General features: G+C 40.3%; 2 protein-coding genes across 3 annotated transcripts in view; one reads left to right on the plus strand and one right to left on the minus strand.

The window, feature by feature from the left end:
• Window positions 1–4,853: 4,853 nt before the first annotated feature.
• Window positions 4,854–49,231, plus strand: LIN7A (lin-7 homolog A, crumbs cell polarity complex component; the record flags this gene model as incomplete). The annotated part of the gene is made up of 5 exons (XM_082280052.1): window positions 4,854–5,133; window positions 24,421–24,539; window positions 40,898–40,969; window positions 43,304–43,513; window positions 49,019–49,231. The coding sequence occupies 5 exons, from the start codon at window positions 4,854–4,856 to the stop codon at window positions 49,229–49,231; spliced, it is 894 nt and encodes a 297-aa protein (XP_082136178.1).
• A 21,489-nt stretch (window positions 49,232–70,720) lies between these two features.
• Window positions 70,721–72,089, minus strand: part of MYF5 (myogenic factor 5) — a 5,205-nt gene continuing 3,836 nt past the window's right edge. For both annotated transcript variants that reach the window (XM_082280801.1, XM_082280800.1), the window contains exons 2-4: window positions 71,825–72,089; window positions 71,264–71,339; window positions 70,721–71,123 (exon numbers count right to left, since the gene is read on the minus strand). The exon at window positions 71,825–72,089 is cut by the window's right edge and continues 2,527 nt beyond it. In XM_082280801.1, coding sequence (XP_082136927.1) covers window positions 70,930–71,123; window positions 71,264–71,339; window positions 71,825–72,089 — 535 coding nt within the window. In that variant the 3' untranslated portion in view covers window positions 70,721–70,929. The remainder of the gene's footprint in view (window positions 71,124–71,263; window positions 71,340–71,824) is intronic.

Consider the following 72,089-nt stretch of genomic DNA (forward strand, 5'->3'; position numbering starts at 1 on the left):
TATCAAGTTCTGCCATGGAAACTGTATGGAAAATAACTTTTTTTTTTTTTTTTTAATGGAAGGTTTCTTTCCCCTTTAGATGTAAAATGCTACTCAAAAAGCAAATCTGAATGATGACAAAAATCCTCAGTCTTCTGAGCATTCACAAAACATTACAAAACTCCTGTAATCTTTGCTTTTGGTTTTGCTGAAGTGCAAGGCACAGGCAAAACACAAAAACCAGAAAAGTCTTAATGCATGTTTTGAATCTGTCCTATGAGATCATCTAAGATATTGACAGTTCTCTACTCAGAATATTCTCTGAAATAAACTGGAGTTTCATGCAATGTGTAAACATGCCCAAACTACGTTTAATTGTGGAATAACATCAAGCTGATATAAGAACAGTGGAGCACTGCATTTAACAAAACAGGCATAAACATGTTATAACTATATCATATAATTATCTATTTTGTAACCTCACTGTGGAATAAAGTAGCTAACCAACAAACCTTTCAATGTAAGCCTGGATCTGAAAAATCCTGCAGCAAACAGAAATTTCATGCGAATCGTAGGTAGAAACCCAAATGTTAAGTATCCAAGAAGAAATATAGCCTTAACAAGACATTAAGTCAAATAACTAATAGCCAGAATATGGCTAAAAAGCATGAAACACTGCATGTAACCCAAACACAGATTTAGCTGTGCCACCGTAGTATAGCCTCTTGCCACACACCTCTGTAGCCACCACAGACAGGGCTTCCACCTCTCTTTGGGGTGGTTCTGGTACTGAAGGCAATAGCTGCATTTAACACAGTATTCCAGACATGGGGCAGCAGCTCAATTAATTGAGAAACTCAACATGGCTGCAATTTGTGCTTGTGGTCCAGAAGGCCAACCTTATCCTGGGCTGCACCAAGAATGCGGACATGTTGGAGGGAGTCCAGAGGAGGGCCATGAACACGCTAGAGGTCTGGAGCACCCCTCCTATAAAGCCAGACTGAGAGTTGGGGTTGTTCAGTCTGGAGAAGAGAAGGCTCCAGGGAGACCTCAGAGCACCTTCCAGTGCCTAAAGGGGCCAACAGGAGAACTGAAGAGGGACTATTTAGGAGGGCATGTAGTGATAGGACAAGAGTTAAGGGCTTCAAACTGAAAGAGGGAAGGATTAGATTAGCTATTAGAAAAAATTTATTCACAATGATGATAGTCAGACACTGGAAAAAGTTGCCCAGAAATATGGATGCTCCATCCCTGGAAGTGTTCAAGTCTAGGGTGGATGGAGCTTTAAGCAACCTGTTTTACTGGAAGATGACCATCACCACGGCAGGGGGATAGAACTAGACAATTTTTAATGTCCTTTACAACACGAAATCATTGCATGATTCTATGAATTATCCCATGCAAAGCTTAGACGTGCTACTCTGGCAGCCACTGAGTGCATTCAGAGTGGTGCTGGGTTTTCTCCCATTGCATTGCACTGTGCTGTGTAGAGAGAATTCTCTGGCCTCTGTAGCACCAATTCTTGAAGGAAGCCAAAGGGTCATAAAAGTCATGAGAGTAATAGATCATACTCATTATCTCATCTAACTTCCTGAAAATCTCTGCCATTGTATTTTCCTCAGATAAAAGCAAGCCATTTATAGAGACCTCTGATTTTTGTTAAGATTTCAAGCAATCTTAAGTAATTGATTCCTATGTTATCCTAATTGCTAGAATAGCACAACTTAGTCAAGGTTGTGTTTGTTAAACTTCCAGTCATGGAAATCACCTTATGTCATAAGACTATAAATTTAAAGACTTTAAATCCCTCCAGCATTATGCCTCTTCCTACATACAGTGATTCATATCCTTCTTACCCCTTTTCTTTGATAAACTTTGTTTAAGGTCCTTCAACCTCAAGTCAAAATTGATTTTCTATCTTGAAAGGCAAACATGACAGCTGGAGACAGTATTCCAGTCACTTGTTTTATGGATGCTACCTATACAAGAAAGATCACTTCCTTATTTGTGTTTGCCATTCTTCATTTTTATATATATATATTTTTATATATATTTATATATTCAAGGATTGTGTTGTCCTTTTGGCAACATTACAAAAAGAACTTACACTGAACAGGCTACATAAGAATATTCCTACTGAAAACAATCTCCAGTCCTGAAGTAAGCATTGCATTCTTCATCACTTGCTTGCAGCAGCATTAAAACACATTATTTTTTTTTAATCCAACAATTGAATCCAGCTATTCAGATATTTCTTACTAGTAATTTAGACAGTTTAGAGAACCATAGAAAAATTTATGTTTAAAAGGATCTGAAAAATATCCAGTCTAATCTCTTGTTCAAAGCCAGGCTAGTGTCACAGTAAGAACAGGTTGCCTAGGTCCTTTCTCAGCCTCTCTGGACACCATCTTTCACGGTTTACCCATTTTCAGGCAATTTTTAAATTTTATATAATAAAATCTGTATTATCTAAAAGCATACCATGGTCTTTGAAAAAATGCAAATTTTTGTTTAAAAATTTAGCCACAAAAAGCCCACAGGCACCTTATTATCAATAACCTTGTTCACTGGCACCTGACCACTGACTACCTGTTAGAGAAGTGTCAGTAACCCAGTTTATAGTCCATGTAGCAGATATAAAATCTGTTAATTCGGTCTAATTTCATTGGTTCAGTAAACAGCATGAGATACTGAATTAAAAGTTCCAATACAGCCCAAGGAAACAAGAAGACTCAGTCAGACCAGTTGCTTCTGTCCAAAAGGATATACCTTTTAAGACAGCAGGCTGGCTAGTACTCATCTTTTTTGACTGCTAACTTTTGCTATTAGTGTCCTCCATTTCTCCTGGGAGTTTGCAAAGCAAGAGGTCCTGCCTCATTCCACCTCCTTTCTCCAGTTGCTAATTTCAGCTGTACAACTTTGCAATTTTCCCAGTTCAGCTGCTTAAAGTATTCCTCAGCTAGGTCTTTAACACTTGGGAACTAACTATACAGCTATGCTGATTAGAAAATGTTTAATTTCAGCAAATGCTGCTTTTCATCTTCCTTGAGTACAGCTAATATTTCTATTCAAGTCTCTTATCCAAATGCCAATTAGTCCTTGAAGCACACAAAATCTGACCAGCAGCAGATAAAAGATAAACCCAGAAAACTTATTGCTTTCCATAGGCTCCCTGCTCTTGGCATTAATGCTGCATATTTATTGGTGGAGAAGTTCTTGTTATGACAACATTTTGCTTCAAAATGTCTGTTTGCAAGATAGCACTCTAAGAAGGCAAGTTTGAGGGTTATGAAGTCCTATATGGAAAGCAACTTGGTAGGCTAATTTACTTGGCATCTTGTTCTTAATTTCATTTAAACACATTTCTGTATCTTTAATGAAGTTTTTTTAAATGTGGTAACTGTTTGAGTGTTGCCACATTAGGTTGTTATAGAAGAAATGTTTATTTCTTCTCCATTTGGGATTATGAATCTAATATACAGCAATGTGACTACTTAAGAGGAGCCATTACACTTTATGTCAATCCAGCTACTATGCAAGTACATAAAATTTGCATAACAACACTCCTTATGCTAATTTCGATTTTAAAAACTGTTTGCCACGAACCATTTCTCAGCTTTGATATTTTAACTAATTGAAACATTTTCTTGCCAAGATAACCAAACAGGCTACTGTTTATTGTTAATTAGGTAAGTTTGTGCTGAATTCAGTTTATAAGAAGTGGGTGGTTCATATATACAATACAGTATTTAAACTTCTCTAATTTTAAGACAGCAAAATGTATTTTTAATCTGCCCTGAAAACTTTTGATGGCAATTTTTCCACAGCTTCCCTAATTATCTATACTAGTGCTTAAGTACCCTTGCAGCTGAAAACTTTTATTCATATGCAACCTTGAGCTGCTGTACTTTCAACTCCTCTGTGATTTGTGAAAAAATAATGGGTGAGAAGAATGCTACCTTCCTCTTTATCCCAGCACTCCTTAAGCAAACGCAAGAGCACAGGTGCTACACAGGGAAATAGTTAAAAAGAACACCATTCTTCACTCAATCATTTATTTCTCTACACCACTGTCCACCGAAGAGAAGGCAGCAGAAACTCAGTGGGACCCTGCCACACTGCCACACCTTTCTTGGATGGCAGCTGACCACGTTCCTTTCTCTTCGTGTGGACGACAACGGTAGAAAAACCAGAAGGCTGCCGACAAACCTCACAGAACTCCAGTGTGAAATTCCACGTTCGTGGATGGTCTTTAACAGAAGCCTCCATGTTCACACAAGCTGCAGCTGACCTACAAGAGGTGGCCGCCACGTGTCTGTGACCAACCCCTCGCGGTGGAGAGCTGGTGTGTGTGCTGGGTTTCTTAAGAATGGCCTGCCGCACATAGCACTTAGAAATAAGGTGATGGCTGGACTGATGAGGCCGACGCTTTAGTCCATCCAAAAAGCGTGGCTACATGGTATGTTCCTTAATCCAAGACTCTGCACAGTGCCAGGAACCGCCTCTCCCGGCTCCGCGCGCGGATTTTCCTTCCCCGCCGGCAGCCCTCGGAGCAGGGCCTCACCCAGGCCCACCGCTGCCCAGGCCCGGCCCGGCCCGGCCCACCGCCCCCGGCCCAGGCGAGGCCGGGCCGCCGGATCCGGCCCCTGCCGCTCCTCCCCGCCCCGCGGCGCTGCGGAGCTCCCGCCCTCGCCCCTCTCTCTTCCTCCGCCGGCAGCTGCGGCATCCCCGGGGCGGTGGGACCGGCAGCGAACCGCCCCCCGCCCCCGCGCACGGCCCGGGCTGCTGCGATCTGTGCAGTCCCCAGTCTCTGCCCCGAGGCGAGCGCGGTGAGGCGGGGGCCGCTTGCCAGGCCCAGCTCCGGCGGCGCAGCGATGCCGGCAGCCCGCGCCGGGCCGCGCCGGGCCGCTCTGCGCCCGCAGCATCGCGGCGGCCCGTGTGCGATGAGCCGCCAAACCCTGGGCACCTTCTCCGCCCCGCTCGCCTCCTCCTCCCACGGAGCCACCCTCCTCCTCCGCCCCCTCTCCTTGCCAGCCTCCTCCCCGCCCTTCCCCGCACTCCACGCCGGTGCCGGAGCCGCGCGTCACTCGGGCTCCAGCCCCGCCGCAGACATGGCGACACTGACAGCGGTCCAGCCGCTCACGCTGGACAGAGGTAAGCGCCGCTGCCGCCGCTCCCGGGCCGCGCCTCCCCGGCCGCCCTGCCCGGGGGCCACCGCGGCAAGCGCCGGGTCTGCCCCCGCAGCTCCAGCGCGGCGGGCGCTGCCGCGGCAGCGCTCCAGCCCCGCAGTGCCCGGGGCCGGCTGTGGCGGCGGGCAGCGGGGACGCGTCTCCCCGCGAGGCTCAGGTGGGCAGCGGGAGAAGGTCTGAAATGGAGGAGAAACTTTGTGCGGGCAGGGGCCGGGATGGGGCGGGTATCCCGGCGGCGCGGCGTGCCGCAGGCGCAGGACGCGGCTCCGCGGTCAGCGCTCCTGTCCGGAGGCGCTCCGCCGTGCCGCTCCGCCGTCCCCGCCCTGCGCGGCTCCCCCGTGGGCGCCCCCCGCCGCGGCTCGGCGCCGAGGCCGCCCGTCCGCACCCACGCAGGTGGCTCGGCGGGGGATGCTCAGTGGCGGGGCAGCGCCTTTCCGGCACCGAGTCGGGAGCCCGAACCTCTCGACGAGAGCGTCGTTTGCCGGCAAAATTGGGCTTTTTGGGGGCTTGCACGGGGGTATGCGGAGCAGGCATCAGGGGTCCGTGACTGCAGCTTGTCCGTTCGCATGCAAAAGAACGGTTCTGCGTATTCCTGTAGACAGCTACTCGGTCCTGGTAGGGAGAGCGTTGATGTTTGAGTAGCCTTGAGGCTAACGTCAGTAACCTTGTACAGGTAGTGTAAGGGGGTGCTGAAATCTTGAAGTTATGTTACCATTCAACTTTTGCCTCCAGACTGTAAGAATTGAACCTCTCTCCCTTGCAATGCAGTTGTTCCCATAACAAGGTTCAGCAGAAGCCTCATTAGATTTCTGTGGGTTAACAAGGGGGAGTAACTTTGCTCCTACCCCTCCATCCGGTAGAGAGGTCCATCAGCTCCCAGTACGGCATCCTGAATTGCCGAGGTGTCCTTCTTCCTCACTTGCATGCAGAGGCTCCAAGAGGCTCCCAGTCCCTGTAAATCTTGTAGTCTTGAAAGCATAGTTGAGGCCAGTGCTTTGGTGGTTTAAATGTTTGGGGCTTTTTTCCAGAGGATTAAGATGGGTTTTTGAGGTAAGATAGAGGTTTTATTTTTTTCTGTAAATCCTATGCAAAAGAAACACAAACTCAGTTTCAAAATTATGAAGGAGAGGTAGGCACCTTTTCTAGAACCCAACCAAGAGCAAAACAGCCCACAAAGTACTCCAAATACAGTTTTCTGGGCTTAGATTCTAGCATTAGTAGAAAGGAAGAATCTTAAGTTATTTTTACTGAAATATCAAAGTGTTAGCCTGCACTTTGAATTAAACTGCTCAGAAATCCACTGTGTAATCTACAGTTTCACCCTAATACTGTTTTCAGTAAGCAGGACAAATCTATTTTCTGGCAAAGGGCTGAACAGATGGCAATCCATTAGCAAACCCGACTTTTCAAAGGAAATATTATTATTTCAGAATTATACATCCTTTTTTGTAAAACTATGTTTTAAAAATTCCACAATACAGAAAAATGCAAATTAGTCCTAATTTAAATATAAGCATCTGTTGTCTGTGTCCAAGATATGCCTAACCATTTGGCAGGCATGCCAGTGTTACGGTCTCCCAGTTGTCAGCCAGGGCTGGTATTAGTGTGAGTGAGATAAAACATCACAGAATGAGAGGATGTGATGTGCAAAACAAAAATACAGACAAGAGGAAATAGATTTAAATAGCGCACCTGGCCTGCAGAAGGCCATTTTGTCAGAGGGATACACTTCATCACTTGTAACATGCTGCTGCATCAACTGTAGAGGATGGGCTGAAGCAACTCCAGAAGCAGCTAGACCAAGCCCAGTGTGTCCAGATATTTCCTCTGTAGTCTTTCTTTCACAGACATGGGAAAGTTCTACGTAGTGAGATTTTCTAGATTCCTGATGCTTTTGTTAAAGCAGATGAGCTATGTTTACTGTCACTATGCCTTGCACTTTTCTGCTGTGATCTAGGCAGAGCCCTGAAAAGTCTTGTACCCTCATATCCTTTTCACCATGTCCCACAGGCAGCTCAGCAGAACAAGAAAATAGGCAGCGTTTCAGGAGAGGTGGTATTCTTAGCCTCTTGTGTTTCTGGGGGAATTGCTGCTTGATCTCTGTCCAGGAAGTGTTCTGCATTCCTCCTTGTTATGGGTCACTGACATGGTAAAACATCATATGGATATATACATTAGAAATCTGAATTACGCTCTGATGTGATTTCCTCCTGGACAAAACATATTGACTGTATGCTGGTACATAGATGGAGGCTTTCTTAAAGCCTGATGTAAATGGCATTCAAAACCTGTATGGTAAAATGAATTACCATTTAAAGGTGAAGGGCATGGTGTGTGTGAATGATTGAAAGCCAATTATATTCTGGAAGATTACTTCAGTCCAAAGCACAGGAATTAATTTCCTTAATTCCTATCATTGTATGCCTTTCTACCTGCACAAATGTGTGCAAGTTCCATTAGGGCTCTTTAATATGTAGAACAAGTTCACAAAATAATGGAAATTTTAATCACTTACAATCTAATCTCAAAGGCTTTTGCCTGACCTTTGCGTGGTGCTCTGTTGGGAGGAGGGGAAGAAATCAGCAACTGCTTCGGGAAGGAAACCTAAGGCACTGTAGCGAGGAGTGGTACCACTTAGGAGAAGGTGGCCCCAGCATTTGGGAGCTTCGGGAGAGGAAAGTGCCTGCCTGCTGGGTGTATTCCAACAGAATCAGAGTTTCTCTCTGAAAAAGTGCTCCCCTCCTACCTTTATTGCAAATGTCTTACACCCTGAATAGATAGCACCCCATCAGTAATCTCCAGTGTGCATCAGAGCTAACTAGGCAGATTCAAAGCTTAAACCTTCAAGGTATAGAGAGCTATACCTTGTTTCAGGTTGAGACCAAGTTACGGTAATGTCTTTAATAAAATGACAAGGTTGGGATTTTTTTTCTTTTTATTTTATATTCCAGGTTATGGATTTTTAAGTACATTTCCATTTTAATTTAACTCCGTTAAAAAACCCAAAGTGGTCACTTCAGTCCAAAAGAGGAACATTTAAAAACACCTATACAGTTACTTTTCACTTCTTCCACAGGTGTGTCTTCAATAAGAACTTTGTTGGCACTGGTTACAGACAACTCTGGTTACAGTTAGTTGGCATTTTCCAACAGTGTTTATTTGTACTGGCATACCTCTCAGCTCACATCTTACTGCCTTTGCCTCTTCTCTCAATGTCCTTTGTCTTCCACAAAGCCATTGCTTCACCCTACCCCGTGACCAACAGTAGCTGCCTTCCCCTTTATTATCCAGAGCCCCAGGTCTCCCTTGCTTACTGCCTTCTGTTGCCTTGCTCTTCTCAAAGCCCTGGCGCAGTTAACTCCATTGCTCTGTGCATTGCCCTTAATCTTTTTCCATTTTCACTGTTCAGCAACCCAATTTCCTCCTCTAATCCTCAGTTCTTCTGCTGTCCTGTGACTGTCGGCACCTCACCAGCCTGACACTGTCTCAAATGCTGCGTACAGATCCAGCAGCAAAGTTCTGCTTTTCTCCAAGTGCAGTGTCATCTCCCCCAGCCAGTTTAGCCTCCTCATGGTTATATGAAGACCTCCTGTGAGTTCCTGTATACTGCAGGTACACGTTCTAAACAATGAGAAATTAAAGGAAGCTTGTTATGGGTGGGATCACTTAGACTGTTTTAGCACAGTCTGATGAAAGCATTTTCTACAAGCACCATTACCATCCTGGAAATATGTTAGAAGGGAATAGATTTCTGTGCTTCCCTTGGCACACATTTAAGGAGTGGTCACATGGAGGCCTGCAAATTGAAGGAGGCATCTTTCTAACTATGCATTATAGATGTTCCTCTCTATCGGAACTGTTTTATTTGACTAAATGTCTGAAATATTTTTCATAAACCTTATCTTACTTCAAATTTTGCTTGTATTTGTCCTTACAAGATGAAAATCATCTTTGAAAGAAAACTGACCATGTATTTTCTCAGACTGCTGCAAAATCTCAGTCCCAATTCCTCTGCATAGGATCATGAAAATGGCAGCTTTAAAAGGGCACTTTTCAGAAGTTGGGGTTTTTTTTGAAGATATACAATTAGCCTATACAAAGACCACCTCCTGATCAAGAACAAAGGAATATCTTTTCATATGAAGGGGGACTTGCAACTCCCTTTAAATAATCCATGTCCTACTATGTTTTTCCCTATATAGTTACTATTCATGTCACTGATGGTTTCACTTCTTAATGTGACTGAGGATAAAAGAAGAAATTTGAATAGACTGAGTATACAGTGCTGATACTTTAATCCCTGTGAAGTTTCATAACAAGGTCATAGCTATTGGCTATTGACAACCAAATTTCTCTTGATTCCTTGGAAATGGAAAGACTTCTTGCTGTTTGGCTGTAATGCGTAGCTGAGTTCCATTGTTGTTTATGAATTCAAGCGAATATTTTTCCAGTGGAGTGGGTGTCCCAAAACTTCCTGAAAATCGATTATAAAGCACCGTGTTAAGTGACAATAAATAAGAATATGAATGGGCTTGGAATTGCCATCAGCTGTTAGAGATGTTAGACAAACTTTGTCAGATGGGGTAGCAGATGGCACCTGACCGTTATTATACGTGGGTACTTGCTGGAGTACTCCTCCTTCCTTTCTTTTCATCTCTTCTTGTCATCTTCCTTCTCACCACATCCATAGCCTTCATAATTGGGGATTTCTTCCCCGTTTGTGCCTAAATATATGTATACAACAGAAATTGTATCAAACATAAGTGGTGTTAGACTGTGCATATATTATTATAATGTATATTATCTTGGAAAAAAAATAAAACATACTCATCAAGAAGAGAAAATCAGATTCATAAAGTGTGAAATACAGTCCTTGACAGGGGAGCAGCATAAAGCCAGATCTCTTTTGCACAGGGTGAAGCCCTGTGGAGCATTGCTAAGTGATGTGCTGCTCCCTGCCTGGCTGCCTGTCTGTCATGGGGATGTCTTCTCTTGCTCTTCAGCCTAGCATGCTAAAATTGAAAAATCCTTCTGCAAGTGCCACACACTTCAAGTCTAACATTTCTCCTCTTGATGTGCCAGCTGAGGACATATAAATAACCAAATTCATTATTCCAAGGAAAAGAAAGGTCTATTGTTTGTAGGGACAGAAAAAAAGTGACAATTCTAGTCACAGGCTAAAATGTTTGGGGTTTTTTTACATCAATATGTCACCATTTACTTGATTTTTTAAAATGAATTTTTCTGAAAGGATGGATTAAGGTAAGCGGATTGAGGCCGTGGTTTGTGGGTGTTGACTGGGACGCTTTATGAGGATCTGTGCAGTTGAAGCATTGGTTAGTTAGATGTATAGCTCAGCTGTGCCACCTGGAACTCTGGAGCTGGAGTGGAAGAAAATACCCACCTACCTGTCATCTCTGATACTCATGAGTGGTGTAAAAATACATGGGTTTAAAATTTAATAGACATGTCCAGCTTAAATGTCTCTGGCAGTAGAGTCCTCCCCTGAAGAGGTGCTGGGGCACACAGGAGCTCTGTGCAAGGTGAGATATGCCTGAGGTGGCTGGGCACCCACAGGAGCAGGTCTTTTAAGTTGGGCTTCCCCTTGTAGGTAGGGCCTTGTCCTTCAGCCCAGAGTGATGCATGGTGACATGGAAATTGAGAGCTGCACCTGTATGCAGACAGATGGAAGCATATTCTAGGCAGCTTTTAACATTAAATCACCTTTGTGAAGTGTAGAGGGGGAAAACCTTATTTTCACTCATGTTTCCTTCAGAAGCATGTGACTAATAAGAAGGCAGAATCTGCAGATGTATGTGCTGTCAGGACAAGTTTTTGAGGCACCCTTGAAACTGATGGCAATGCAGAGACTTTGAGTTCCTCCTGCTCTCCCCATATGAAAATGTTCATTAGACATGGTAGCAGTGAATGAATCATTTTAGTCTATCTGAATTTATCCTGCATAAAGGAAAATGGTACATTGAACTCACCGGTGTCCTGCTTTTGACCCCTCTAAGAGCATCTGCTTCTGCAGCTGGGGGTAGAGGCTGTGACAAGAGCCTGCACAGTTGAAGGATTCACGGTTTGCAGCAGGTTGCAAGAGTATTAGTGATTAGAAAGCATGAGGGATACTATTTTCTATGTTATAAATGTATACTCCCTGTTTACAGATAATGCTGAAAATGAAGAATTTATTTTCTAAATAACATCCCTTTGCTAGGTTCTACATATTTCAGTTTCACACTGATGTCTGAGAGACATTTTTATAACTTCAGAAAAACGTATTAATCTTTTGATGTAATTGTAAAGGAACAGTTTTCTTAATTACATCCTATTGCTTGAGTTGGATTTCTCTGATGATGTTACCAGAAAGAAAGTTTTTTGAAAAATATAACAAGTGAAGTCATCAGCTATTTGCAGAGGATAATTTGTCTGATGAATTCGCTGTTTCAGGACATGTACATGCCCATTTTTCCTTAACATAGATGACCCTCATGCAAGTGCAAAAAATATAAGTACAAGTTTTTGTCTGACCTGTGTTATTTGAATACAAAATACTGTTCTCGTAGGTAATGCTGTAGCATTTGAAATATGAGTTAGGTAAAATTATTAATTTCAGTTACTCATTAGAAGCACAAATAATGAGAAGGAAGGATTTAAGATGAAACCAAGCTAAGGCAGATAGTGTTTTGAAGCACCTAACTCTAAATTTGTGAGTTTACCTTCCATCACATGCCGTTAATTTGTTTTACATGATGCATTTTTTAAATTTTTAAAAATAATAATTACTAATGTGCTATGAACTGTACATGTATGTATAAATCCAGGCATTTTCAACGTTCATCTCAGTCAGCTTAATCTTCTTTTGAGACATTTGCTGAAGAGTCAGCCTCTGAATGAGAAACATTCAACTGTTAATTCTCTATTCAGATGAGAAGATTTGATTCATAAATGCACATTTTCATATAATAATGTTTTCCTGAGTGTATAAACCACAAGCTTGGTTCTTAGATATGTTAAATAAAGAGGGAGATGTATGTACGTATTTGAGAACTTGTTTTACCAGGATCCAACATGGAGTGGTTAAATAAACCTCAAATTTCTCAAATGCAATTTAGCTAAGCTACCAGGAAATGCACACAGCTTCTCATAACATGTTGTTACCCTACTGCTACTTTACTAATAATTATAAGAAAAAAAGAGATTAAAAAATCTTGATTGGAAAACAGAGATTTAAAAAATCTTGATTAGAATACCATGTCTCAAGAAGAGATCAGAGGATGATTGTCCTTTGTTTTTTAAAAGATGGAACAATGAAGTATCCATGAATACACAGAGCATCAAAGCATTGATTTTGTTTCTGTTCAAACAGAGATAATTGTAGAAGAAAGAGTTTTGCTGAAAATAGGTTCTTAATTTATTTCTCCTGAACCAAAGTTACATTTTACTGGTTCTTTTCAATAAAAGCCCATGTTTAACCACTAATCCTTCACATCCACTAACTTTTTTAATTTTCTGTTTCAAACATGTCTTCTGGCAAAGTAAATCTCCTGGACCTTAAGGAATCAATTCCTCTACAATCAGTTAAGCATTGAGGAAGAACGTACTTGATACAGATTAGGTGGATCACTGTGGCCATCAGCAGCAGTCCTAGCCTTGAGAAATGGATATATCATCATCTCTTCACTTTTCAATACACTTGGCAGCTGTGTTTTTGTGAAACTTACTGAATCAGCACTGGAGCGAAAAGATAATATAGCTGTTCTTTGTTACACAGAGACACACCAGAGAAACTTGAAGAGGGTGTGGTGGCTTTCAAATCTATGAAGCAGTCACTGGAAAAATAGGTGGTTTTATGTTTGATCTCCTCTGTAGCCTGACAGTCTTGTAACCTGATAGCTGTGGAGTTACTATACATTACCTTCTGTATCCTACTGGTACAACTATGTGAAGGTGTGTGCTTCTCATATCTTAAGTAGATACCTTGGAAAATGAAGCTGCAGCCTGAGAGGAGTTCTACTACTCCTGTTCCAATTCCAATCATTCAACATGTAGGACACTAAGCAACAGAACTGCAAAGGTGACAGTGAGCTCTCTGTTTCACATGGGTTTTCTGTTTCAAGGTTTTGTTTGTAACTTGCTGCAGCAATTCAACAGTCACAGCTTTCTTCAAAGATCATATTTGTTTCGAAGTTGAAAACTAACAGTGATCAGTTCTTGAAATCTGCCAGCAGTGTATCTGTAGTGCCTATCTGTTTTGCAGGGCTTTATTAACAAAGGATTTTATTTTTATTGCTTTCTTCTTGCTGTTGTAGATTTTCACCTACACACTTTGAAAGAACAGGGTTTTTCTTTCCTGAGAAATGACGAGGATGTAGCCAGGTATCAGAGAGGTTCAGTCTGCAAAAAGCAGTATCTTTAAATGCAGTAAAATTTTAAGACAGAATATTACCTCTCTTCTCATTACCTAAACCTACAAATAAAGTGTTAAACATGCGTGTAATTATTGTGTTGCATCCATTGTTTTACACAAATGACATATTTTCGCTGTTGTCTCATTAGACTCTCACACCATGTAGAAAAATAGAAGATAAAATTCTGATTCTAGACTTCAAGTGACTGTATTGTCACTATGTACACTTGCCAGTAGCCTACAGCCATCTTTCTCATCTTTCTGGTAATCACATGAAAAGATTTAAGACTAAGAGAGATAAGACTGAGGGGAGGCAGCAGGAGACTCTAGTAATGACATATGAGCAGGGAAAAAGTGAGAGTTACTGCTTTGGCTCGAACACAGTGCCTGTTGTGAAGGAGAATTAGCATCCCTAAGTTAACCCTACCTCCCTTTGTGAGACACCTGTTGGGTCTTTTTTTCCCCCCTCTTCTATCTTCTTCCCTGCCAGCAAAAATCTCTATGATGCAGGCTAAAAACACATGCTGGAAGTAGCAGTGTGGGAAAGGCATGAGGTTGCCCATATGGCCAATAGTTTTGTTTCGTGATGCTCACATAGTGTGTATAAATACTTGCTTTTGCTTAGGCAGGGGAGCAAGAGAATGGATTTTAGCTAAAAGTGTGTTGGTTTTCATTCTGTTTTTCTTTGTTCAGGCAAGGTTTTTCCCAGTAATAATTTCTGTTTTCTGCTAGTCAAAAGTTCAATTTCTTCACTGATTTTAATTTTTTTCCTATATACTTGAGGTTTAAAACACAAAAGTAAGTATTATGTCTAAATCCTCAGGTTATATTAATGTATCAACCTTTTCTTTTTCTTTTGATCTGTGGTCAGAACCTCTAAAGTGTTTTAGATTTGCAGTTCTAGCCGGTCCAGAGTCCTTCAGTGTCTTAAGAGTGCTTTTGCCTAGTGTTTAAAGGAGCTTCATGCCAGCCTTGTGAGTGGTGTCTGCCGAGGTAGAACTGATCCTACAAGATCAAGACAGAGGAGGCTAGTGAAGTTATCAAGGCATCACTTTACGTGATATTTATTGCTACAGAAGGCAGCAGGCAGTTTCCTTGCTTTCACATAGTTCAACTTGTAGGAACTTAATTCATTAAGGTCGGGTATATTCACCATACTGAATTTCTCAGTGAGTTGTAGCTTTCATTCAAAGGAATTTTTTTTTTGTTATTTCACAGTTTCAGGGAGTCAGACAGAACATCAGTTCACATGTGTAGGTAAATAACTGCTTTAAACACCTGTGATCTCTATTTTTTAAAAAAATGCTTTCAGAAAGATTGAGAATTTAAATAACACGAAGTCAGAAACTACAGAATACACTGCTTCCTGCAAGAAACAAGTGTTAACTAATATATGCCGTATATTCCTTATATAAAAATATATACTTATTTGAATACAAAATAAACTTTTAAAAAAACCCTGTTGTCTTTTTGTAACATATTTGTAGCCAACTGTACTGTACTAGTTTGAAAACAAACCAGTGGGAGGCACCAAGTCAGAATAACAATTTAATGGGGAAATTAAAGAAAAGGAAAGAAAAAAAACTAAAAGAAAACACTGGTTCAAACTGACAGAGTCAAGATACAACCTGAGTCCCTGTTAGGCAGGGTGGTGGTAGCAGTCTGCTAGAAGGGTGGCTGCAGTCCTCTGAAGCGGTGATCCTGTAGAAAAGAGGGTCTGCTCCTCCTCAGAAGGTCCAGTGGTGGCTGTGTAGCTCCTGTCCTCTGGAAATCCAGTGGAAAGGCCTCCTCTCTGGTGTTCAGCCTCAGCTTATATCCACGCTGGGATGCTTGGTTCCTCCCTCTGGGTGGAGCATCTCACAATGGGGTAATGAGTCATAAGGCCAGGTGTTGATTAGGCTCATTAACAGAAGATAGTCCAGAGGGAGTTATCTCTGAGTCATGGGGCAGGACAATGATGGGCCATTAACAGCAAGATAGTCTGGGGGGAGGAGGCAAGGAAACACTGCCCCACCTGATTTCAACGGCTGATGGGGATGGTAATAGAATACACTGCAACCCAGGACATGTACCTAGTCAAAAAGAAAGGATCAAAATCATGTCTCATCTGTTCTATTCATCAGTGAGTGGCTATAAATCATAGTTAAGATCACAATGAACAGGTATGATTAAACATTATAAAGTCAAAACTACATACAAATGAAAGAAATTTTACCTTTTGAAAAAAGGAATTTGGCCTTCCCTCTTCTCTACAGCTAATTCAGGGGAAAAAATCATGAGGTTTTGTTTTAAGTAACATATTAGAACATACCACAGTTTTTAATGTTGTTCTGTTCTTTGCATTTTCTGCTTTATGTTTTGATCGTTTCTCTTAAAGGATAATTTGGTATCTTGCTTTTACAGAGATGCTATGTTCAATGTCTTCTGTACAAAGAAGTGGGTGCTGTCAAATGCAAAAGGTTGTTATAGCTGTAATTTCATTTCTCACAGATGGCAAAATCTTCTGGTGAAAATTTTCAAACTCGTATTTATGCACCTCATCCTGATTCCTTTAGAAATTGCAATGAAACTAATAATTTGGAAGAAAAACTATATCAGTGTTTAAAAATTATTAGGCTTTAAAGTTAATTTTAAATGCTCATCTTTGAAAATTCTATTTGTGTTATTGCTCTTCAGGCCTTGATTTAAGCCAGTGAAACTCATTGAATTGATCCTGAATTATCCATTAATTTTTCCTTTACTGTTCTGTGATTCATTATTATTTCTTTAAAAATCAGGACTGGAAATGTGACAGTACCATGCCACCTTCTCTAAGTAACTGTTGTACTCTTAATAGTTTTAGGTACTCTACAGATCAAGCTCACACATGCACAAGCAAATCAAATCTGAAATTGCTGACAAAGATGCTCCTGTGACTTACATTAGTCACATGAAGGCTTCAAGGAAAAAATTGGACTAGTTCTAGCTATGCACAGTAATGAATATGCTAAGGAGATTGACCAAAGTAAAGCAAATACAGTTCTCACGGTTGGCCTTCATGCTAGGTTAAGGCTACGAAAATCCCTAGCTGAGGATAAGAACAGAAATCACTAGGTAAAATGTAGTAGAGTAAGAGGCGGGACAAGATTACTTAAGACATTGTAGACATTGTGAGGTTCAGAGAACACTGCATATTTTTTCTTTTAAGGGAACCTTTTGAATGTTGTATTTTGAATGTTGTATGAATGCAGAGCATTCAGGAGCAGTTTGCCTGAAATGTCAGTATTTCAGTATTTGCCCGAACCAGCCAAAGTGACCTAAGTATGTGAAGAGAGCGCTGAAGGGCTTTCATGGTGTTGAGGATGCTGGATTGAGGGGTCTCAAGACAGTTTGTTGTCTGTGATCTCAGATGGCACTGCTTTCCCTGCAAATAAACTGTGTCCTTTCTATAAGTTATTTTGCAAAACATCTCAGACCACCCTGTCTTGTTGAGATGTTGCTGCCAAAGCTGCTGGAAACACTCGTGGTGTGTAACACTGCCCTGGGTTGTGCAACAGTGGGGTCACAGGCTCTGTGTCTGAGAAATGGACTGAAGCAGAGAACTTGGATGCCTATGGTGTGCCTGAGAATCCTGAGTCAAACAGAATCTGAGTGCAGCTCAAGCAAATAGACTAAAACAAGGTCTGATGAGTAGCCAGAGAAAATGAGCCTGCTCCAGGCGTTGGGGGAATATGTGTAGAAACTCATGGGGACAGACCATTAATGTTGTTGAGGGCAGGTGTCTTACATCGGGCAAAATGAGACAGACAGACATATACTGAATTATAGCTCATGATTTCCTGATTTTTTTCTCATACAATCTTTCTTCTTTTAAGAAGGAAAAAGAAATCCATAAAATAATTAGTTAAGGCATTTTAAAAAGCTTTAAATCAAAACCACATTGGACTGCCTTGTAATGACACTTCTCTTGTCAAATATAACTCTTCTGAGGTATGATGTCTCGTGGACCACATGGAGATAAATTTGCCTGAGTCTTTCCCTATATATCTGGACAGTAAGTGGGTTTCATCATACCGATGTAGGTGTCTGATATGTAGGATGCAGGCGTTTACATCTAAGGTAATCATCTAGTCTTTCTTTATAATCAACAAAGGGACAAGGTACTCCAGAATATGATTCAATTCATGTAAAGTAGGTCAGATGAATTGTAGCCTCAAAGTGTCTGTTCTTCCTCATTGACTGTAACAACAGTTGAGGGTGAGTCAATGAGCTGTCCGTGTCTACGTCAAAAGTGTGGCACCACAAGATGAGTCATGAGAACTCTGTACGGTTGTTCTTTGTTTTTTTATTTATGTGTTCATAGTAGTGTTTAACTGCAAGAGTGTAAAGTGACAATCCATTAAACCTGTAACTGCTACCCATATCTAAGCCAGAGTGTGAAAGCACTGGCAGTATTATTCCTGCTATAATTAATTTGAGTAGACCTTACAGATGCATACTATGAGGTGTTAAATAATGCTGTTTTCTAACAGCTTAGCTCAGTGCTGCCTGTACATCAAGTTTGATTTACCATGGTGAAGTACACCTTTATGCTTACTGATTAGCATGAAATTTGGGGCAAGACAAACATATCAATTTAAATGAGAAAAGAAGCTGCTCTTTCCCTCAACATTTCTGAACTCTCCAGATTAGACTAAATAAATATATTAAGATAATGGAAGGGCCTCTGAATTTAGGAGAGCACTGTGCTGATAGTAAGGCACCAGAGAGGTGAATGGAAGCATCTTGGACAATCTGGTATTATAAGAGTAGGACTTGCCATGTTGTATAAACCAGTGGCTGACAGCAGAACTCTAGTAATACAGAACGTTTTCCAGAGATAGACGCTGGAATTTTTCCAAAGCTGGTGCTTTAACCATGGAGTCACATAAATACTTTGATACAATGTACTTGGGCTGCTGGCTATGAATTATGAATGAACTTTGCTAATCACTGCTGAATTTTGATTTCCCAACCATTGATTACCTGCTGTCATTTGATAGTGTTTTGAGAAGATTGCTAAATATAATAAAGCATCCTGTGTAGGCCTGTGGAATTACGATAAAAAGTTGACAGAATAACATTAAGAATTCTGGAGTGTATTCTCATGAGCTTAAAGGAATAACTGAACCTAAATGCAAGTATTGGAGGAATGAAAAACTAGTGGCAATTATAGGGACCTGTTGTGTCATGCAAATTCTTCACCTTCAGCCTGATTAAAGGTCTTCAGGTACAATGGAACAGAGCTTGCAAATTTCCAGGCTTATTACTCTGTAATGCCATGGCGAAGCTAGTGAATATTTTAGAGACTTACTGAGTGTCCTTGCTGTCAATTTGTAGTGATGTTTTACCTCATTGAGGTATCAAAGGCTGGTGTTTATGCAGCACATTTACTTTTCCTAGTAACCAGCATACTAACGCAGTGACAGCCTCCAGAATTAACAGGAATGAGGCATAGAAAGGACTCAAGAAGATGAGAAACCTGTTCTTGACAATACAAGAGGTCACCATATTTTGGCTTTGGGAACAACCCAACAACTTAATTCTATAGTACTTACCAGGGTAAAGAAACACTGTGTTTCTTTGTGATTACTCTTTTGACCCAAACTGATATTACATAGCATTGCAACTACTATTTAACTGCCTGATAGTCTCTTAGATCATAGTATATTTGTTTTAGAGACTGCAGACCAATTCACTCATGGACTAGCACAAAAAAGGAAGGTTATATAGACACTTATCTTGGTAGATCATTTTGCACTATAAAACATGCACATACATTCTTTTCAAGAGTGACTCAGGTATTAAATGGGCCACATTTAGCATGCTAAAATAATTTGCTACGTTTTTCCTAGTAATTTTCAATCTATCTAAGCTGAAACAAACGTAAACCGTAACACAAAATCTACCAGAGAACCTCAGCCTGGACAACTTTCAGAGAATGCTGGAGCCTGGTCTACTCAATTTTAGTGGTAATGCGAAAGAGCACCAAGTTCAGACCAGCCTGGATTCATAATTTGCTTTCAAGTTGTAAAAGCTGTATTAGAAAAAACATTTGCTTTTTAAACATTAGCAAATAAAACAGATCAGTCTACAGTGCTCATTGCTACCTATTTGAACAAAAGCCAGCAAATGAAAACAATATATAACAGAAAAAAGTGATAACTAAGCCAGATGACCTTTTTTTTCAACTGCACTCTGCTGTATATATATGTATATATGATATATACAGTGTTCCACTTGTATTGCAGTATGGTATCCTGCTACTTCTATGTTCTAGTGATTTCTTCAAGGGTTCGTATAACAATCTTCTGCTTGTGTCCTGCAAGCAGTGCAAGTGGAACATCATTCAAATGAAAATACAGAAAGAACACTTGAAGATTTTTTTTCTGAGAGTCATGCTTTTCTTCTGATGAGTGCACTTGATAAAATACATTCCACCCACCCGCAGCCCCCTGCCTTCTCTGTGTTCCACTGATAACGTGACCCACCACACTGAAACAGTATTATTTCCTGAAAGGCTGTAGGCAAGCATGATGATGAGAATAAAAAAGAGGAATGAATGTTAAACAGAATGGGAAAGAGAGGAATTGTGCATATGTATGAGAAAATCAGAAAAAAAAATTCAAAAGTGTGCTGAGAGTTGGATATAATAAGGGGGGAAGTAAGTGCATATTCCTTTTAAAATGTATGTATCATAAAATACAAAGGAATAATTCTACCCACATCATCAGTCAATTCCTACCAATTTGTGGGATGTGAATGGGGGAAATGACGATAACCACATTAGCACGAGTTTCGTGTTAGTATAATGGAGTTAATATTTTGGAAAATGTTTGAGAGTAGGCAAAACAATCTTTTTCAAAAATAAATATCTTTGCTTCAAGAGAGGACAAAGGAAATATACAGAGATAAAAAGCAGGGGTATTTAATTTATGCAGAACTTAACTAATTTTAACACAATTGCAGGAACTTTTTTAACATATGTCTATGTAAATACACACACACTCTCTTCATCCATTTGCCCTTTTCACAAGTATGTAAGAAAATGGTATTTAAGAACAAATCCTTGGTGATAACATTTACAAGTAAGTCTGGTTAGATTTATAATCAAAAGTGGGTTGGAGACAAGAAAATTGTCCTTGCAGTATTTGTCAAACATATGACATTGCTCTCTAATTGACTTCAACAGGGCAGATTCCCTGCTATGTGCTTTATTTAATGTAACTTTAAAGTGTTTCTCATTGCTAGTCATATCACTTCTTTGAGCAAGCACTTTCTGCAGTTTTAGCTGGAGCTCACCTTGAGAGACCCATCAGGAAGAAGCCTGTGCATCACTTTAGTTCTTGTACACTGCTAAATTTCACTTTTTAACCTGTCCTAAAGTTTCCCCTTCAAAGTTATTAATGGAAGGAAATACAGCCTCTTTCATGAGGTCATATTTTATACACTCATGTTTTCACATTTTTAGCCTGCTCAAAGTTGTCTGTTTTGTGCAAAGTGTTATATTTTGCTCCTGACAAAGCATCAGCTGATAACCAACAGCTTTGTCCCTGAACATATGCTTCATTTTCTTTCTGTAATTTATATCCTGTTCTCTCTTCTGTGAGCAATATGCCACAAGTCATTGCCAAATTGAGCAAGCTATGGGCCTAGTGGTGACAAGAGAAAGAAGACTGCTTATTGTTAATGGATAGGATAGGTGAATAATAAAGCAAGAACTTGGGCGTTGGCATTCATGTATTTTAGCATTCTGGATGAATTTAGAAGTGCGAAAAATCAGAATGCTTTTGGGATATTCTGCTTTTGTTTACCTCCAATCACTTCTGAGTCAGAAAGTTAAGTAATCTAGTATTGGCAAATGACAACTTAATGCCCAGTTTTGCCTATGAGGCTACATACTAAACACCCATGCTAGACTTTTCAACCAGAAGATGAACTTACCATTTGTATTGTAACACTCATCACTTTACAAGTGATTAATTATCATCTGGAGTCTGACCTCTGCCCTAGAGAAATGTTTAGACCTGTACTTAACTCTTTTAGATTGATTAATGTACCTAAAGCTTTTTATGTTTCCTTCCAATCAGTACAAATTTCTCATTTAATGTAGTTTAGTTCAGGACTATAGAAATATGGGCTGTTTCCCAGAATTTTCAGGTGTGGTGATGACACTTCAAAACTACTGCAAAATAGTAACCAATCTGCCATCTGTGGCACTAACTTTTACAGCTATAGCTGGTGAGAGGCAAAGACAGTTCAAAATTTAACTGAACTGGACAGGATAGGACCCCAGTCTGATTTAGATTACGTCAATAGCTATCGTGCATAACATGAATTACAGAGGCCTTATCTCATCTATTATAGTAGGCTGTTGAAGCTTCTTCAGAATAAATCATCCAATTGCTTTGTGCTGCCTGATACATCAGTTTGCACCAACTAGTAATAATAACTGGAGAATGTGAATTCAGTACTTAACTAGCTACAAGTCTTGTCTGGCAGATAAAGAAAAATTCCAAGGTAAATCATTCAATAGCTTTGTTAAAAAATCAATGTAACATTATTATTACTGAGAACATCAAAAATTGTGTTAGGTTTTTGTATTAGGTTTCCAACCTAAATGATTCTCTGATTCTATGATACTTAATGTTCTGTCATTCTTTTGCACTCTATTGAAATGGTTCTTGCTAAAAATGTATTTACCACTACTTAAATCTTAAAAACATCTTCTTTGATGTATTAGCTCTCATCAGTCATATTCTTCTCTCTAGAATCTAATTTTTTCTTGATTTCCATGGTCTTATTATCCCAGATCTCCTTTTAGCTTTCTGATCATCACTTCAGTAAGTATTTTAGAGGGATCTTTCTTGATACAGCTGTGATCTGGTAACACGGACTGGGTGCCCAGTAGCAGCTGAAGCACTGCTTGGAGCAAAAGTTCAGGTGCCATTGTTGAATGCAGGGCCAGGTTAGTTTAATCTGAAAGTTTATGAGCTCCAAGACTGCTCTGCCATGCAAGCTACAGCCCACTTCTTTCATCCTCCTGAAATAAACACTATGTTTTCTCTGTGCTTCCTCTCATTATTTGAACTGTCTTTTGGCAGATGCCTCTAAAAAAGCTTGAGAATTGTTTGGGTGTTTGTTAATCTACTAAGGCAGAACCTACCATGATGACTAGTTGCCTGCCTCTTTTAATTAAATTATAAATTTTTTTGAGATGTCATGTTCTCTTTTCCTAACACTGATGCAGTGGAAAGTATGTTTTTATTATAAACGCAAATACATGATTATAGTTTTTCCTGTTTCACTGTCATGTCTTTTCTCTTTCCAGAAGATTTCTCATGTCTTTGTTGTATCAGACAGCTTGGTCAGTATAGCTCAGTTACAAGCCAAGGATTGTAAGAACTGTTTCAATTACCATAATCTCCCAGTCACAAACAGTACGATCTTTGTCATCAGAAAGGAGAGTTATATAAGGTTACTTCTAGACATTGCAGTAATTTCTGGAGTTGTGTAGTTGAAGGGAGACTATTTTTTTTCTGCGCTTAAAACACAGAATTAAAATGCCTCAAATACTGTTTTAACATTTAATACTATGCATTCATTTCTTCACTGGGATATAGACCTATGTTTAGCAGAGTGGTGTAACTGAACAGTAGTGGCTCTGGTGGTTATGCAAAAGACACAAGAATATGTGAGAATGGCCACGCAGTCAAGATGGCAGCATTGCCAGGTTCAGCTCTATCTGCAAACTTAAAGGAAAAGCTGCCAGGCAGCATTAAATGGCAGAGGAGAAAAATCCTCTCCATTTAAGCTCTGCCATCCTGGAGACTGACCAGGATATGTTTTGCTCAGTTCACTCCTAATGTAAGTCAGTGTGTCCCTTGCTTGACTAGGCTCGCCTCCAAAAGACCAGCCACTATTTCTTGTTCCTCTGTGTCGCCAGCCATAAGGGGTTGTTGGGCATCTTACGGGTTGGGTTGGGCTTTTTTTGGTGTATTTTAGTAATAGCTGTGTAAATTAGGAACTAGTGTTAAGAAAAAAAACTTGAGTGAAGGTACCACTACTGTTCAGCTGAACCAGAATCCCACTCGCCATTCAATATGGCTTAAGCCCTCTGGACTGCTCTTCAGAGACACTTTGATCTTTCCCTTGACAATACACAGGTGTTTAAGGAGAAGTCAGGCCACCAAAAATACTATTCCATGTATTTCTATGGGTCATACAGGTTTTATGTAGTAGATCAGGTCTTTGGAGACCTAGACAAGAACCTTATATTTACTCTTCTCTAATAGACCCCATTCTTCCAGAGCAGATTTTACCTGCCTCTGGAAAACTTTATTAGTTGATATTTAGATTTATAAGAAGATCAAATATTTTTCTTGGGCATTGTCATCCTGAGGTTGTTTACATAAAGACACAGCTTCATTTTTTCAGATTTTCTGAAAGTAAACCCTATGTTTTTCCTGTGCCATTTTCTCTTGTGCAGAAAGTAAGAAATATTTTAGTTCTAATACAGACTAGCCACTTTGAACTTGTACCTTTTTTCCAAAGAGTGTTTCCTACAAGGACTGAATCTCTCTCTCTGTCTATTGTATACGTACGTGCGTGGTTTGTCCGTACTTCGGGATTTGGATCTCTCAACAGCAGCATTGTTGCCTAGCAAAGTCTGGTATTACACAAGACTAATATAGTATATTTAATATAGTATGTGTTGGTAAAGCTGATTTTAAATTTAAAATGACAATCACTGTGCCCTTTTTAGTGATTTAATAATCGCTGTTTATACTGATCTGTATCCCTTTTGTTTTCCCCACTCAGATGTTGCAAGAGCAATTGAGTTATTGGAGAAACTGCAGGAATCTGGAGAAGTACCAGTGCACAAGCTACAGTCTCTAAAGAAGGTGCTGCAGAGTGAGTTTTGTACAGCTATCAGAGAGGTATGAATCTGAGATTTTTAGTTATTTCTCAGACTAACATTTCTCACCTGTAGAGAAGAGCATATTTGCCTTTCAGTGCTATGTTCTATAAAGGATGATGGATGTGAAATGTGTCTGTAGCTGCCTGCTACTATGCAGAATGTTGAAATTACTGAAAAGCAGACAAAGAACAGTTGCATCAGCAAGACATCAATTAGCAATTAGCCTTGCTAAGGAGAAAGGGTGATTAATTAGTACTTCAGCATTCTGCTTGCACTGTTTGAGGGTCTGGGGTAACCTGTACAGCACTGTGCTGAGATATGGGGACATGCCAGGTTGGGTCAATGCAAGCTTCAATGCCTCTCCTTTGAGCTCAGGTGTGTGATAGGGAAGTGTTGATAAAATCAGAATGCAGTGACAGCCAAAAGGGGCAAGGCTGAAGTTAGCTGAAGCTGGCAGGAATCTTACCTTTGAAGTCAGTGGTTAGGTCCCAGTGGGCTTTGCTCCTCATGTCAGAAATCCTTGTCATGCTGCCAAGAACTATGGTCATGCCACTGCCAGCTGTGGGCCTTCCTAAGCTCTGCCCAACAGTAGATAAATAGTAATTGTTTTATTCGAGTCAAGCTAGAGAAGATGCACCACACTTCTACATGCTTACAAGCAGTATCTTTAAAGCAGTTAACACTTCTGTTAGAAGTTTCTTAGAAGGAAAACATGGTTTAATACAACATTGCATCAGAGATTTTACCTACTAAACCAAGGACTCGGCCTGCCAAACAGAAGCAGTTCTAAATGCCCTAACGAAGGCAACATCTTTTTAGTAGAAAATCTGTAAGAACTTCTGTTTCAGTTTATCTGTCTACTGCCTGGAACAAATCCTCCATTGCTGAAATCAATGGGGAGTCTAATGTTCCCTCAATGGTAGCAAAATTGAACTCCTGATAACTAGGCAACAACAGCAGATTGATTGAGTGGACTGCTGAGTGGCTGGAAGGAAAACAGAGATGAACAGACATTAGTTTAATAAGCAAAATGGAACACACTTGTTACTTTATGGAATATATTCTTCAATGTGAGAATCAGAAAGAGGCTTCCACCTAATTAAATGGCAGTTTTCAAGGCTTTTTAAAGGGAATAGTGTTCCCTGACAATAAATAATAAATAGTGTTCCCTGACAATAAATAATGGCATTGTGTACCCTCAAAAGCTTATATTCTGACTAGTCCTTTCATTTAACCAAACTAAATGCTTCTTTAAGTAACCACAGAGCATAGAAAAGTTGTAGGATTGCTTGGGGTTTTCTTCAGATAGCAGAGCCTGGTACTCCAGTTGTTAAAGGCAGCTTTGAATCTTTGCAGCATTGTCAGTGAAATCTTAATCTCTGGAAAACAGTTTTAGCAGCAACAAACACAAAATTTAAGAACTATGAAACCAGCTTAGAAAAATGCATTCTCAGTTCAATGCACTGAAAGTAGATTTTGACAAAATCATCTCAGTGGCACAAAAGGATTTTATAGAATATTTTGTGAAGACAACCTGCACGTGACTAGAGCTAGTTGTTACACAAGAATTGAGTGATGATGAATAAACAGTTCTACCAACTTCATAAACAAAAACATGTATTTCTTATTAAATATATATAACCTATCTTTCTAATATATCACTAGCAGAGAACAAAGTTTCTACACCCAAAAAATCTGTACCGCTATGTGTGTAAATCTTTTTTTAGAAAAAAATCTTCCAATATAAAAGGCCCAGTTATAAATCTTTTCATTTAGCTAGAGTAGGAGGATTGACATATGTACATTGCAAGTACTTAAGGGTGTTCAACATGTGGCTTCTCTTTTCAGTTGCATTAAGTCCTTGGCAAACATTTAGACTGTAACTCTCTTTTTTTCTACCAGTTTTTCTACCAGAAGAGCTATTGAAAAACTCAGAAAATAATTGCTTCTAAGAAAATAATTATAAAAGCATGGAATATTTTGGTCACATTACACTGTTAGATTGTCCAACCACTGTAACAAGGGCTGGGAGGGTATCTGAACTGTGTCGTGTCATTAATCAGGGATGCCCCTCTTGCATGTCCTTCATGTACACTGGAGTTTATTGAACGGCACAGATTTTGCTGGGTGTGTTTGAGTTTGAGATAGCTAAGGCTAGACAGAAATTTCTCTACAAATGCTCTCTCCCGTTGTTTATCTTTTCTTATCTTAGTGCAAGATGTGAGAGTGTGGTGACTAGATTTTCATTTATTACCATCTACACAGACTAGAGGAGAAAAGTTGTTGACATTACAAGAGAATGCATGGCAGTCAGTTGGAAATAATGGGAAAAGTGGGAGTGAAGCAGACAGGGTGTGAGCTGTAGGTAGGAGTAATCAAAATGGGATGAGGAGGCCGGCTTTGTGTTAGTGTGCAGATTCTGAAAGAGGCTGCTTATTATATATATGCAGATACTCAGATCTGCAGTGTGGTGTGTTCATTCTGTAATGCAAGATCAAGGCTGACTTTTGTAGTCCTATAAACACCATAATGGAGGAACTTTGGAATACTAAAATTTTCTTTTCCAGTCTAAGAAATTATGGAAACTTAACTGTCCAGTGTGTTTGGTTGTTAAAATAAGTCCCAGAGAAATTCAACATCGGGCTGAGCGTAAGTGAAAGGATCAAAGATGACACGTAATCTGCACTAGACTAACTAAATGTGACTTGTCCCTTCTACAAGTAGGAATTCTTTAACTACAGAAACAGGAGGTCACTTTTATGACCCATTAGCCTTTAAAAATATGAGATACGTTATTAGATGACATACATTCCAATCTAATGTGTAGGAATCTATCTAAAGGCTGTAATTAATTGTATTTATGGGAATCTACTTAGTAAATAAAATTTCAAATCCCTACACTAATATTCCATAGAAATAAATCTTTTTAAAAATGACCGAGTGAATGGAATTTAAATAGGAGTACTTCAGCATTTTTCAAGGATGCTATGTTAGGAAATGGTGATTAATGGTTCTCACTTAGCTAAATATAAGTGCCACCAACTGAAATCTTCTGTCTGGCACTATGCAGGAATATGGATTAGCTCTGAAAATAATAGAAATAATTGAAGTATATAATGGCCTCAGTATTTGCTATTCACCTGAAGACCCCTAGACCAGAAAACAAGTTGACCAAAGTCTGATCACACTAAAGGTCAGTTTGAAAAAAAAATTTGTGTTTTAAATTACTTATTTTAAAAGGTTCCTAGCCACATGAAGATTAATTAGCCTTCTATAGCTTTATCATCTGATAAACCTTGCACAAATCTTGTCCATTAAGTCCTTTACCCTTCTAAATGTTTTTGCTGTTTATTCAAAGCTCTTGCTATGTTATAGTCATATGATTTCCAGGGGGCTACTGGAATAAATGAAGGGCTGTGAAAGTGATTGTATAATTGAGCTGCTGACAAGTTATATTCACATGCAACTAAAACTAGACAGCCTAATTGATAAAGTTACTTTAATTGTTATAAGTCAGTAAAAGAAAGTTATAAGAACTGTAAGATACGGTGAATGTATGGTCTGGCTAGAAACCCTAAAAACCTGTGGGCACAGATGATAGAATAAACAACTGAGCAAAACACAGTGGATCATCAGCAAGAAAATGTGGCATGCCTTAGCAGCTTATGTGAATTTAATTTACTGCTAACATGTGATAATTGGTGGTCAAGCACCAGGAGAATAACTTTATGACCCATTTGCTCTTGGTGAGCAAAGTTTTCTTTCAGGTTGATTCCCTGATTTCCATTTCTGTGTGTTAAATATGTAATACTCAGGTGTATCTCGCTTTTCTCCCAGCCTGCCTTTGCTATTCAATTTTCTACTTCAAGGTTAAATCTAAAGTTTTTCTGTGTGGATATTATTTGAAATAAGATCTGAGTAGGAAATACCTGTGGTGAATCAATGCCAAAATTAGTCGGATAAAAATGTGGTGTGGCAACCAGACACCCGAAAGTAACCATTATTTTATATTTATTATGATTCCTACCAAAATATCCTATCGTCACAGAAAAGCAATTCTGTAGGACTCGGTCACTGACAAAGGAGGAGCAATCAACACATAGTATTCTAATCTTGTCCATCTTGTATGAAATTAGTCATTGGGAAAGCATGTTATCTTTGAAAATATTTCAGTTCCTACCTCACTAGTTTAAAACATTTTTAAGCTTGCTATAAAATATAGACAGAGTATCCTGGACATTTGAAGACCCCTTTTGCCTTACAGGCGTAAAATTGGGAATGGCAGAACACTGATCCATTTTTATGAGGTCCTGATGCTCCCTAGTTACTTTAGAGATATATTTGCTTATGTTGTATAGTATTAAAAACAGTTTCATTATATATTAGGCAGGATAGTTTAATAAGCCTAGTTAGTATATTGGAATGATTTCCCTTAATTAATAATTTTCATTTCCATGCCTTAGCAGTCTGAACGCCCAGAATCCCAGTGCTGCTGATGTGCAGTGTGTTTTTATCTGGTCATTTCCTCTAGCTGCCCACTCACACTTTCCATTATTAACCCTGATATATGTCTTTTCAAATATTAAGGGACCAGAAGACGGCTGCTGGGTGGTGAAAACTGAATCTGGTGGTCCTGTGCTTATCGCTATACTGTGATGCCATGTGTGACAGCAGAAGGCTGTCTGGAGCCCTTAGGTGTTCATTCAACTTCAGATGTCTCAGTGTGGTGGTGTACTCCATTTTTACAGGGCTGTACTGAATATAACAATCTGGGTATTAGCTGGACTCAGGCAAAAATCCTCATTGATTCTTTTATTCAGTGATTAATTTCAGATTTTGATGTAGGAGTCGTTTAAATACCTGTTTTAATTGTGTTTCAAGAATCTTAGAATTTGCTTGTTCAGTTTGCAGTATAATGCTGTTCCTCCACATCCTAGACCTAGTCTCTGAAAGCAGGATTTCATTGTTTTCTGCCTCATGAGTCCTTGCAAAAATGGAGGTGCACCAGGCCAAATTCTCTCAGGTGGCACCAAGGTAAGCCCCAGAGTCCAAATTCTGCCCTGTGTTAATGCTTTATATTTGCTAGAAGCTGCATATTTGTTACAGGAGGAGAAATACAATTCTGGTCAGTCTGTCATTTCCACAGGGCAAGCCCAGTTTTTGAAGTTTTTAAATTAGAAGATGCAAGCTTGGAAAAAAAATGTATTGAGGAGACTTACTGCTATAATTCACAGCACAGAACTGTGATTAAAGCTCAGTAGGAAGCCTGACATCTAAAGATCCCCTACTGTCACATTTACCCATTCAAACTGAACTGTTGGTCAGATTGAGCAGAAGGGATATGACAGACTTACTAATAAGGCAATTAGTAAACAAAAGGGCAATAGGACAACACATAGAAGTAAAGTGACTGAGATTTATCAGCTCAGAGTTGTAGCTCAGGTCACAAAAACAGCATGGTTGTATTAGCATGATGCCTCATTAGGCTGCCTGGGAAGCAGAGTTCTCCTTAGGCTAATCTGATACCTTGTTGTAACTTGTTCTGGTGTTCCTGATAGTTTATTCAGAATCACTGCACCATTAGTTTAGTAATAGGACTCATGCAGTAGCAAATAAGGAATTGTGCAAATTGACCAATTTCATTCCAATTTTAGCATGTTTATGCATTGATTTATTTTTAACTTTTCAATAAAATTTGTATTCCTGGATGCTAGTTGTAAAGTTTTGGTATTTTATGTGTTTTTTTAGATATTGGAGTGGATTATAATGTCAGTCAAACCAGTTCAGCTTACCTAAATTCTGGGGCTGTGTAGCATTTGCAAGAATCTTCTACCTTTCCATCCCTTTTTCATTTCCAGTGTCCTAGCAATGAAAAGGCACATCAAATAATGATATAAGTTTACACTAAATGAGTACTTCCATCACTGATAGGGAAGGGCATTACTTAGCTTCACTCAAATATGATGGTATGGCACAGTAGTAACATATTCATGTTTTACAGATTTTGCTTTCTGCCTCCTGGTTGCAGGTACTGTATCCATCATGATGAGTTGAGAGAAGGATTTGTAATGTATGTTAATTAGATAATAAAAAAATCAGATTTCTAAAGATGAGCTGTCTGCTCTTTGTCTTGCTACCATGCTGGCTGAGGCATTGAGAAGGTTCAGCAGAAAAGCTTAAGTTAGTGGTAAACACAGAACTTTTTTCTTTTTGATTACCCTACTGTGTTAAAATATATGGGCTTTTTTTAGGATGAATGTAATCAGAAATCAGTCCAATTTTGAAAAACAATGAAGTTTCAATTGCCACTTTACCATAATTGATTGAAGCATTACTCTGTTGCTTGCAAGCCCTGGATGGCATGAATGAGAAGTTTTGGAAATTATTACCTTGTAACTCAGCAGATGGCCTTCATTAATGGCAATTATGTGAATTTACCAAGCTGCCCAAGCATTATCTGAGAGAAGGCATTATTTAGTCTCTGTGCAATTACTAAGTCCCTACCACTTTCATGACTTCACTGCAGGAGATTTAAAACAGCTGCTGTTGACACTTTTTTTTTAGCTGCCTAGAGCTAAATACATAGATTTCACAGATAGAGTACCCTAGAATCTGGGACCAGACTGTGTCATTGGTCTTTAATGGGTGCTTTCTTCCACTGGTTTTGATTAAAGATCAATTTCTAGAGTTGGCTGGTGGCTATATATCTAATCATACTTACATTCTGCTTGTGTAACTGTGCCTTTCACAACAGATAAATACATACTTCAGTGCTTCAGGAGTCCTGCAATTTACAGAATCAAAACAATCACGTATCTTGTTCATGTTACAGTTTATCTGAGTGGTGCTCAGGTGATGTTCTCGTTTTGGCACACAGCTGCAGTTGAATGTGCTACGGAAGGTGACTCCAGTGGAACATGTGTGGTGCACCTCATCATCTTTTTCATTTGCTCACATTATCATTTTAGTTTATTGTTGCAGTATCCTATTTGATTACATAAAACTCTTCAGAATAAACAGAATAGCCTCCACTGCAGTTCATCTCAAGACTGCTTCTTCCTCTTGAGAGAAATCAGCAGCAAGGTTAACTACCGAGTAATATTAGTAAGTGACAGGTTGTTGGAAGCCACTGCACTACTCTTTTTGCCTTGATGGAGCCTCAGTATCCCTCTGCTGCCGCTTAACTGATGTCACTGATGAGACTCCTGAGAAATGCTGCTCAATCTCCATTTTTTAATTGTGCCTTCAGAAACGAAAAGAAATTATAAACTGTTTTAAAACTCTATTTTAGCTATATTTTTTTGGCATTTAAAACAAGAAGTATCAGTAGTTTCCTTCCTTCTCCCTGCCTTCTCAGCTTGATAGGAACATTTGAGATGAGCTTGAATGATGATGTCATGTTTCATCCAGGTGCTCATTTTGGCAAGGTTTTGACAAATCTGTTAAAGTTTGGAATGTGGCTGTTGCATATGTCAGCCTCAACAGCGTATACAGACTTACTGATAAAGTGGAGGAAATTAGTGTTTATTAATGCTTGGTGTGTTTTTGAACTGGCAGTGAGGTCTAATAGAGAGTTTGAAATTACAAGCTGTGAGAGCTGTGAGTTCCGAGTGGTCTTACAGGAGTTAACTAATCACACATGTTGGTATTTCTTTTTATCCCGGTATATTGCAGTAGAAGCAGCAAAAGAGACTTTTAGGACTGTATTTTGCTAAGGTTTAGTGATTGCAAAGGATGCAATTTCTACACCTGTAACACTGTTTTAAGATGCCAGATCATAGTTCCCATTGACTTAGAGCAGAATATAGAACAGTGTGTAAGAGATATGAAATAAACTAAATGATCCAATTCTATTTTTCTTGTTCCTCATGTAAGTAGTTTTTACTTGCAAATAAAAGTCTATTTTTCCTTATTCTTAAAAAGGTGTGAAGTAAATTCCTATTGACTTCAGGGTGTCAGTGATGACTCCAGACAGAATTGAGACTGTAAGGGAAGAGGGGGCACACAAAGGTCTTGTGTGTCCTAACAGCAACACCAGGCGTGTTTCAGTCGACTCACCCAATATGTGCAGAGGATGTGACAGTGTGCATTTTTGGATACATCTGCTACATTCTTCTGCTTGCACATAAGGGAGGAAGGAGATTCTGGCCCCAGCCTGTAACCCCTGTTGGGTTATTTCTTGGACAGATGCAGCATCATATGGCAAGAGCTCACGGACCAAAACTTGGGTCAGCTTTCCAACACCACCACAGATACTGTCAGAGCAGAGTGCACATCTCCGTTTTCCACACAAAAAAAAAGGAAAAAATTCCATTTTAGCTTGAGCCTTCATAAAGTATTTCACCCTAAATTAAAATATTATACCTTTGCAGTGATTATACTTAATTTATTTTTAGAAATGTCTCAGACCCATGCTGTTTTTTCCTACTGCCTAAGGACAGCTTAATAATGTATCAATATTCGGATCAGTTTTTTCACTTTGGTGGAACTGACCTAGTTTCCTCCGTAACCCTCATCCCCCAAAGAAGGAAACATTTAAATAAAATATCCTCAATGAAAATGCTAAAGCCAACGTGCATGATATTTCTTCCACATGGTCTAAAATTAAAACTGTCTCGTCTCCTCAAGTTGTTAAACAAGACTTAGTTTCATTTGCAAGTTTGAGCTTTTTAATGGGTTAGCATCCCTATAGAATCATGTGGCAAGATCCATGAAGTGTTATTTCATGGAAGGGGATTGTTGCAACAATTGTGAAAATGATGCAACGTTTGGTTTTGAGAATAGACACCACCAGTGGTTTTCCCAAAGCAAACATGTAACTGCTCAAAGTAATGAGAGCTTATAATGTAAAAATATTCAGAATACCAGCAACCTTGAATGACCACATTCTGTCTGATATAAATAGCTCATTAATACAGACTAGTTGTCACAAAGCAGCTTTTTCAAATTCAGTTGTCGAAATTCAGTAGCTGCAGGCAACAACTTCTATAATACAGACGTGTTGGTGCTTCCAGTAAGAACAATAATGTATCACATGCCTTCCTCTCAAAGGTACTTTTCAGCCATTTCAACCTCCCCATACTCACAGGTATCTATCAGCTTGTCCTGTTGACATTGATGAAAGAACTTTCATCAGCTTGCACTCAAGGGCAGACTGAAGAATTATGTACTGTATACACACCGTGAGCATGGGTGTAAGATGGCCTAATTCTGCTTCTGTTGGGATTACTCAAACACTTGTCATAGTCCTATAACAAAATGGGCTTTTGTGATGCATTTGCTCAAACAATCTTGTTTAAGAAGAATCTAAGTTTATTGTAAGCTTGAAGTTGTGGTGTGTGTACATGGCATCCATGGTGTTCTTCCATGACCAGTGGTTTTGTGGGGTTCTGTCCCTCAAAAGCACTGCTATTTAGACAGTCTTCTCAAATTCTCTTGCTTTTCAGTCATTCAGAACAGTCTCTTCCCCAATTTTTTTAATTAACTACCAAAGAGAGAAGTAGCTATAACATAATGAAAAAACAATGTTAATATTTTTGAGTCAACTTGAGCCTGCTTTGAACTACCCTATGGACCTACTGTCTTCTAGACTATGGTGTATGACAGTGTTTAGTACAGTATCTTAACTAGAGGCTATAGCTCTGGTGGAGAAAACTTGCTCTTAAAGATGTAGATGTGCTTTCCCAAGCATGCTTATCACATGAGATATTTTTTAAAAAGCAGAACACAGGCACAAAACCAGAAATTTCATCTGATATTCAAGAGATACAAAACTGAACACCCTGTTACTTGATATTTTTCACTTCCATTGAGCTACCCCAGGTTTTTGGCTGAATGGAAGTGCTCCACTGCTTTGGTTTTGAGCTTGAGTAAGATTTCAGATGTAAAGAGTCATTATGAAAGAGGAATTAAGAAAGAGGAATTATGAAAGAGGAAATGTGGTTGGGTCAGCTGCATACCTCCATGCTGCTAATAGACACACTTCTGGTTGTGTTTGATTTGTTTTCTTTCTTTATGTCCTCGTCTGTTCAGGTGTCATCTTAGGTGGATAATTAGATCTGTTTGTAAGTAATTTTGTAGAAAAGAAAATGCTGTTTGAAATATCAGAAAACCTACCATAAAGGGCAGAGATTCTGAAAACTCTTGACTTCTGAAAAGTCTGTTGTTCAAGCAAAAATGGTGATTGGTGTAAGAAATTACCAGGTATGATTCCATGGTTTATGTTGTACAAGAGGTTAAGGGTTACCAGAGTCTCTCCTGATCTTTGTAGCATTTAAGATGTCCTTGCTCACTGATTTGTTCAAGCATGATCTGAATTGAGTGCTGAAGCACAGCTCAAGGGGAGTCTGTCCAGGCACACAAACCAATGCATTCCTTTCCACAGACATAAATATGTTGGATTAAGAATGGAAAATAATAGGCAAGGAAGAATGGCAAACAGAATGTGAAAGAGTCAAAAATTATGAAAACAAAGTAGAGTGGGAGAGGCACAATTGATTTGTGCTGCAGGTGGCAGTTTGGTCTCAGAAACAAGGGATTCACAGGCACAGTGGAGAGGTCTGCAGCTTTCCAGTGCACCTCTGCTCTGTAACTTCTCCCAGTCACAAGATTGGACATTCTCCTGGCCTGCCCCAAGCACTGGTTCATGTGCACCAAGTGAAATGAAGTGTGGGTTCCAGATCAGAAGGAGACTGAAGTCCTGAGAGTCAGCTCCATATTTTGAGAGGGAGAAGAGAGTCCAGCAACTATGCTGAATAAAGCATCTTCTGCTCTTCTTACCATGGTAGTAGACTTAAGATACTTCTTTTTGCTTGGCATTTTAGAAGGGAAGAATATTTATCATCGTCTCCAACATATGAAGGCAATTAGGAAGACAGGGATTCAGCTGGTTGACAGCAGATGCATAGTACTGAGGTGTAAGTAAATAACAATCTCTCTTTTATAGCTTAGCGTCAGTTCTGCAAGGAGGCGCACATACATACACTGTTCCATTGACGTGATTACAGAAGCACAGTGAAGCCAATTATGTCCTCCTTGCTCTGGTTATTCTCATGCTAACTCTCCTCTCTGTACTGTCTGTCAGGCTCTTGTCTTCCCTTCCTTGAAAGTCTTCTTCCAAAAATAGATACACAGTTCTTTTCCACACTTGAAGCAGCAAAAAATACAGCAAATGAGCTAAAGGAGCTAAGCCCAGATGATGCCAATATACGTTTTAAACAAATATTTATCCGTCTTTTTGCAGGTTTTTTTTTCATTTCACCCTTTTGCCTGCTTACCTGTGATTTACCGAAGTCACTTACTTAGGTTGTGACTTCTTGAAGGAAGCATTTTATGTCTTTTTATTATCATCATACTGCAGGCACTGTGGAAACACATCTGATTACTACTATTTGCATATATTATCCCATACAATAGGAAACCCCTGACATTTTCAAAAAAGGTAACTTCCTCACTTAGAAATTTCAGAAAACTTTATTTGGGCTTGCTACATGACAGGTCTGAATTGCAATGTACTCTGTCTTGGACTGTGTTTGTGGGGGTTTTTGAGTACTAATTCATTGCTGTAAAATGACTTGTGCCTCATACCTGTTCCCTTCTGGTGTTTGGATCAGCTTGTCCTAAATTTGAGCATCATTATTGTAGGTACAGTTGTACTTAGAATTACATATTTCATCAGGGGATGAATCATTAAATACCTCTTACAGAAGTTAATGCAATAAAACTGTTTAATTAAATTCTATCTTTGAGAATTCATCAGAAAAGATGCTGTATCATTCAGGTTGTAAACAGAATACTGCTTCTAGACACCTTTACAAAACAGGCTGCTAAGTGCACTGTTTCTCCTGGACCTTCTACAGCTTTGTGTTGACATAAATAGCCCAGCCCTAAATAACTTGCTGCTTTGTTATGAGTCCATATGGAGTAATTTTTGATAAGAAGCCAGCTCCTAAAGTACCTGTAAGGCTGTTCCACTTCCTGCGCTCCAATAATCCTAAGCCAGCTGCTTGGCCTCCCAGCTGAATGCGTGGGGATGAGAACCATCATCATAACAATAATACCTGTTGCATCTGACTCACTACAGCTCCTGCTGGGAGAGGTAATAAAATGTGCATTTCTCTGTGCCTGCAAGAGCTGCCACAGTACACGGAGGATTTGCTTCCAAGTTCAAATTTTCTAGTTGTAATTTACCTCCCTCCCTCTTTTTGTAATCTTTGAGTAGTATAGGAGAATAACTTTAGGTTATGTCTGAGGAGACTACCTGCAGAAGCTGAAATAAGTCTGAGATCTATATTCGTGCTTTCAGGAGTATTGCTTGGTGGGAGCGTTGTGTTCAGTGCTCCACAGGAAGGAGAAAACAAATCCAAGTACGTCTTGCTCCACAGCACAAATGAGATCTGTGTGAACAAGCCCCTGTCTGCAGCACGCCTTTACCTATGAACATTCAGCACACAGACACTCAGAGTTTTGGTAGAAATCGCTGGGGGGGAGAAATGATCTGAAACATCACCGTTTACCCTTCAGCTGTAGCTTTGTGTCTTGAAGCATTGACAATTCATCTGTAATTTAATCTCTATTATTAATGAATTATGGAAGCTCTTTCCTCTAGGCACTAGACCATCAGATTGTGTGTAGAGTCTGTCAGTAAATAATATTTCTAAACACCCATGTAGTCTTACAGACACTCAGAAAAGAAATAGCTGTGCGTACAAAAATAGATATGCTCTTTTTCAAGTTAGTAACATATAGTAACCATCTAGGTTAGATACTGTACTGGGCAACTGGCTCTAGGTGGCCCTGCTTGAGCAAGGCAGTTGGATGAGATGACCTCCAGAGTCACTTCCATCCTCAACTCCGTGATTCTGTGACATGTTAATTTTCATTCTTCAGCTCAATCATACTGTACAATGATGTCTTTGAAAATGATTCATCTGTCATAGTCAACGAAGGTCACTGTTTTAAAAGACTTTTAGTAAACATCCTAAAGGGGAGATTTTAAAATGCTTGAAATTAAAATCTGTGCTTCAGTGTTTTTCTATACTGACTGATATTTTGTTTAAGTAAAGAAATCTACAGTAGATCTTATACAGGTGTCTTAAGGATGACATCGTTAGATTCAGGAGAATTGCTATATGTTAAAAATAATCAGATGTACAGATAATAGTAGGAATTGAAAGAAAATACTTCATAAATCCATTTCAATTATTTGTCACATACAGGGGATTGAACAAGAAGCTATATCCAAACCAGGAGGATTTAAATGCCACCTTACTCAGTTTGAGAACAAAGAGATTTTCAGTTTATGTGTTCTCTACATAGAAGAGGAAGCAGAATGGATTTGTTGTGCTAAAATCATGGCTAAGGTGGTGCTGAGAACAGCATAGATAAAGGGCTTAGTGTGGCTATAGGAAAACAGACAGCGTTTGTTCATGGACTTCAGTGCATTGCAAAAATGAGCCCTGATTAGATCTGAACCCTACAAAGAGTTTAAGTGGCTTGGTGGAACAGGTACAGTTAATCTGTGTTTGGTTGTTAAACTGACTTAGTAATAAGAAGGTTATGTGGGTGTATATGTTTTATCATTCTTAAACTCAAGTTACATTAATCATTATGTAACAGTCAAATAGGATAATCAGATTTACAAATGCCTCGAGCAAATATTCAAGACCAGTTGCATCTCTTGCTTAGAGAGAGTGAGATCTGACATGCAGGACTCTTTGTTTGTAAGAACTGTGCTATAGATACCACAATCACTGATAACTCTTTGCAGAACATTTTAAATCTGTTAGCATTGAGAATTTACAGATTAACCCAAGGATTATATGACACTATTGATCATATTTTTCCACAAGTTTTTGAGCTGCTGGATTATTTTTTGCTTACTAATTTAATCACACACTTGTGAGTCTGTTCTTTTACCAGTATACAAGTTAGTTACCAGGATACTGGATATTAGAAAGTCTACCAGCTAGATACTGGTAGGATGCAATCAACAGGAAATTATACAACTTCAAACCTAGCAAACAATGACATGAATGTATCATTATCAGCTCACCTTTGTGATAATCGACCTTAGTCATGAATATTTTAAAGAACTTTCTAGTAACTGTTCCTCTATATGAAATGCTGTGACCTCTTTTCGAAACAATTTAATGTCATAAGAGTTCAATATTCAAATATATGCTTTTAGACATTTTAGCAAGCCACAGCATTTAAAGCTGTGCAAACAAAAACAATATGTAGAATCTGCTGTCATATTTTGAGATGGAGGGAAACCTGAAGAAAATACAGCATTAGCAGTGGTTCAGTATGCTGTGGGTTTTAAAGAAACAAGTATGTAATGATTCATTACTGCAATTACACAGTATTCTTCTTATATAATGTAGTAGTTCTTCTTATGTAATAATGTGTCCTACAACATAATACAATAAACACAGAACTGATCTGTGCAGTATAGTGCTGAGTATGTAGACTCAACCCATTTTTATGATGGTATCATCTGGTACTAATACATAAGAAACCAGAGATCCATTAGAGACTATAAAAGACCTTTATTTTCCCAAATGTTTAAAAATAAGGGCAAAATCCTGGTTTCTGCTGTGGTCAATGTCCATGTTACCAATGGAAGCAAGATTTCATTTCAAATCATGGAAGATTTTCAGCATGCTCCCCTTGTCTTAGTTTTTCTTCACTCCCCCAGGTTCTTACGAATTCAGTTCTAGAATGACATGTGTGCTGACAATAGTCAAGACAAAGAATCTTTTGCTGTATTGTGGAAGTGTTTGTCATATTTTAGATCTCTGAAATGGATTGCATTTTTTACCTCCTTTCTTTTTTTGCCTTTTCCTTTTATATGATACCCCAAGAAAAAAGGTTTGGCGATCAGTCACCCCCAAACATTTTGCTGCTTAAGAGTGCTTGATTAACACTATATCTGTCCACTGAAGTCAGAAATGCGCCACAAATCTTAATTCTGTTTAGATGTTTGCAGCACATGCTTGTCAGTGTGTTAAGTTTTATATTAACAGGCTCAGTGGGGAAAGATTCATCATTATGGTACTGCATGGACAGGGGGATGGGAAACTTTTGTCTGTCAATGGGACAAGCTGTTGTAGGTTACTTAAGTACTTCTCTGCCAAAGTAACATTTACATTACCAAAGAGGAAAGTTCTGCTAAAGCATCAGCAAATGAGTGAAAGGTAAATGTATTTTTGAAAGTACATTTGAGTCTGCGCTCCTCAAGGAACATAAGGAGATTGCTGTAAAAACTAACATACTTTACCAACAAAGGTTCTCTCTGAGGAGTGCAGCCTGAGACATAAAACACATGAAACGACAAAATTTCTGATGAATTAGGTCAAGAAAATGCCCACAGTAAATCAGTGGCATATAGGAACTTATTTTTTAAGTTTGGTGGTTTTATAAGAAAGTTAAATAAAATGTTTGGTTTGTTTGCATTCACCTTTGTCTTTGAAAACACTTTCTGTATGTTATATATAAATATTTTTATTTTTTAAGTTTGCTTTCAAAATAACTGGCTAGCATCAAGGCTTTGGTTTTTATTTTTCCTCTAAGAGTGTGATAAATCTAGAGAACAAAGGCAGTGTTAAGACAAGGCCTTTTCCTTTCTCTTTACTGGAGATGTTTAAAAGGGAGAGTTAAGGACCGGGGAAAATGGGCCAAAAGTGTATACCAGAAAAAAATGACAGAAAGTTATATATATAGGCAGTGTTAATTTTATGTAATTTATGCATATGTACAATTCCTTTTTAAAGGATAATCTTAGCCATTGACCATGTTTGACCTGACCTAACCTCTTTCCACTACTCCTAGTTATGGTTGATAGAAGGTAGCACTGGGACCCTTCTTCAGAACTATTTTCACTTCCATTCTTCAGCTGAGCAGCATTCTTTTTCTTCTGCTGTATGCTGAGCAACTTACATATTTTTTTAACATCAGTTTCCTAAGTCTTATAGTTCAAGAAAGTTCAGAGACCAAAGAAGCCATTGTTGGAGTCTGAGACACCTCACAGGCCAGTTCAGATCATTTGCATTCAAGTCAGTTGCCTGGAGACACAAATTTTTGCTAACATAGAATTTAACTGTTCTGGTTTTAGGAAACTACTTGCTAGAGAATGGAAGGGAGTTGTCTTGGAGGATACAAAGTTAAGTTTGGAAAGTATAATGAGAAAAACAGATTGATTCTCTCTGTTAGCCTGGGCATGCTCAAGTTTAGCAGACACTTGGCTATGTGATTGCATGAATACAGCATTAATGAAAGTTAGTTCTCTGACAGAAGGGAACTCTCCTTTCTGGGTTAGTATGAAGTCCTTGTTTTGCTTCTATAATTAATTTCATTTTATTTTCATGAACATTTTAGGTGTATCAATACATGCATGAAACCATAACTGTTAATGGCTGCCCCGAATTCCGAGCCAGGGCCACTGCAAAGGTAGGATACGTGCAGCTGTTGAAATACGTGTTACCAAAGTGATCTAGTAATTGACTGTGCGCGTGTGTGTTTCAGGTATTCGTGTGTACACTGTAAGAAAATTTAGACATCAGTGGCAGCCCAGAGTCTAGAACCAGTGCTACTTCCCAGGTAACAATCATAATGGAAAATTTCAACCTTTATGCTGCTTCTGTAGCTTAAGAAAAGAGAATGATTTTATGGAATATGATGCTTTTTGAAAAGTTGCTTTGCAAAAGCAAATATACTGGTTCTTCTGTAGCAGTCTGCCTGCAACAACCAATATTTTAATGGACTGTTTTCCCATACATCTCATCCAGAGAGGACACAATTACTTGGGAGATAGAAACTAAACAGTCAAAATTCCCCTTTTAAGTAATGGGAGCTGTAGGTGCTGAGAGAGTGGTGAGGATGAACAGTGACAGAAATAGCCTGATCAACATTTTATTGACTCCACAGCCAAATGTAAGCCTAGGTTTTTTTCTGATACATTAACTGTTCTATTAAAATGTATTCTCTCTTTGTCCATGTGGGCCTGCCTTTCTTATATCCTAAGACAATGACAGCTACGTTACTGCTGCTACTGAAATGATAAGGGAATTCACACAACCATGAAAGAACCCATTCTTTGTGCCAGTATGAAATATGCTCTGTATTTTCATAACATGCACAAAGATAGATGCTTCCCAACAAGGGTGTCCACCATAGCTTTCTTTTTCCCATTACTGTTTTGTACAAAACACTGTCTTTTATGTGGTGTAGCAGATACTATGCAAAGTAACTTGCAAAAGCCATAGATCTTCTTTCGAGATATTTCTTTATGATCCCATTCCTGTGAACATAAACTCCCTGAAGTCCTAGTGGAACTAAGATCTCTTACCATTAAGTATTTATGTTCAGAGACTTTAATTTAAAGCTGTATCAGAAGAGGAAGGTTGGGAGTGTGTTACAAAATGATTTAAGAGTATTTTAGAGAAGTAAGCTCTATAAGAGCAGCAAATAACCTAATATACTCTAAATTGCAGTGTATTTTCCGTATTAAATAGGACTTTCTTTTCTGTAGGCTGTACTTCTGATTTTAACCTTCTGATTAAAAGCTAATGGTCAATGTAAATTTGTAAGGTCTTTGGTTCTATATAGAGAAATGTGTATATGAAATCCTGATTGTTTACACTGCACATAAACATAGAAATTATTGCTATGTTATTTAGTAAATGGGGAGAAGTCTGATTAGTGTTTCCCATTCTCATTTCTTACTCATATAGAACAGCAGGTTACAGAGCAATGTTTCAATATCGCAATATTTCCTGGTTATTTCTGGGCTGTCTGTATTTCATTCTCCTAGTGCATTCATGTCTGACATAAAATGTATGCATGATGACAAGTTCTGCATGTGCAAAAACATGTAATTGAGAATGAACCATTATGTCACATCATCCACTAGCTTCTATTGAGCATAAGTGTTATAGGATGCTCAAAAATATTAGTGTAATGCAAAATTGTCCAAGCAGTTTGAACTACAAACACATGTTAAAAACTATAAAATATTTTCTTAATGTTTATTTAATGCTTTATTAAGACCGATAATTAAGAAAATGCTTGTAGTGAAAAATCAAGGATAAATGTAATATTTTCCTGGATGTAAGCTTTACAGTATGTTACTTTTTTTTTTCTCCCATGGAATAAGCGTAACAATCTAGATTTTTCTAATTGATTTATATATCTGTTGTTGTCTTTAGATCTAATTTTTCAGTAAAAGTTTCGACAGAATTATATAATAAAACCTCCTATTCCTGTTCCAGAAGTTATTTCACGAAGTTTATAAATTAAGCTTTTTAATTTAAGAATATATTTTGAGGATTTAAAATAAATAATTCCATAACTCCAAAAGCAAAGCAGAGAGTTAACAATTCAGTTCATCCATTTTATTTCAACTAGGAACACATTAGAGATCCCATTATCTTATCCCACAGGAATAAATTTTCTCCCTGTGAAAAGGCAAAGGAGAAATGTAGTAATGATCATAATGGTGCACCACCACAGAGGTGGCTTTCTGGTGCCTGCTTCTGGTTCTGCTGGTAACTTTCTGTATTATCTTTGACAAGTCACCTAAACTCTCTGTTCCTCTGTTTATTCCTTTATTTGAAAAACATTGGCATAGAACTTGATGTTTTTAAAATATTTTCAGATAATCAGAAAAAGTCAGAGTAAGATACAGAAATGTTTTCACAGGAAGGAGTTCTTCCTGTGAATGAACAACAAAGTGTCTATCACTGTTCCCCCTAAATAGCCAAATCAATCTTTTTTTTCTTCCAGGCAACAGTTGCTGCATTTGCTGCAAGCGAAGGCCATTCACACCCGCGAGTGGTGGAGCTGCCAAAGACTGAGGAAGGCCTGGGCTTTAATGTCATGGGAGGAAAGGAACAAAATTCACCTATTTATATTTCTCGCATCATTCCTGGAGGAGTGGCAGAAAGACATGGTGGGCTCAAACGTGGGGACCAGCTGCTTTCAGTTAACGGAGTGGTATGTGCAAATTTGATAGAGCTTTCATTTTCATCTGGATTTTCATTTTTCACAGCTGTTCTAATGCCACGATTTAAAATGCAGCCACACGAAACAAAAAGAATGAGCTCAGTGAGAGACCTTCAGTGTGCGTTTGTGGTGCAGTGAGGCAGAGCTCCAACAACAACTTTGTGCCATTACAATTTCTGTTGTACTGGAGAGTGCTTGAAGAGCTTAATTTCAAATCCTCACCACCTAATTTCTGAGGAACCTATGTCCTTAATTGATAATTCTGTAAATTCCACTTGTAGTAAAAGCTTAATAACAGACTTGTCGTTCTTTCATTTCATAGCCTTCGAGGCACACAGCCCTTTCCAAGCACGGTGATGCCACAGTGGCACTTGTGTAGTCTTGTGACCTTCAGAGCCTTTGAACACATAAAATTGAAAGAAATTTGGTAAGCACATTTGGTGCTGATTTGCAGTGGGGGGCACATTCTAGATTTCTTTTAGTGATACTCATCCAGCTATGATATCTTTGTCGGAGAAATCAGCTGTACAAATGTTCACATACAGGGAGCATGTATGCTGGGTAAAAAGGTACACTTTTTATATGGTCATTTTTCATGTAAGTCAAGGTGGAGTATTTTGCAGTAATTTCACTGTGGATGTCAATATGGAGGTAAAAAAAAAGGGCTGTTGGAATAGAAGACATAACAAGGTTCTGACTCCATGATATGGGTCAAATTCTGCCTTTCATTTTGCTTTGTGTCTTCTTTTACAAAGAAAAGTACTGAAAAGGTAAGGATAGTCGTTTATATAACCCTACACTTCCCTTTATGAACATGTAGTCCTTTTCCATGCAAACCTCCGTCTGACCCTGTATTTAAATACATCAAAGGCACACAGTAGCAGTTTCTGAGTCCAGTCAGGAATCTAAGACTTTACCACTTAAATTTCTTCTTCTTTGCAAGCCTATAAAAAATAAAAATTATTTACGTTTTCATCTTTTTCTGTCAACACTAGCTATTCCCTTTCTCTTGTAACAAAGTATTTCTGTAACACTTCAGACAGACTTTTTCCACTTCTTGTATTAACTATCATGTTCTCAAAAGAGAAATACTAGTTCTGGAAACTTGTGCACAATGAGGAAGAAAAGAAAAACCTACTGAAAAGATTATTTAGTCTCAAAGAAAAACAAACTGAATATTTAAGGAAGTTTTTTACTTGAACTTAACTGATTGAAAGTCGATCAAAGAATTTTGTTGTTGTTTCTTTCAACAGGTGATTAAAAAGGCAGACAAAAATAGTTTTAATTCACTAATTGATGGATGATTCTTGAAAAATCCTTTTACTGTCAACAGCATCTAGGCAAATACCAGAAAGGAAAGTGGCGAACCTTCAGATGTCAAGATATATTGAATTTGACCCTCTTGTCACCTCTGTTTTATGATTCTCCATTCAAAAATTTGAGGCATGTGCTCTAGAATATATATTTAGGTAATGCAGCAAAAAAACACAGTACAAAATTTCCAATTACATGTGGACGCATGAGAAAGTTTAGAGATGCAAGAGAAATGTTTTTGTATTCAGAGTCTAAATAACAGAATTTAAAATTTTAATTCAAGTGCATACTTGAAATAATCACAAAATCATAGCACAGTTTGGGTTGAAAGGGACCTTAAAGGTGATCTTGTTTCAACCCCCCCAGCATAGTTAGGAGCACCTTGCGCTAGAGCAGGTTGCTCAGAACCCCATCCAACCTAACTTTGAACACTTCCAGGGATGGGACATCTACAAATTCTCTGGCAACCTGTTCCAGGGCCTCACCACCCTCACAGTAATGAGCAACTGTTCATAAACCAGTCTTGGGCGGAAGTAATCCCATACAATATAATTTGTAAAAAGGCAAAAATTACAGAAGTGATTATTTGTTGCGATAAGGAGCAGCGCAGATTCCCCAGGCAGGTGCAAAGGAGAGCCTTTATTGCAAAAACTCACCCTTTTTAAGCAGTTAGCCATTTATCAGTTTACATAGTTTTAAGGGATAACAAACATGATTCAACCAACCACCATACACAATGTAAACACATGATGGTTATATAACATGTTTTTCTACCTTAATTCAACTGTGTCTCTTTCCCACAGTCCTTTTCTACTTCGCCAAAGTAACAGGCCTGAGCCATGATTTTACAAATGCAACAAGGCCTTCATTTTATAAGGTTTTACCTATATGCAACAGTTACTTGTTTGCAGACAGCTTGAGACGGGACAAAAAAAATCTTAATTTAGCATTGTTTACTGGGACTAATTCACTCTGATTCTCTTAATTTAGCTGGAGAAAAGCAAATAATATACAGTATGTACAGTAGAACATACAGCTCAGTGGTGGGACATGAAATGAAAATGAAATATCTGTAACTTGTTTGTGCTCAACCATCGATGGTTATCCAACTTCATAATTAGCAACATAAAATTAGAGCTGTGTATTCAGAATCCAGATTTGTTATCCCAGCATGACTGGGAAGACTGTTCCTTGAGCTGTTTCACTGGATGTTAAAAAACAGTGTTTTCTCATTATGCTGAGGATTTTGTTACATACTTTTGTCCCACACCCCCTAAAAATAAAGGAAATTGAAAGCAGTAAGCTCTGCAGATGGCTCGACAAAAACACTTGCTGGTGCCTGTTGATATCTGGCAAAGATTCTGCATTTGTCAGATACCTTGTGTGAGTCAGATACAGAAAGGATGCAAAATAGATTTATAATGACTAGTTTGTCAACCAAGTATTTCTTTAGAGATACCTAATAGAAATATTCTTTTCAGTTTCTCAGCTTGTGGGCTAACAGTCAGATTTTCTTTTTCGTCTTCAGGAAAGTTAATTTTTTTCTTTTCAATTTATGGCAAGTCTGTGAACCAGGATAGAGTAATGGTTGGTATTTGCCCACACTATATCTGCAGTTCTTTCAGCTGTTCTTATCTGTACAGTGTTTTGCATTCTTCTCTTTGGTGCAATCTGCCAATGCAATAATGGAAAAAAAAGAGTAAGTATATATAAGTATATGTAATAAAAAATTTTATATTAAGTAAATATATACTTTCCAAAACAATTTTACCCATTTGGTGGGCAGTTCTAAAGTAACAACAGTGTCAGATCCTTGCAGTGTCCTCCACCACCACAATCCAGTCAGCAAAGTACCTTGTGCAGGAATGACCGCTACCAGCAGGAGTCCTTTGCCACCACAACCTTAGAGGTTTGCAGAGGCAGAAAAATTCCAACAGCAAAACAACTTCCTTTGCCCTTTCCTTTTCCCCACTCCAAGGGGCTCTGCTATTTCACTTGTACAGCTGCTGTTAAGCAGGTAAAGTTTTTGTAACACCTTGAAAATTGAAGTGCAAGCAGTAATAAAGACATTAAGAGCAGGTATAACGATCATATTAATAACAGCTGAAAACTGTGGTTGTAAAGATCTGGGTGAGGTGTGTTCAGAGAGCAGGATTTGTATTTAGCAGTGCTGTTTGCTTTTGTTATTTTCCCTTCTTTTGTTTATGGCTCAGAGCAGTAGGCTTAATTCTGTATCATTACTATTCAAATCAACGGGAGTTTTCCATTGACCTGAATAGCAACAAAGTCAAACCCTTCATTTCTAATTGGAAAATACCATCTAAACTGGAAGAACAAGGCTGGGAGCAAACAGGAGAGAAAATAGACCATCATGATAAATGCAGTTTTCTAGGTTGTTGATGGAATTATTAAAACACACCAGCTTGTTATTCCCCCTACAGAACTATCACAATTTCTTATTGGCGTCAATAAGAACCATCCAGCTCTTTGAAAGCAAAGTTTTTTGAAAGAAAATGTTTCTACTTCATGTAGCTTGGGAGCTTACAATGTTTGTTCATAGCCTGTTCTAAGTTCATACTGTTGCACAGCAGCAGAACCAATCATGACACCACTGAATACCCTATCATTTCCCCTGAATGTCCATGCCATGCCATGCTGACCATGATTTACAAGCAAAAAAGGAAAAATTAAAAAATGCTAAATTTTGTACACTTTGTCTTAAGGTGAGACTTACATTTCCAAAAGCCAATATCAAAGCCAGTCACAAAGAATGTGCTATAAAAGAGAGCTAGTTATAGCATGTGTTAGTTATGATCACCTAACTAACATTGAACAGTTACAGGCTAGGGGATGTGGGGAAGAAGTTTTCATTTGTATCTGTGACTTGTTCATTACAGCAATTTCACAAAACGCCCTGTTCATCTATAGCTTTTTACTTTAGTTCACTTTGGAACATCAGACACATTCACTGTTACTTATGCAACGAGAGTTTCCATTTTTTTTTTTAAATATTTGTAAGGAAACAATTTCTTTCTCCAAATTACTTTTTAGTAGCAGTGCTTCTCCAGCAGATTTATCCCAGTTGCAATTTCTAAAAAATCTGGTGATCGAAGATGATGAATTTTCTTGAAGATCTTTGGATCTACTGGAGGAATTTTGTGAACATACAACTCAAAATATATATGTTCTTTCTCTATTTCTGGTAATCATTTCAGCACCTGACATTCATTATTTCTCTGAGTTTCATTAATGTTTCCAAAGCATCTTAAAATTTCTGTAGAAACTTAAGTCTGGTCAGTTAACTCAGACATAAAATGATTGTTTGTATTAATACGTTGAAGGATATTTAACAGGAGAGGAGAAGATAACTAGCAAAGTAATAACCTTGAATTGTTTATGCTATCTATATAGAGTGGCTGGTTTTTGAAACTTCTAAATCATTATTTCTACATCTTAATGTGCCACATCAGAAGTAGTTCTTACTCCCTGTTCCTGCACAATGCTACTCAGTCAAATGGGAGAGATGAGTATAGAAAGAATTCTCTTCTGGCAGTTGCTATAACAATGCTAAGTTATTCTTTTTGCATGAATCGAATTTAATATTTTGAATGCTGCTACTTCTCTTTGGAAGCCTGTGGGTATAGTTTCATTTTAAATAGCATGGTATACATAAGAGTTTTCAAACACAGCAGGTAGCAAAACGTGGATTTAAGTGGGAAGAAAAATACATATTTTTAGATGATCTAAAATCCATGTGAAGGTTGCAGATATTCAGGCTGTTGGGTTTTCTTCTCTGCAGAGATACTTCTGGTTTTGGAATACATCCTACAACACATGTGGACAATCATGCACCATTAGAAAATTTTTCCCCATGCGCATGCCTAAAAAGCACTCCAGTCAGTCCACTTAATGGTTGAAATCGAATACTCTTCTTTAACAGCCAAGTCACCTCCCTGTTTTGGAAATTTACTGTTTCAAGCAACGTTAGCATAGAAATCAGAGCTTGAAAATAATACATGCCCAGAAGTGCATAAGTCTTACTTAAGGTTTTCTTTTTAGTGGTCCCTTAAAAAGTGTAAGGTGTGGAAACTACCTAAAACTCTGACAGGCTTTCCACATGAAAAAGGCAGCTCTAGATCAAAGCACCATTTTCACTATTAAATCTGTTCTCCCTGCTCCCAGAGTGTGGAAGGAGAACACCACGAGAAGGCAGTGGAGCTGCTGAAGGCAGCCAAGGACAGCGTGAAGCTGGTGGTGCGCTACACTCCCAAGGTGCTGGAGGAGATGGAGGCCCGCTTCGAAAAACTGAGAACAGCCCGGCGCCGGCAACAGCAGCAATTGCTCATTCAGCAGCAGCAGCAGCAGCAAACGACACAGCAAAACCATATGTCGTAGGTGAGAGGATTCATTGTTCTTCCCTAAAGGCCACTGACAGCACCCCACCTGGGCCAGCCGCTTCCAGGGGTCTGTCAGGGCAGCATCCCAGAGCCCATCCCAGCCCCAGACAGGAGCAGGGCAGCCCCAGGCCTGGCCACCTGCCTGGGGATAGAGACAGGCTGGGACATGAGCTCACAGTTGCTCCCAGTTTAGTGGGATCCCATAGCTGAGCAGGGCAGGGCTATGGGGAGCAGGAGACTGGCCCTGCTGGGGCATTGCTGTGGCAGGAGATGATGGCCCTGGGGGCTGACATGAGGTCTTGGGCTTTGGATGGGATGGAGGGAGCCCCAAGGGGGGACAGTCAGGGGCCTGGAGGTACCCTTGGGGCCCCAGCAAGCACTTAATGGAGTCAGGATGAGCAGAGCTCATTCTTTGGTACATTTCCACATGGTTTTTCCCAGTAAAAATGCATTTTGAAAACAGGTTAAAGGCACTAGGAAATTCTGGAGCCAGTTTCCAACTAATAAACCTGAGCTCAATAGCCACTGTGCAGTTCTGGCTTATCTGCAAGTGAAAGAAGTCCTGGGAACAGTTTTTATATTAACAACCAGAGCATTTATGACAAGTAAGAATATGCCACCAGATTTAAAGCATTTTCAACAAATCTGTTACCAGTCTGCAACAAAACATCAAGGTTTCTGCAACAAAACATCATGGTGGCAGGTGAAGAAAAGTCTTCCTTGCTACAGGGAGCCCAAACTTAATTCTGATTACTCTGCAGGGCACTTCTAAGTGCTTGCTTTTAGATACAGTTTGGTGGGAAGTATTTCGTTCACTCATGACTGACATTCAGTATTACAATAGCTTCCAAGAGGTTTGCAAGTCTCCCAGTGGCATATGTGGTTCAAAGATGCTCTGCATGTGCAGTTTTTCCTGAAATCAGTGAGAGTTTGTGCTCTGAATGCATTTATAGATACGCTCCACTTGCCTAAATAAAATGAAGTAGGAAGCATGTCCCAATGACTTACATCCCAACCCTCATCTCGTAGCTGTTTGTTCCCAAAACAGTATGCGTGTACTAAAGAGACAACAAGTGACTCAGAAAGTCCCCAAATAGTTAAAATCTGAAGTGCCCAGTGATGGTTTCATCCTTATTAGTGTTGACACTGACCTCTATTGGTAATCATGGGAAAACACCCTCCTTGTAAACACCCTGTCCTGTGACCACCAGAATTCCAGATTTGTTGATGCAAACAAGGGCTCTGTTTTGAATCCCACCTCAGGGCCTCGACTCAGACAAGAGGTATAAACAGTAGTATTTCATTAAGTAGGCTTGAGGTTTCTGTGTAAAACAAGGCCATTGCAGGAGACAGACATACACATGAAGTTTTTCATTTTTTTCAGTTCCTAAATCATTTCATTAGCAAGTAAAGAATTTTTGCTGATTTTAAATTGAAAGAGAAGAAAGGCAAGCAGACACAGCCAGCAGCTTAATTCCTCAGTTATTTGTGCTTGCTCTGAGGAATGTGTTTCTTTAATTCTAGGTTGTTCTCAAGAAAGAAGAAGCCTCAATCAAGAGTTCAGTAATCAAGCAACCAGAGCTGTACTCTAATATTCCAGCAAAAGCAAACAACTACAGGAACATGAAACAGAATTCATCTGGAGAATGTACAGTGCCAGACTAATATTAAGTGAGCCGTAGGGAGGGTACCATCATGATAAGGCTTTTCAACACACAGCAGTCACAGATACCTTTTACTTCTGTGACTCTGTTCCTAACGAGAACAGCATGATTGGTAAACCCTATATGAAACAGTGAAGTCCAGGGCTTCCAAATAATTCTGTTCGATCTAATCTTGTACCCCTTACTCTGACAAATTTCTAGTTGGCTTTCTCTAGTCACTGAAAGTTTTGTTTAAGGAGGTTAAGATTGGCTACTTTTGAGAGCAGGATGTTTCTCTACAGTTATCTCCCAAGAATGAAAAACATCAGTTCAAAATTTTGCCACAGACATCAAACTCGTACATCACGCGTCATAACCACTTTGTACTATATATTGTAGAGCTGTTTTAACCTAACTTCCTGTTTATAATTTTCAGATTTCCCTCTGGAAATAGCAATTTACTATATTTATAAAGTATTCCATTTGTAGAAGCAATTGGCTTTTTACTCTTGGTGTTTCCATATATTTTATTATGCATCAACAGAGTGAGAAAGTTTTAGGTCAACTTTAATTTTATTAGTAGTAAAGTTAGGGAAGCCTAGAACTGTATTTTTAAACGTAGGTATTGCTTGTATCTATTATAGTTACTATTCAGAAATCTATAACTGGATATATTATATATTTATTCCATAAAATATATATTGTCTGAATGTACCTGTTAGAGAAGTAGGGTCTTTGCTTAGCATGTATTGCAAATGTAGTAAGCTAATGTTAGCAAAAGACCGAGCTTTGTTTGGCAGATATTACTGTGATAGCATAATCTCTGCATTTCTGTATTGTTTAATTTATTTTCCAGTCTAATGTTAATATATTTTAGCGAGGAGGAAGTGTTAGTTGTTTCTTTTAAGACTCACACATTATCATTTAAATCAGTTTGAAATTAGAGTTCGTACTTTTTTTTTTAATTAAACAAAATTGGAATGTGCAAGCAAAATCTGTAAGTTCTTAAGTTTACATGTCTGCTTTTCCAAAGAAGATAGTCAAAGCTGGAAGGCTGTAAATGTCATCTACTTTTAAGAAAATAAGAAAATGGACCCCCAAATCCTAAAAAAAAGATCAATTTTACATGCCTTCTGTGCTTCATTAGAAAAGACTGGGGGAGAAAAGGAGTTCAGGGGAAAACCATACAGTCACTGCATGTTGAAAACTCCTGCCGATGTCAGTGAAAGTTCAGTAATGTGAAGAATGGAATGTAGAAATGGTCAGAAACAGTGTTCTGTTCTGAACTTGGAACAAAGTCAGAAACAATTAATATATTGGAGGATCTATTCTCAAACAGAGAGAGGCAAAGCAAAACAGGGGAAATTGGCAGTATCATAGCATATGTTAGAAACCAAATGCAGGCTAGCCAACAGTCTTGACAGTGTTTCATCAGTGTAAGTAGCCATTGAAAGGAAATTACTGTATTTTTAAAACCAAACAGCATGAGAGAAGCCTCATTTTATACAGAGAGGTAATTGTATTCAGCAGTCATTGGTGACAATATCAATTAAGACAGTGGAGTTTGAGGACTACCAGAACTGAAGATGAAATATATTGTATTGTGCTCTGCACGGTGTCTTTTTATACTTAATAAAATTGTACGTACCTATTTTAAAACTGTTCTCAAACAGGCATTGCTATTAATATTGACAGTATATAAGTTGTTATTATGACTGCATATAACTGTTCTGTATCTCATCAGTATGATTTGAATTACACTGATAGCTGCATTTTCAGAGACCAAGTATTCAGATTTAGTCAGCCCACTGTACTACATTTTTCCAAACTGCCTCTCCACCTCCTTCCCTCCTCTTCCTCAAAAAATTTGAGTGAAATGTGCTGATTAATGAATTTCAGTAATAGACTGTCATTCATATAGAGAAGCATATCAGATTCATTTTCATATATTATTATTCAATAAATTATTTATACACACTAAAATTAACATTCTAGTCTTTGCCAACGTTTAGCAGTAAGAACTGTCAATGACTTTCAAGTGGAAGCAGGTAGAAATAACTTTCTGTTGCTTTTCATGCCCCTTACTGATCAAAGAAACATACTGCTACTCAATCACAGAATAATCACTGTCCCTGAGCCTGTGGTATGCTTTTGCTTGTAACCAGTATTTTCATTTGTGATTTAAATGTATTTGGTCCTGATTCAGTACTGCTCTTCCATATGTGCACGGCTGAATTAGTATCCAAAAGAAGTGCAGGGAAGACAGCCCTTTCCACATGCAGGTCTGCAGGTATTTGTGCATTGTATTTTAACTGATTGGTCTTCTGGCATTTGCTGTTCCACTGCACTAAATTGATTTTCTTTCATTCGACTTAGTGAGTTTTATTGCCAGTATTTACCTTTGGGGCTCCCTCATGTTTCTCTGCACTGGTAGCAAACTGAGGTAGGAGACGCAAGACGCCTCTTCTGTCTCTTTATTACAGTAACCAAAGGAGTGTTTACATACTCTTGCATCATGTTCACTTAGACCGAAGATCCAGATGCAGGATCTAATAATAATAGAGATTCGGGGTTGGTGGCATTTACTTAGTGAAGTTGATGGTTCTGCTGTGCTAGCCATAGTTTTTCTGTTTGCAGCATTTGGTCTGACTGGCACTTTATAGTGTGTTGAAGAATTCCATAGCCTTTGATGAAGCGAAAAGCTCACCAGCTTGAATTTTTCTCTTCTAGTGACCAGTCATAGATTAAAAGTCAATGAATGCGCATGAGTGGAAAAAATGACATAAAAATCTACCTGCAGTTTCGTGGTGAATAATACTACAGATTTCACAGTCCTGTACATTGTCCCTTGCGTATGTATTTATCACAGCCAAGAATCCAGTATGATTTAGTAACCTTTGGGAACTCTTGCAGAAGGCACAAAATTATATGCTTTATTTGCAAGAGAAAAACTGTTTACTCACCTACTAACTAGGGATTTTAGAGTTCTAAATGAAATTAGGATCTCATGAGCAAACCAAATTCCTCGAATAAAAAAAAAAAAAGCTAAACAAGAGGGGGAATGGTTTTTCCTGTGTTTGAAATCAAGCAGGATTTTAAGCATAATTTCAGAATCTGAAAGTTATTATGCAGAAGAGTGTCTGGAAGTACTAAGGACTATTCCATATGTAAGCAGTGGATTATTAGCTAGAAGCAGTACTTCCCCTCCATAAGTATTAGTGAGACCATTCTCATACCCAGCATTCGATAAAACAAAACGGATTTCTAAACCTGAGAGTATTCTGGGTCAGTTTGCAAGAATGTGCTGCTTGCTGCAATACACGTCTGATGAGACATACAGCTTTTTGTGCTTAGCCATGAGAAGGTCAGGATGCATTAGGGATGTGCTCAAACAGTCTTGCAAGCAGACCCATGTTCACCCTGCTTGTCCATGAAGCAAATGCAGTCTGAACGAGCAGAAAGATTTAGATATATGTTTGATGGATTCATTGTCTCTACCTTCAGCTGTCCAAAAGCGAGCTGTGGAACTTACATTGATTTTTTCCAAAATCAAGAGTTAGAGGTATCCATTGAAAGTGGTTCATTCCACTTGTCTCTGACATGCATCTTAAAATAGAGTAGGGCATTCTGTTAAAAAGTTCATAAGCAGAGCCACTACTGAACAACTTAAACTACTAGCTTGGAATAGGTAATGGCTTTTAAGGATGTGTTGCTGCTATGCTTGTGCACAGCTTCACAATAAATAAATAAAAAGTCCCCAGTTTTTTAATTCCCTAGTCTTAAACCTCTACATGCATAGCTCAGACGACCAAGAGGCCTTGCATGTATTGTGGTTTGTGAGGAGGTTCCTGTCACTACAGATGTCTGTTCTGAACCATTCTAAGAAATTTGAGAGCTCAAAACAGGTATTGTTAGCAAAATGCTTTAGTTGTGGTGCATACAGGAGCAGATTGTAAAAAGCTGCAGCCTGTGAATGCTGATAGCAGAAGTCTGTACTGCCATTCCCAACGCTGGGCTAGTGTGTGTGCATTTTACAATGCCTACCAAGAAGACGAACTATTGCTTTAGATTTCCAGTTACAAACAGAGATGCACAAAAATGAAAGCCATTAAACTTCCAACATAGGGATTTGGGATAACGAGTCATAGCAAAATTTGCCCAGTTGTGAAATCTAAAACCTGCAGCTATCTAGGATTAAGTAAAAAGATTACAAAAGCAGATGTCTAAAAGGAACAGCCAAGATCCAAGAAAAAAAAAAAGTCATATAGGGGTTTAATCTCTGATCAGCTTTCAATTTACCTCCTTAAAGTTATTGTCGCTCCTGTCAACTTACCAACCACAAGAGAAGCATATGATTCAGCAATGGCCGTTCCTTTTGCCAAAATCATAAAGATCTGATAGGGTGGAGGAATACCTCTTCCTTCCTCTCTCTCAGATTTGTGAAGCTGGATTGTGCTGCAAAAAGGTGATACCTAAACATACCGCAGTCCTACAGAGAGTTTCTTCATTAGTCCTTTTTACAGTTTCTTCCCACCAGCAATTCGAGAGAGAGCTCTTAAGTGTGCTTTCTCAAAGTGAGTATGTTACATAGACACACAAATTCATGTTCATTTCGAGGAAAACTGTTTTAAGTCTGAAGCTTTAAATCTTGCCCAGCCTTTTAATTTTGACATCCCAAAACAGACCAGCAGTTGCACTTAACTATATTCCGCTTGGAAGCCTGAGATTAGCTTGTAAACCGGTCCAGTTAAAAACTGGATCTCAGGAGACGCTTCTCTAACATTTCTGTTGAAATTGAAGAAACATAAAAGACAAAATACAACCTCTGAAGTACAGAGTAGCCAGTGCAACACTACAGAAGAGGGAAGATAGTTAAAATCTTTCACTTATCCATGAAAACTTGTCTAGGAATATAGAATATTATTTTTATCTGAACAAGTTACTTTTTTATGTTGGGAGGATAAACCATGTCTCTTATAGCAGTTTCTGGAAAGAACAAGACAAAATGCTTAGCTAAAACAGCATGGAAAGGATTCTGGGTATGTTAAGGTACCCATGAACAGTTTGGTGGGTAAGAGTGGCCCCAGCTCAGATGAGAGCAACTCCAAGGTACTTCTCCACTGATCTCTCTCCTATCGCTCTACTTTTTGGCCTCACAAATTCCCTTTGACAAGAGCCCAAATGTCACCAAAAAACTATTCCAACTCTCCCACTGCAGTATTCCCCTACCCTTCTTTCCACGTGAGTTTTCTGTTAGCTGAGCAGTGACACTTTTTGATCATGTGCAATCTCTTCAGTATTTAGGCTTTGCCATGTCTACCTTCTGGAGTGCTCTGCTCTTCACTTGCGCTCTATATCCATTAGCTGCCCTCTCATGGCCACGCAGCTGTCTTAGTTGCCTTACGCAAAATAATTGCACTAGCCCTCAAGGACACATGGGGAAAAATATGTTGAGAGGGTAGAAAAAATGGTAGATAAACCTTGAAAAAAAAATACAGATATGCCGAGGATGTTACCTCTTTGTTGAGTCACCCCTTTTTCATCAGGTGATGATTTTCCCTTTCATTTCATTCCCTGCTGACAAAGCACTCTATGCCATGACAGTGACTGGAACAACCATACATCCTCCTCTGGCTGAAACAGCAGCTCCTTATCTGGAACCAATGGACATCTAGACCTGCTTGAGGCATTACACTGTGAATTAACTTACATGCAGTAGGTCAGAGTCACTGTGCACAGACTGAACAACTGAGGTTTACAGGTGAAGAAAATCCAGCACACCTGGCATGTAGACCCATGTCTGTCTAGAATTTCACAGGTAAAAGTGTGGAACCAACTCCTGGCAGCATCCTAACACTGAGTCAGTGCCTTCAGCCATCCAGTCTGAAAGTGTTTGTATTATAAAAAGGCATCCAGGAACTAATGTTTTATTTGTTTTGAAATTCTATTTCAAATAAAGTTTCCAAGAGTAAGCAGTGAGAAAGCAAGAGCCTTTCTTAAACTCCCAGGGATCAAACACATAACAAACTATTAATTTCTTTACTAACATCATGCTTCAAGTGCAGAACTTACACCAGCACCACCTTTCAACCTTGGTTTTGTGCATGTTGTCCTTACCTTGATACATAGGGTTGACTGAAAGAAGTTAAACTTCACCGTTGGGTCTTAGTACCCTTAAAGGGAAACATAAACTTGGTCACGTGAAGGGTGTTTAGGCATCAGTTAACTCAGACTAAAGTATAAGTGCTGACTAGGTGTTTTGAGCAGTATTTGTCTCCACTATGAGGGCACTGTATCAGGTTTACAGCCCCGTTGTGCGAATCTATCTGTGTGTCCCTACGGACTCTGGGCTCCGTTCCGTGGGCAGGTGGAGCTCGCAGCTGAATAAGTGTGCCAAGGGAGACGCCTAGTGTAAAACGATGTTCATGGCACCGAGAGCTGCTCATTCCGCTGTCACTGCCGAGGGCTTCTTTCCTCCTCACCTTAAAAAGCTACACGCAGAGATGTGCGCAGCATTCACTCAACATATCGCCACACGTACTACAGCGAGTGGACAGTTCAGAAAATAGCTCGATTTACATGTGCAGTAATACCACATGAGTGAATGCTCTCTGTGCTAAGAATGGCAAATGGCAATAGGATTATGGCAATAAAAGCAATACTCATACCTGGGTAATTATTCTAGGGTTAATGTAAATACTGCTTCACATGGTTATTGGACTGCACACAGGGTCTGATCACAGTTCACCTGCCGCTGCTGCTGTTGGAGATTATACATGTGCTGATTAAAAAAATGTCCCTCAGTGCTGCTAGGCAAGTGTATCATCCACATTGAAGTAAATGAAAGATGAAGCCTTGCTGAAGGGAGACACATAAACCAGGTACAGTAACAAATCGATGCAAGTCATGAATCTCCCACTGCAACAGCTGCTCTGCCTTTAGCGGGGGACTTACCAAAGATAGCCATCAAATTGGATTTCCATTGTGGCTGTGATTTTCTCAAAGATGATGACAGTCTGTACCACTGCCTGGCACTACCTTCCTCAGAGGGACACCCAAACAGAATCTTGGGTTATTAGATCCAGGTGTATCTATGGATTAGCTCTAGAGGCATTTTTATTTCTCCCCTTCTAGACACTCCTATAATTTCTTGCTCTTTCTCCACCAGCTATAATTAAGGCTCTGATATTTAGCTGAAGTATGCAGACATCTGAAAGTTCTCCTTTTTTTCAGCAGGGAAAAGAAACTAGGAGCTACATTTTGTACACCACATCTTATATTCTCAGGTAGCTTCCTCTCTGAAAGGCCTGGGAGAAGGCAATACCCCCAAGAAGCACTAGTTTGACAAATACAGGAGCCCTCAGAAAACTGGCACCAGTGTTTAAAAGAAAGGATAGAGGAAGGAAGCCAAATGATAAAATAGTCCTACCTTCAGCAAGCTTCAGAGTTAAAGCCCAGGCTCTGACAGCCTTCGCTGTGTGTTAAGGGCCAGGTATGCTGTTCAGTTTTCATGTTCTGACTATGGTGCTTAACAGCAGCCCAAATTCTCCAGTTCTGTTAGAAACCCACTGGCTCTGGTAAGGGTTACAATCCCAGGCAAGGAAAGGTAACAGGAAACCTATACTCATCTGGAATTGTCTGGTGTGACTACCTAACTGTTTGCCAATTTAGACTTTAAGGCAAGGTAAGGCCAAAAATATATTTTGTCAAAATGCATGCCAATTGCTTCAAATAATAATCTCCTGACATCTGTAAACAAGTCTTCCACTGAGGCTGGTGTGGCTGAGACTGTTTCTTCCCTGTATCCCTGGCTAATTCTAGGATGATTATTTTAAATCTGCATGGAGCAAGGATGTGAGAAATGTCATTGACTCCAAAGAAGTGCAAGTGATTTTCATGCGATACAAAAGAGTTTCCAACCAGATTCTTTGCTGAACTAATGAACCCTCAGCAGCTGTCTGCATTACAATTAGCACACCTCCAAAGCATGTTTTAGAAGCATTTATCTTGCCTTTATTAAGTTATTCAGCTCAGATATGCAGGTGATCTGGGTTACTGAGGAGATGAATGCAATCTTAAAGCAAATTTGCTCTGTAAGCCAAGAGTCAATGACAATCTTCAAAGGTGGAAAAAAATAGGAGGGAAAAAAAGAATTAATTCCAAGTATCAAATCAGATGAAGACTTGGCATGTTTCTTTGACTGTAAAACTAACTGTTGAAGCAGCTGAAGTGACTCAGAAGTCAGACGAAACACCTGACATTTTTTTCTGAGACCAGTGTCAGTGAAGGTGCAGTTAATTGCAGCTACCATCTCTCTGCAGCTAATGGAGGGAACAATTATCTCCAAGAGGTGATTCACCTCATCTGTGTAATGGTTACTGACACAATACAATACCTTTTTTTTCAGTGAAGACAGCAGAAGAATTTTTTAGACATCCTCTTCCATACCTCTCCCCTCTGCCTTGCCAGTCTTAATTCCCACCTCAGCTTTAACATGTTTCTCCTTCAGCCAGTGTAGGAGCATAAAACCATTCTCTCACTTTCCCCACTGAAAGCAGTGGTTTCTTGGTTTGTCTGTAGGAGCATCGTATTCCCAACTTGTCACTGAAGAAAATATATTGGGTATCTCATATTAATAATGGGAGATGCCTGTTTTCCTTCATTCACTACAGAGGGAACTTAGATGAATATCAGATAAGAAGCCTGAATTTTAGATGCTGCAGAATGCAGCATTTTAGCTGATGAGCACAAAAACTTTTGCCACAGGACAGTAAGTGCCAGAGATGAGTGCACAGAAGCCGAGCAAACTGTGACTGTATGAAGTAGTATGCTATAACTGAGACAAGGAACGATGTCTGTACATGTCTGCAGCACACTGAAGATGCTGAATCAGTAGCTTCAACTGAACAGGCCCAGCTCCCTCAGGCCATCATCATAAGAGAGATGCTCCAGTCCCTTAATCATCTTTGTTGCCCTGTTGCTTGACCTGCTCCAGGAGCTCCATGACTCTCTGGTCCTGAGGAGCCCAAAACTGGATGCAGCACTCCAGATGTGGCCTCACTACGGCTGAGTAGAGGGGCAGGATCAGCATTATTTATAACTGAGAAGCTTGGGAAGCAGCTGAAAAAAAGGCTCAGTTTAAATGCATAAGAACAGCATCCACATTTCCCCAGAGACCCAGATGGAAAATGGTTTTGTGCATTTTGATGCCACTCCACATCGCAACAACTTCTGAAAGCTATAAACAGCAGCCTGGCTCTTTGTCATGCACTAGTAATAGCAGATGGGTTTATTCAGGCTGTGTACACTTTTTGATCAGTTTTTCCTCTCAGGGAGACATAAGCAGGTTCAAGCAGGATAAGCAGTTAGATGCATCCTGTGTACTGCGAGATGGACCTTGCTGCTTTAGCATCGTTAAATGTGCAAAATTACAGGAATCTGACATGAGTGACTGCCACCACTTTAAGTCACTCTAAGTCACAGGATTTAAGGGAATAGCGGGTAAAAAAAAAAAAAAAAAAAGTGACAAATGCTGGTCACAGAACAGTACAAGCATGTAAGGAATCATGCCAAATTATGCCACCTGTGGTGCAGCAAAAGGACAAAAAATTTCTGCCTGGGCATTGCTGTATCCTTCAGCATTATTCAAGAGTGACTGTTCACACACACATTTATTTTAATGGTATTCAAGCCAGGAACTACTTGAGCATTGGGAAAAAAATGCTCACACTCTGTGATCTGCTGCAAGATCCCAGGACGCTCACCAGTCCTTAAGACATTGCTGCAGCAGCACTGCACTTTGCTGCTGAATTTTCTCAGAAATGTAGGAGACATAACACAACAACATACTCCAGATGTGTGCCTGAGGTAACTGCCATTTCATCCTCAATTCATTAACCTTCTTCCCCATGGAGTAATAATTCAATTCAGCAACAGAGGTTACAAATACCTGCAGGTAGCACAGATTTCTCTTTGTTCCTCCTTCAATGCTCTGAGTTGCTGAAGCAGTTACTATGTGTAATATGCAAACCTGTTCATCATTCTGGGACATAACTATTCAAAGTGCAGTGACCACCAGAAGGAAACTTCCTCCAATATTTGATGGAGGCAGAGAATAAGTTATTATACATTGCTATTCCAGTATGTATACTTGATGTTTATCAGAAACCTTCTTGTAATTGTCCTAGAGCTCCAGCTTGTCCTAAGAGGATCAGGTTTGGCAAGGAGGCCTCCTCTAGAAAGCAAAAAGGTCTAGAAATACCCAAATACCCAAGTCACTCAGTAAACAGCTGTGGTGGATCAAGACCTCCCTGTTACTACTGCTCATACTCCTCCCAGGCCACAGCAGAGTTGATGGATTTTCCTGTCACAGGGTCTCCAGTTCACAGCCCAAAAAGATCCACCTTCTGCAGCAGCCCAGTGGTTACAAGGCTGTTGCTCCAGGATATCCACTCAGTCTGAAGAAGAGGCATGGGCTATAGGTCCTGACCCTGCCTATTTGTTCTGAATGACAAGTATGCCTCCTTTGAGACCAAAATACATGTTGCAAGGGACACACATGAAAATGAGAATGAGCAGACTGCTCCCATCACATCTGAGCACACACAAGAGGTCTTGTCACAGGACTGAATGTGCTGTCCTTGCAGAATGGAAAACACCAACAGTTTAGCCATGTACTAGCTGTGCTTCCAGACACATAACCAAAAAGATCACAGAGCCCTTCAGAAAGAGATGATTATATGCCACACAACTCATCCATCCCAAAACCTGGGGAAAAAAGGAAGCAGAAAGCTGATTTAGGGGCAAATTAAATGTCTGAGAACCCAAAGTCATCATTCAAGCTGAAGGAAGGACCATCTAGTTTAGTCCATGTAGTAGTGCAAATCAAATTTGCACTGGAGACACCATGCCCTGAAATACCCTCTTCTCTCCTAATCAAAACAGTCCCTTCAACACAGGCAGAAAAGGGCTCAAACTCATCTTCCCACATCATGAGTGAATGCTGTAAGTGACAGCCCAATTAATAAAAGGGGAACAGTTGCACTTCCCCTTTTAGTTTGTAAATGAAGTATTTATGCCTGCTTAGACGATGGAACACGGGGCTTGGGCACAGGATGGAAAGGCAGACAGACAGAAAGAAAGATGGACAGATTGATCTTGAAAGACACTATATTCCAATCCAGATTAAGACACTTAAGTCAGGCATGTTCTTCATCAAATTCTTGCTATTTCGACAGAGCCCTGCTTCACATTATGTGTTTCCAGACACTTTACTGGGGCCCACGTGCCTCTCACCGCATGTTGAGAATTTCCCGTATTCCCAGTGTTCTGTATATCATTACAAGGACAAGGCCCTTGGCACTGGGGATCCCTAACCCTGCTTGTGGATCTGGAGTCTCTGATTCTCAGCTATATTTAAACACCTAATCCCCCTGGAGAATTCGAGCCTTCGTCTGCCATAGGATTTTGTGAAGTGCCTAACTCCTATGTGTTTCAGTGTTTTAAATAGTACAGCTGATTTTTTAGTCATCTATTTAAAATTCTGTACTTCAACATTTTAGAGAAATGACACTTTTTAAAAAATCCTACATTCTGTAGAAGATCTGGCCCTTAAGTGTCAGAATTTTTTTTTTTTTTTGGGGGGGGGGAAGGGAGGGGTGGAGAAGCAGAGTTCAGACCTTGTCCTGTAGTTCCTACTTTTTTTATTCAGACTGGAATGATTAGAACTACTACTGGGCCCAAAATAGATTTACCACTTTCAAATACTCCCCAGTGACAGCTGAGTAGCATAATGATGCTTTATCCCATATTAGTGGCAAAATAAATTGCTTTTCCAGCACACACACAGAGCCTTATAAAAAGAATAATCCCACTGGAAAAAGGATTCTTCAGCTTTGAATTCCTGCACCTAAAAGGGCCTCAGCTGCAGCAGACTTCTCTGGAGAAGCCAGAGGGAGTAAAAGCTCACAGAAGTGCAGGGTGTCACTTAAAAGTAGGTACTTCTATTGAGACCAAAAGAATATAGTTTATAGTGTTCTTATGTTTGGATGCTGCTGAGTTATTTTTAATTTTATAAGTATTTTTGTGTTATACTTTCTGCTGGATTGGTGTTATGCTTATAAATTCCAATTTTCAGGCTACGGCTGTTTGAGTCACATTTGGCTCAGATGCACAGCATATGCCTTCAATATGGATTCAGGTTTTTTTCCCTTCTCTTACCAAGTGATTCATTTCATTTCATTGCAGTGGGAGAATTACAGCATCAGAATTAATCCAGAAGCTCTTCTCCCTACTTCCAGCTCTAAGTTAGAGCCTGGTATGCTGGTCTGCCATGCCGAACAGCACCAACATCAGCTCTTACCTGCCAAACCCTGCCTGAGCATGCATGTCATCAGAAGATTTTGAGGACTGTTTAATGTTGGGGCAATGCTCTAACTCTTACAGCACAGGCAGTTCTCAGATAACCCACATTTTCAACTGGATTATACACTGCTTTTCTCCTTTTCTAAAGGAAGCAGGAAACAGGAATATAAAAGCATTCATAAACCACAAAATATTTGCCAGGCACATTTCTTCCTGGAATTGGAGGAAGAAGGGTTGTAGGTGTTGCTCACAGCTTTTAACCAAGTGACCTTCAAGATTAGAATCGAACAGAGCTATTCAGGTAGCTAAAAGATGCAGAACCTCCCCTTTGCAAAACTGCTGCTTGCCGGGAGACTCTAATGTCTCTAAAGGCCCTGAGCTTTCTGAAAAAATCGCCTGCAGCAGTATGATGAAAAAGCTATGGGGAAAGACTTTGCCCAAAACACTACAGACATCTACATCTAACATACCAGGATTACATATAATAAAAATTATGTGGGGGCTGAAGACTCAGTCAAGCACCACATGACCGATCCTCCCAAAAATACTCCTGTATCATTTTAAATAAAGAATCTGGTAATACTGCTATATTGGTTTTCTCCCTTGCCCCAAATGGACTCCCTTTTTAGGCTTTGAACATGCTAAAAGCTGCATATATAAAGTATGCCTGTACATGGGTATTTCTACTGGTTCAAAAGGATGTGGAAATAAACTTGGTTGCATCTTTCTCTAAGATCTTACACATACTGACTTCTTTCTAAAGTCTGAAATTTGTTTTTAAAAAGTGGAGGGTTTTATCACGTCTTCAGCAACATTTTCTCTCTGACTTTATTTCTAACTAAACAGATGGGCAAAGTTTTTTATAAAATAATTAGGCTCCAGAGGAAGAATTCTTCAAGAGCTCCTTGCACTCTACTGCAATAGATATCAATAACTACTGTGCTAGGTAGGGAGGTACCTACCTTGTCTTACCTATTCAGTAAGAGCTGTTGGCCTCCAAGACCTTCAAAACAACACTGCAGTTATTGTGAGCACAGTTTCAAGCTTCTACTTCTAGATATCATGGCCAAATTAAACAGAGAACATGATTGTACTTGATATGCCAGTGTGTGAACAGAGTGTGGGCTCTGGCTCTCAAGCACACTGCAAGTTATGTGAACCACTGTATCCATTATAATCGCAATAAAAAGCAATTTTCCACAGTACTTTTCATTTAAAGAAAGATTCCTCTGAAAGGGGGGCTTGGGGAATGGGGCAGCAAGTCTCACAAGGATTTCTGAGCTGAAAGGATCAATGGGAAACTTTCTGCCACAGGAGCAGAAAGGCAAGGCTGGTGGAGAGAGCACTGGGCAGCCTTTGGGGCTGGGGCAGTGTCTGAAGACACAGGCTTGCTACAGTTAAGCTTCAATATCAGCTAGGCTAGTCCTTATTTCAGCTTGAGCACCAAAGCTGTGCCCCTGCCCTTGTTTACCCTCAGCAGCAGTAGACCCCTCCTTTTGAAAGCAAAGGAGCAGTTTCGGATACCAGAGGATTTGGAGCAGAGGATCTGGATATTTTAATGTTGTTCAGGCTTCAGTCATCATGAATATCACTTTACAGCTCGGCGCATAAACAGTTCATTTTTGAAGCATGAGAAAATGAATATATTGTAACTACATTCTAGGCCTTCTGGCCCAAATCTGTTCCTGGTGAAACTCCAGGGGAGTTGCAGCAAGAATAAACCTAGCTGTCTAGCTATACTTTATAATACATTATTTCTGATTAAAAGAGAGTTTACATGAAGATAAAGTTGTTTCTGTACGTATTCAACCCAAAAGGAACTCAAATTTTTTCATCTAAACAAGAGTATTGTTTATAAACAGTAAAACTTTATAGAGATGGGAAAAAATGGAAAATAAAAAGCAGTAAAAAAATAGGACTATTCACTTTACAAAAAAGAATGTAAGTAATCATGATATTGCTGAAATGATGTATTCAAGCAAGACTATACACCAGAATACATACTTCTTTTTTTCTCATGGTCCTTATCATCCACACAAAAGAGAGTAATGGGGACGTGGGTTGTGGGAGGCAGACATGGTCAGGACACCCCTCAGAGCGGACAACTTCTGCTTGAAAAGTCCAGTTTCATGAGCACTTTTCTAAAAGGAGTTTCACTGTCCTACTTCTTAGGAAGTTTAGAAATAACAAGTTTCACATTTCAAAGTTCAGTCATTTTTGTATTTCACCCAGGAAATAAATGTGAGAAATTTGTGAAACCCAGTGAGAAATGTGCATTTCAGGCACGGGTAGGATACAGCTGCCTCAGCCCTTGTTTACTTGGTTTCTCCTCTACTTCATGCTCAGCAAAAGGAATTTTAGAGTTATTAAACTTTTTCCAGTTGCCCGGAGTCACCATCCCTTTACTCCATATTGAGTAGCTGCATACACAGCCATGTGACCGCTGCCCTCCCTGCTTTCTGTGCTTACCCTCCTGGCTTCAGCAGGAACCCCCTTTTTTCTGCCACCAGGTGTGTCTTCCGAAGGGAATTCCCAATATGAGACACTCACTTTCTCCCAGACTGGGTGTTAATTCACCCATATTGCCAGCAATCAAACAGCTTCAGATTAGTGAAGTGTCTGCTTTCCCACTGCATGAAGCACCTTCATGGGATGTGTCTTCCTTGGCCAGTTGCACAGGCGGAAGAAACTCGGCACTGGTGGTCACTCACTACGCTGTGACAAGGTAAACAGTCTCATAGAGTTTGCAAGGAAGGTGAGGGTGAATGCTTAAACTCAGGGTGAGGCCCAGAAAAATCCCCATTTAATCATGCAGGGATTATGAGTTCAAATCTTATTATTTAGGTGCTGCTGAAGTCTTCATTACTGAAGGTCTGCAAGGGAATGGTGCTCACCCATTTGCAGAAGTTTTACAGCCAAACTATTCCCATTTGGGAGTTCACAGCATTATATACAACCTGAGAAAAAAAGACCAGACGGACTCCCAGCTGCCCACAACACAATGCTCATGAAATGTAGGAGTCCTAGGATCAGAATGACAGCCCTTGGTAGGCATATGCCCAGAGGAGAAGGGAGTGTGGTGTCTGCTCCCAATATCAGCTTGATACTATCCAAAGGAGAGAGAAATATGACAATGAGGACCAGATCAAAGGCAGCCACCTCCAGATGACTGGCTGACTCTACTCCAGCCAGCTGGAAGGGGGTTTAATGCTTTTAAAGCTACTTTTTATGTCATGTTATATGGATTTTTAAAACAGAAAATAGTATCAGTTCAAAAGCACATATTCACAGAAGATCAGAGAAATAATGAGAAAATATGCAGATTTTTTCTCTGCTGCTACTCCACATCTGAAGGCCTCTCAGAGACTGTCAGACCCAAATTCACCTGATTTAATGCAGATACTGAAATACCTTTCTGATCTCTCTCTGGGCTTGCTGACCCTCGTATATCATGGTATCACCTTTTTCAAGCACAGATGAGCAATGCCTTTGGCATCATAGCCAGCAACATTTTTCAGCAGATTGCCAGGCAGTTCATAAATGTTACTAATGCTCAAAAAGAAAACAGACTCCATGGATCGATGCTGCCTTTCACCTGGTCATGGGAGTGGAAAGCAGGAGATGTTTGAGAAAGTAGCAGTACAGGGTTTTGCATGAGATCTGTGAGTGTCCAAGATGGATAAGCTCCTGGAGATAGGAAAGTGGGGCACCTGCTGGATAAAGGGAAAATATATCCCATCACATTTGGGAAGGGGAAAAACTCCCTCAGTCCAGCCCTGGTCTGGTGGATGGGTGTATCTCTTGGACTCCGTGGAGTGAACACTGAGATGCAGTGAGGGTAAAGGCCACTAATGAAGCCTAATCTAATACTCAACAGAAAACTCCAAAAAAGCATGTGAAAAAAACAGCTCTGCTGTCTCTTTTTTTAGTCATTCCACTAATCCAATCGGGTGTAGGGGAAGCCTGGCTCTAATGCCCTGGGGCAGCAGCACATAGATGGAGGCACTGCTCACTGCCTCCACATTTGGGGATGAGCCCCTCAGTCCCTCATGCAGGGTCAAATCAGCCAGCAGGATTCCAGCCCAGTCTCCAGCTGGCCAAGCTCATTAGGCCTTTAGTTGCCAGGAAGGCAGTTGTGGCCAGCTGTAAGGCTGATACCCCATGCAGAACCTGCCAAAGGTCAGCAGTCGTCAGCTGGCCAGCTGTGAGTCCTCCAGCACGCCAAGGTCCAGCTGAGAGGAGCAAGGAGAAGTGATGAGCGAGTCAAGGGTTCTGCAGAGGAGAAAGAGAAGGTGGAGAAGGAGGAGTAAAGGAGGGGAGAAGGGAGTGAGGGAGGAGGTTTAGGATGGGGAGAGGTGAGCTGCCTGCTGCCTGCTGTGGTTAAGGCTGACTGCTCCTGACAAGCAGGGTGAACTGGGAAGAAGAGATGCTGAATTTCCACTGAAATGTAGCTATGAATTTGAGGTGATCCTAGGCATATTTAGACAAGCACTAGGAATAAAGATCTCGTCATCCTCCAAGAACTAATTACTAAAAATGTATCACTTTTAAGCCTTACCACAGGAAAAGAAAGAGCTTGATCTTTTCCTACAGGCAAAATGAGTGGTTTTCCACACAAGCAACTCAAGAAATTTGAACATAAAGAAAGCAGGATTTTTGTCTTGATGTTATCTTTAAGAGAACTTTTCCAGGTTTCTATGTTAGTTTTGCAATGTGCAAATGTCCCTTTTGATCTGAATTTAAAATATGTATTTCACTAAAGATCTCTGTTTGGTTTGTTAACAAAAGATACAAGAGACTTCACGCACAAAAAACCCCAAAGGTCAGCTGCCTCCCTCAGTCATAATTTAAGCCAAATAAGCATGGTTTTCAGAGGTAAAATACATCATCAGTTGTATTGTAAAAAATGTACAGAATTATGCTCTTCCTTGCAGTGAGTGATAGTCAAAAAACTTGCTGTAACACAGCTTCTGTGCTACATTCATTATTCTGACAGCATGAGACATCCCTGCACCTGCCCACCTGCCTGAGAGGCCACTACATGCTGTCCCAGACACATAGTAGGAGTTGGGATAGGTGGAGCTCAGATTTTCTAGACCACCACCTTCTTATTTATTTCTGGGTACAGCCTTCTTTAAATGAACATGCTTCATATAGAGCACAAATCTTTCTTTTCAGTTCCCCTTATTAATATGATTATTAAATGTGTAAAATCTGACCACAATGGTGTATCTCCCATCAGCCGTGTTGTTATTCCCAATCCATAGACTAAAGGTAGTTTCATGGTGCTCACTTCCATTCCTCACAAGGATTGTTGCACTTTTCAGCTCATGGGAGCTTTCTTATAGCTGTCCTGTAATTGTTTCCCAGATGAGTATAGTAAAAACCCAGAGCTTGTAAACTACCGTAGTAGGACTTAGGAGGCTACGGACAAACATCCCACAGACAGAATGCTACTCCTCACACTCTGAAAAGCTGCTTCTCAGAAGTATTGACCTTTTTGTGACTCTTAAAATGTCTGCCAGCCAAAGAGAGGTATACATTACCAACATGTGATTTGCTAGCGTTACTCTGCATACTTCATACAAGATCACTTGCCAAGGTCAGCACACTGCAGAATGAAATGCTCAAAGTTCTCTAGCTTAGCTCACTTTAAAATACCATTTAAAATCATCTGCACTCTATTAAATCCTAGGCATAAGAAGTATCCTTGGGATAGTATTTTGATTGAGAGAAGTGAACACTGCAACACTGCAGCAGCTTGTGAGAAGCCAGGAAACAAAACCAGTGATGTTCACAGTCTTGCATAAGGATTCCTACGAACAGCAGGTTCAGGAAGTGAACCCCCAGAACCAAGAAAGACTTGCATACTCCTGAAGCATCTGCAATGACAGGAGAGTGAGAATACCTAGTTTGTATCTCTGCATGACCGCAACTCAGGGGTTTAAAACCACTTTTTCTGCTCCATCATTAGTTCAGACATATCTATATACACAGAAAGCCCATTCTGGTCAAGGCTCCTCCTGAAATACTCTGCAGGAAAAGAACACTTACCTCAAGGCTATGCACAAGGGCAGAAAGTAATTTTGAGGAAAGCTGGGCACGAAGGGTGGGCTGGCCTTGCTCTGTGTCAGACACACACCCTGCTGCAGGCTCAGGCAGGCAGGTGCCACCTCACCTTCTCTGCGGCCCCTTATGGGACACACAGTCCCTCAGTATGTTACAGGGACAGAGCCATCCCTAAGCAAAGGCTTCTTTTATCTTTGGTTCAGAGACACTGACAAAGAGCATTCAGGTGATAACTTTTGGTGACATGACCAAGCTGGGCTGGGTTCAAGTGAAAGATTTATCAGAGGTGAAATACCACTACCAGGCCCCTTGGCCACTGAGTGCTAGCAACACAAACACAAATGGCAAATACGTCCTTAACCCGCAATAGTGAGGTGCATATTTCCCTTCCCACTCAGAGTATTTATCATATGAAACATTTCTGGATGCACTGAAAGAGCCCATCTCTCCATCTCATATATTGTTTTTCTTTTTATTTTTATTTTTTGTCTGGGGGGGGGGGGCGGGGAGGGTGGAGGAATTGGCTAAGAAGATTTTGAATTATAACTAGAGAAGTGCAAAGAGCCGGAAATTTTTCATGATAGATAGACTTGATTTAGTGCCTGGAAGGAGATACTTGTTAAGTCTGAAGATGCATGAAGATTTGACCTGGCTATTTCCAGAGCCATGTAGAGTAATGAATTTGCATCCTGATTGGTAAGACCAAAGTCATTAGGAGCAAATAAATCTGTATTGCTTTCAGAATATTGTGAAATATATCTCGTGGCTTGTGAAAGAGATACATGAGGTTTGTTCTTACTAACTTTGCTAAACTTGTCTCTGCCAGAGCAAGAAGTAAAATTCCCCAGCACAGCATCAGAGCTAGATCATACAGTTGTTTTAAGAGCAGAGTCACCATGCAATTTTAGGGTCAAATTCTGGAATACACAGTCCATCTTCATACCCAGTGAAGAAACATGAGCTTTGCAGGGGTGGATGGGAAAGGAAGGGGGGGGGAGGAGAGGATAGAAAAATATTACTACGAAATATTACTTTTACTTTTGCAGAAAATAAAGGAACCGCTGCCCATAACAGGACATATAGTGTGAGTATTTAAACTTCCACGGTTTTGTTGCTCCATGAGGGGTCTCAGAATAATATGCACTGGTGGAATAAGAAATAAGCTGCCAGGCCCCAGCCCGGCAAGACACTCCACGTGCCGGCTTGGGCCCGCCGTGATGAGGCGGGTGCCCCGCAGGCAGGAGCCGAGGGGCGACCAAGGCTGGGTGGGGGCTCCACAGGGATGCTGGCGGGCGCCCCGCAGCCGAGTCTCGCTGCCCTCCCCCATGCCAGGGAATGCACTTAAAGAACCAGCCGACCAGACAGCTCTCTCACAGCACGTTTTATTTGCAGCGGGGTTTCCAGGGCAGCGCGTGTGTCCCGAGCCGCGGGGTCTGCCTGCCGGGATGCGGGAGATCCCGGGCCGGGGCCCGGAGGGGCTCTTTGCCTCCAGCCCAGGAGGGAAGCGGCAGCCCAGGTGCTCCGGGGCTGCCCCTCTCGCCCGAGAAGCGTCTGCAGGAGGCGGCCCCGGCGGGCGGCAGCGGCCCCGGCGGCAGGCGCGGGGTGCGGGCCCTCCGGCCCCTCATAGCGCCTGGTAGGTCCGTCGGGGCAGCGGCGTCCCGGGCGCCTCCGGCCCCGAGTCGATGCTGGCGCCGGGCGAGAGGGAGTCGGCGTCGCGGAGGGACAGCCCTGGTTCCTCCGCCGGGGAGAGACGGTCCACGATGCTGGAGAGGCAGTCCAGGCTGGACAGGGCGCTGCTCTGATCGGCGGCGTACCCTGCGCCGAGGGGAGGGACGGGGACACGGCAGCGCGTTACCGCGGGGTGCGGCGCCGCCTCCCCCAAATGCCCCGGAGAGCGGGGGGTCCCCGGGCCCCGCCTCTACCCCCCAGGCCGCGTCGGGTCGAGTCGGGCTTACCGTGGGCCATCTCGGCGCAGTAGACGGCGTCGAAGCTGCCGCCTCTCGCCGACCAGACGGGGCTGCCACAGTCGGCCTGCAAGACAGCGAGGGGCGAGTGCCGGCCCCGCCGCCCCCGCCCAGGGGCCAGCGGGACGCTCCCCGCTAAGGGAAAGGGCCATAAAGGCCGGCGGGGAGCGAGCGAAGCAGCCGCTCCCTAACCAGGCTGCTGGCGCTGGGCAGCGCCTTCCCCGTCTCCCCCAGCCTTACCCCTCTAAGGCCGCACTAAGCGGGCAGGAGAGGGGACTCCAGAACCCCGGGGGCTGGGGCGCCTGCAGGGTGCCCTCGGGCAGCGCTACCGCCCCCCCCCCCATGCATCCCCGGATAGCCCACGTGCGTGCTCAGCGCAAAATCTGGGAAGGAGCCTGCTCTGAGGCAACCCGCCCGCCTTTTCCTAATGTCCGGATGACTTCGGCCCGTCCCACACCCATGGGACCGGTCCCACGGCGTTGACCCGAGGGGGCCCTGCCCACAGGCCGTCCTGGGGTTCCCACAGCCCTATCACTCCTGCCTCTCTCTTACCATCCCATCGGAGCAGCTGGAAGTGGGGCTGGTCGGTTCGGAGCAACTCTGTCCCGGCAGGTGATAGTAGTTTTCTACCTGTTCCCTCAAGAGCTCCTGGAGGCTCTCGATGTATCTGATGGCGTTTCTCAGGATCTCTACTTTGGGGAGTCTTTGGTTGGGGTTGGCAGTGGTGCATCTCTTCAGGGTCTCAAAAGCCTGGTTCACTTTCTTCAGCCTCCTCCTCTCCCTCATGGTGGCTGCCTTCCGCCGGTCCATTGTGGTG

This window comes from Coloeus monedula, assembly GCF_965178545.1.
Source record: "Coloeus monedula genome assembly, chromosome: 4".
Lineage (NCBI taxonomy): Eukaryota > Metazoa > Chordata > Aves > Passeriformes > Corvidae > Coloeus > Coloeus monedula.